Here is a 72,089-nt window from a genome sequence, read left to right on the forward strand (position 1 = left end):
GAGGTGCTGTGTTGTGTGTGTTGTGTGTGTGTGTGTAGCAGCAGTTTGTGTGTGTGTATATCTGCTGTGTTGTGTGTTGAGCTGCTGTGTTGTATGTGTGTGTGTGTGTGTCAGTGTCAGCAGTAGCATCAGCAGCAGTGTTTGAGTGTAGCAGCAGCTGTGTGTGCTGTGCTGTTGTGTTGTATTTGTGTGTAGCAGCAGTTTGTGTGTAGAGGTTCTGTGTTGTGTGTAGAGGATCTGTGTTGTGTGTAGAGGTGTTGTGTTGTGTTGTGTGTAGAGGTGCTGTGTTGTGTGTGTGTGTTGTGTGTAGCAGCAGTTTGTGTGTGTGTAGATCTGCTGTGTGGTGTGTGTGTGTGTGTGTGTGTGTGTCAGTGTCAGCAGCAGCATCAGCAGCAGTGTTTATGAGTGTAGCAGCAGCTGTGTGTGTGCTGTGCTGTTGTGTTGTATTTGTGTGTAGCAGCAATTTGTGTGTGTAGCAGCAGTTTGTGTGTGTAGCAGCAGTTTGTGTGTGTAGAGGTTCTGTGTTGTGTGTAGAGGTGTTGCATGTAGAGGATCTGTGTTGTGTGTAGAGGTGCTGTGTTGTGTTGTGTGTAGAGGTGCTGTGTGTGTGTGTGTGTGTGTGTGTGTAGCAGCAGTTTGTGTGTGTAGATCAATAGAAAAAATGTGTGATGCTCCAAAGACAAATCTGTAGTATGTAACAATGAGCAATTGATAGGAAAACAACCTGTAAATATACAAATGACCTGTTGGATCAGGTAATGAGCTATCCCACAATGCGCTGAGGTAAGGATAGTTACCAATTGTTGATCCCTGGAATATGATTGAGGCAAAGCTGCAACGGACTCACTTGGGAAAGCAGATTCCACGATGAGCAGTAAGTCCCTTTGGATGATCCAGCACCTCCAGGTTGAATGTGCATCCGTTTTCAGAATCTTCACAGAGAGGGGAGAGGGAAAGGAACGAAGCACTATGTCCAGTGCTGTAAAAAACAGCCAATGAAACCACAGGGTGTACGTTCCCAATAATAAAGCTATTTAATGGATCAAAAATCGATTACAAAACACACCAACGCGTTTCGGACGTAGACAGTCCTTTATCAAGGTGATAACTTGATAAAGGACTGTCTAAGTCCGAAACGCGTTGGTGTGTTTTGGAATCGATTTTTGATCCATTAAATAGCTTTATTATTGGGAACGTACACCCTGTGGTTTCATTGGCTGTTTTTTACAGCACTGGACATAGTGCTTCGTTCCTTTCCCTCTCCCCTCTCTGTGTGTGTAGATCTGCTGTGTTGTGTGTTGAGCTGCTGTAGTGTGTGTGTGTGTGTGTGTGTGTATGTGTGTGTGTGTGTACACGGGGTGGCAGTGTGTGGATATAGATATCTGCAGTGTAAAAGTATATAGAGGTGGATTCATGTATTTACCATTTTATTTTAATAAAAAAATCTATATAACTTTACAAAAGTGTCTATTATTTCTGAAAAAAGTCTACATTTAGCCTATAATAGTAATAATCCCCTCAGAACAGGGCATTACTGGCCAATAATGCCCTGGCTGGGTAAAAGTCCCTCGGCTTCGCCTCGGGCCTTCAACTCTTCCAGCCAGGGCATTATTGGCCAGTAATGCCCTGCTCTTCGGGGATTATTACTTAAGTATACAGTATATAAAAAAGTATTGTATACTGTACGGCTGGAAAACATCAGCATACTGTTTCAGGTACAGTATTCTATCCTAATCAATAACAACGGCAGCTAAACTGTAGACTCCGGTACGTGGCTTTTTAAATCCGATTCAGCAATGTGCAGGCATTGTTACACAAAGCGATATTATCCATCAAAATCCCCCCATTAGCCGTTTTCTTTTCTGAGGAAAAACAAAAAGAAAAGTTTTACCTTAATGGTCAGCCCCCTAAAGAAGTTCCCAGCCAGTCCCACCAATAATTTTCTCGGGGGGCGTCTCCTGTTCACATGCGCATGCGCCAACCGTCGATGTAATGACACGCATATGCGTTTCAAGAAGGTTCCAATGCGCATGAGCCTAGCGTTCCACCAATAGTTCAGTATCTGCAGTACAGTACTGTAGAAGCTGCTCAGCCAATGATATTGCTTACAGGAGAATCGCTTGACTTTTGAATCACACCGATATTGATACTGTATTGTCAAAATAAAAAAAACACAGAAAATAATACGGCAACAATACTCACCATAGAATTTCCCATTCAGCCGGTGCCGGTCCACTGCCAGTCGAGTGTTCTTGATCATCCACGTCGATAGTTTGCAGTGGGACTAGTACACCTGTAGTCAGCTGATGAGGCTGGAAATTGCTTAGGTACATGCAAGCTTCATCGAAACTGCACGCGAAATCCGACCAAGGCTCAGGATTGTCACTGACGGTGGGACCGTTATCGGAAGCCGGTGCCGGTGCATTGCTTGGCAGCGACTGTCATTTCTTAGTTGGTTTTAACACGACCCTTCGCCTTTTGCCGTCTGCATGATCATAGATACAGGAAAAATCCGGTGATACACACCAATACCCTCCAACAAATTGTGGCTCAATACGATAAAAACAGGGATCGCTACATAACCTTTTCCTTATTGCACGCTTCCACGTATGAGGAGCTGGCGAAAATTTGTAAAAGTCATAGTTTTCGATAAAATACTGATAAATTTGAACAACTGTTGCCATTTTATCCTCTGTTGCATTAATCGCGGCCCATATCAAATACGTGTAACTTCTCTCGGGGTTTTGGAAAGCGGGCTGCACTTGAACACTCATGGCGGGCGACGGGTCTCTGGAGAATACTGTAACCGAAACTGGTCTTTGTCTTTCTTTAATATTAAAAGCCTAAATTGATACATTTTTGCAACCTCTTCCTTCAGTCTCAAGGCCAAGTTGCAATAAGCACACTGTGGTATCTTTTTTAAACGAAACACCTGCAAGTCGACACATTACTGAAGCGCATGAATATCTGCCATCTGGCAGACACGCGAAGAATTGCAGCCTATTAAATCCAAACCATTCTCAATAAACGCGTCAACCGCGCGTCAACCGCGCATGACCCATGGCTGAGAACGCAAAATGAATGCGGCATGCGCCAGGTGAAGTGCGTCGCATTCCAGGAAAAAGCCAGGGAAAATGCAGCGATGTGTTAGACTCAGATGATCCGCAGCAGTAATTGTATGTATATCTTTATTTATATAGCGCCATTAATGTACATAGCGCTTCTCAGCAATAACACACGTGACACAATAATCTTACACATAATGGGAATGTGTTTCAGACATAAAAGTAACATTTATGTGTAGCGGTGTTTCCCCCACCCTATGGGAGATTCTGCTATTACAGCGGGTGTGGTTCATGCTACCTGTCGGTAAGCAGGAGGCTTGTGTCATCCGCCGATGTTTGTGGGGACACGGGACAGGTTTCTGTGGTACATACCCCCCATGGTTCTCTAGTGGTACAGCCCTCCATCTGTCGCAGGCGCCACATGAATACAGGCGATCTCCAACGGTATAAATAAGTGCCTCTCCTCCCAAGTAAGATCACAAAACAGGTAATTGTGTTACCTCAGTCAGTGGATGATATGACACTCTTTTTTTTTTGTTTGCCTTCCTCTGGATCAATAAGTAAGTATAGATATAGGATAAAGTATCTGTTGTCTGGGGCTTACTGCCAGGGAGGGCAGACTGGTAGCCAAGAACCAGTCCTAGCTACATACGAAAAGGATTCCCTGACCCGAAGAGCTTACAATCTAAGTGGTGCGTAGGAAGAACTTACAGATACAGTAGGAAGGTGTTCTTGTAAGTGTGTCTGCAAGGGTCAAAGATCAATGTATGAGGTGTACAGTATGCACCACAGAGCTACTCATATGTTTTAAGGTAGGTCTTTAAGGTGGATAGAGAGGGTGCTTGTCGGATATTGAGGGGAAGGAATTTCCAGATGTGTGGGGCAGTCAGTGAGAAATGTTTAAGGTGGGAGAGGGATTTAGGTACAAAAGGGGAAGAGTGAAAACATCCTTGAGCAGAACGCAAGAGACGGGATGGTCCATAGTGAGAAATTAGGGCTGAGATGTAAGGAGGGGCAGAAGAGGGTAAAGCATTACAAGTGAGGAGGAGAATTGTGTGTGATACGGGATTTAATAGGAATCCAGGAGAGGAAACAGTGCTCATAATGATCAGATACATGATTTCCCACTCAAAGGAATAAAGAGGACCTGTGATACATACTATATGCATTCCTCACAATCCCCCGAATGCAAGGATGTGGGGGCATTAATCTGATTATCATGGGGGAGAGTTATGGAGTATTTAATATTCTCTGTTTAAATGATAAATTCAATTATTCCAAAGCACCCGGGATACTCTCTTGTCATCTGGTCCTAAAAGCGTCTCTAAGGGGAGAGGGGTACACATGGTTAATAGGCTGTACCCGCCCAGGCTTGACAGGTATCTGTACAGTCCAGTGTTGAAATGGTGCTCAGTCAGTCCCCGTACTGCCTCTATGGAATTTTCCAATATTCATTCAATAATGTCCATTAATGCCTATAGTGATCCACATAAACAGGCCAGGTATATATGTTTGGAGAAGTCATGCCTATTGGTGCCTACCACAATATATGGCGCAGTCTATGACTCTCACCTCTGCAAATATATATGAGGGGGGTAACTATTGTAAGGCTGCTGAAGTTATATTCCACAGACCCCAGTTCTTAAATTCGTCCTAGTGGTGGGAGTATAATTGGGGTATAGTGTGCCCGTTTTGTGGGTGGAAAGGGGCTCATTTATAGTGCCCTAGTGAGTATGCAACTTAGTGGTCAGTTGTTGTTAACCTCTTACACACACACACACACACACACAAACAACTGATTTAACCAATTAGTCACATACGCACTACCCATTTTTTCAAGTGTGTGTGATGTATTCAATAAACGCCATGTGTAGTCAGGTCCGAGTACTTTTGCTGCTGTGATTGTGCAGTATTAAAACGCTTAGCTCCTTCTCTGCTTTGGAGACTGAAATTGAGACAAGAAGCCAGGATCCCCCCAGAAATGGGTGAGTAAATGCCTGTATATTACTATTGTCAGGGGCTTTGGCTTTGCCAGGTGCTCTATATAGTTATTATAATAACAGCGTCTCCTCATATCACCCGATCCTGCCGGGAGTATTAATGTCATCTATCACATTTGAATCTTTCCAAATGAAATGTTCTCTTCATCAAAGTTATTTGGAAATGCAAATGAAAGTCACAGAGCTGCCACCTCCGGGTAACATTATACTGGTGCTGGCTGAGGCCTTCAACTGGGTTTGGAAATGGATAAAACTGGGTTTGGAAATAGATAAAACTGGGTTTGGAAATAGATAAAACTGGGTTTGGAAATGGATTAAACTGGGTTTGGAAATGGATTAAGGAAAATTCCATAAAAGAAGAATTAAAAAATACTGAGAATCTTTATATTTTTGGAAATCCTCCTTGAAACCATATTATACACAATTAATCAAGAAACAACAAAACAGTGTTTCCTTTGAGGACAACGGCGCCCAGCATTGTGTACGCTCCCACATTTAACATTTACAGGAAGATAGCTCGGGAACGCACACACCCAGAAAGGGAGAAATCTCTGCAGAGAACATAAAGTCTCCGGCTGTTTGGCTTCTCACTGTGCTAAATAATTACCCCCATATTATACTGCAGGTCCCTGTATCTCATGTCTGTTCATGTTGGGCGCAGCAGTCCAAGACATAGCCATATACATTTAGAATATACGCTGCCCCTCCCTTAGCCCTGTATATAACCTTTAGGTAACACTTACTGTAGGTGTCCATATTGGGAATGTGACCAATAAATTAACTGTTTTAATCTCTTTTGTTAGACAATTAGCGGGAATCGTGAATGTGGAGAATATTCACATGAGTAAAACATTGCTGTAAATAAAATAACTAATGTATGCTATTTATCGCTTGAGATCCTTGAATTTTGCTCCAAAAATTACAAGTTCATTAAACTCTCTGACGTCACTTTTCTCTGAAGCCGGAAGCGCATTTTAATTCTAAGTTCAGTAGAATGACGGATACAGCCCAAATAAAGGTTCGGTGCCAGAGATGTGCCCGGAGAGCTCTCATATACAGGATCGGGAACACAGACAGAAGACTCCAGGAAATTTGCATGTGCTTTGCACACACGTTTATTTTATCCCGGCTCTGCCCCATGTGCCAGTCAGATACCGAGGCATCAGGTGTAACACCCATACATCAGAAAGGAAGAGCAGTAACACATGCAGAAGAGCAATATGCTGACTTGGGCTCGTATATTGTTATTAACCATCAGTATAATTCAATGCATTGCAGGTTACATCTTCAGCTTGTGTATTATGGCTGTGAGCTACAGAAACTTGAGAAAAGATACCAGCCTGAATCTATTTGATCTAATCCTACTTAGTATGGGACTGTCTAATGTAGCCCTGCTTTGTGTACTGAATACAGAGTCGTTGCTGCCTATGGTCCGGTCTCACATCCGGTTCTACAGTGAGATCTACTCAGCTGTGATTTTTCTTGAGATGTTCCTAATTTACTTAAACTACTGGCTCACTGCCTGGCTCTGTGTCTACTACTGCATCAAAATTGCCAACTTCATGCATCGTCTCTTCCTCCGAGTGAAGCTATGGGTTTCTTCTGTGTTGCAGAAGCTGCTGCTGATGTCAGCCGTGGGATCCTTTATTATAAGTGTCCCATCGCTGTGGACTTGCCATAAAATAGATCCTCAGGAAAACAGCACTTACAGTCTCACAGCCAACTGCAGTGAAACATATGCTTTACATATATCTAACTACATTGTGACCGTGCTAGGATGCTGTTTGCCCTTCCTGCTGTCCTTCATTGCTATTGGGCTCACACTGACTTCTCTCTGGGGACACGTCTGGAGGATGAAGCAGAAGACATCAGACTTCAGCATTCCCCGGTTACAGGTTCATTCCAGAGCAGCCAGGAACATGATACTGCTTGTTGTCCTCTCCATGGCTGTCTGCATGACACAGCTATACCTCCTCTTCTTTCCTGATGATCCGAATAACATTTTGATAACAATTTGTTGGTACTTTAGCCTGTGGTACCCCGCAGCACAAGCCTTCCTCCTAATCCAGGGGAACACCAAGTTAAGGAGAGTGTGTCAGGGGATCCTACACGGCATTAACCCTTTGAGAGCCTCATGACACTGACCATGGACTTTTTAGCTCATGTTCTAGAGGAGATTGGGTTCCGTGCTCATGTGGAGAGCAGCGCATGATCTTTCGGTAAAGAAGTGTATCCCGTTTATTGCGACAAACGTATTTTGGGACTGAACACATTTTATGAAGCTGCTTTTGCGAGTCCTCTGGAAGTGGGATCCAGTCTCTGACTCCACGGTTCTGGCTGGATTTATTACTGTATTTTAGTTAATACTTTGTGTAGCTGTCACATCCACATTAGTTTTTTCATCATGTAATGGGCCACTTACACTGTGGGTGTCTGTAACACAATAAATATACAATTATTCTTAATAAATGTGCTCCCTTGTTTGTGTTTATAGACAGGTAATTGTACAGAGGGAAGGTACCGATGTAACAGCAGAACCAGAGCAGGAGCTAATGTCTCTCACTCGCCCAGGACTGGGAATGTATATAATATATCTAATTCTATACTGACAGGAAGGTGCTGTCTGTCACATACATCTCAACACAGGAAGTCTCAGGAACACAAACACGGCACCAAAAATATAATGCAACGTGAATCTCAGTTTAGATATTTTTAACCTTCTTAAACAATTGTCCAACTTTGTTAAATCAAACCCATGAAGTGTCAATACAATGATTTACCCAGCGCCTCCTTATACTCACTGAGAGAGCCAGGAAAGCATTGACATTATTAGACCACGGGAGGAGAGACGCGCTATGGAGGAGGAGATCTTGGGACCTCTGTTCTAAGATCATGTATTAATTATTTTAGTGCATCAAGTTTTAGTGCAGAAATATAGTTCAAACTTGTGAGTCTATGCGTATGTATGACAGTCACTGTCACTATAAGGTCAGGCAATAGTTAAACCTCATGTGCAGTACGGCAACCAAGAGGTTAACCTGTTTTCTGACCGGCCTTTTTGGTCAGTCTTTGTTTCCTCGCAATACAGACGTGTGACACAAACCTTAACGTGTTCCTGGATTGAGGGATAGAAAACTAAGCACATGGATTCTGTTTGTTAGGAAAGATGAGGGAAAGGGGGGGGAGGATTGGGCGCGTCTTGGGCAAATGTGAATAACAATAAGTGACAAAGTGTTATAAATATAACAACAGTGCAGAAACTAAAAATGTGAATAATATGATAAACATTTACCAACCCTTGGTGAAATAAGGTAATAAAAAATACAACATGAAGTGTAGCAGCTCAACACCCTCAAAAAGGGACTGGTCTGTGTCCTAATGGCTGGCAATTTATTTTCTTCTGTGTAAGGAGGAGCGCTGGTGAAATCCAGTGATATATGAAATATAAAATAACAATAATAGTGCAGATGGTAATAATCGGTGATTAATCAGTCTGTAAGCTCTGATAAGGTTGCACTCACAAGAATCCTAATGTATGAGACTTGTCAGAGACTCTTCTCTCTCTGACTGGAGCCCTTGGGGGATCGATGTCCCAGGAAATCCCTCAGTAGATGGGAATGGTGTGGATCGTAGAATCAAGAGAAAAAAGCCACAATAGTGTGTATTATACGACCAAATATATTCTAACAAGATGTATAAGAGTAATCTCACTCACATTTCAAAGGAACAAACATGTGTGGGAGAGAACCGCCGACAGGGTGGGAGACTCTGTCTTCTTAGGCATCCACTCGGCTCAATCGTGTCCCGGGGCCAGGGGATATCAGGGGGGGACCAAGGGAGTGCCAAAGGGCCAGGTAAAAACAGGTAAAAACAGGGGAGACAAGGGGAGACCAGGAGAGGCCAGAGGGGTGGGTGGGGGAGAACAGGGGGGACCAGGGGCGAGCCAGGGTGTTCAGGGGAGCCCAGAAGGGTCAAGGGGAGGGCCAAGGGGGGTTGTGGGGGGGGAGCAGGGGAGCCCACGGGAGGCCAGAGTATTCCAAGGGGAGGCCATGGGGAGGCCAGGGGCGGGCATGGCAGACCAGGAGGGGTCCAGGGGAGACCATAGGAGGACCATGGGAAATCAGGGGAGGTCCAGGGGAAACCAGGGGGGCTAGGGGAGGCCAGGTAGGGGGCGGAGGGGTGGCTAGTGGAGACCAGGGAGGGGTGGGAGGGGTGACAAGGGGGGCGCGGAGGGTTGTCAAGGGAAGGCATGGGACATTTCTTACCCGCTCTTTGCAGGATTGATAAGAAAGGAAGGGCTTCACGGCTCAAAATCTGGCTGCGAGCCAAAAATAATAGTCCTGGCAGCGCGCCAGACCAATCAGGTAGGGGGATTTTTTTTTAACGGCAGAGCAGGGGAATTCCCTGCTTGGGCAGCCATGACGGATGGCCACCTGGCAATATCCTGTCGCCCGTGGTGACCAGATTTGTCGTGCACTATATATATATATATATAATCAAAAAATAAATAGATGATACCGTTCTGTGGCTAACGAAATGCTTTTATTTGTGCGAGCTTTCGAGATACACTAATCTCTTCTTCCGGCGATGTTACAATGAATGAAGCATGGATTACTTAAAAACAGTGTCTCTTGGAATGTTATCTGTGCTGTTCCTTCCCCCGTGTGGATGTGTTTTATGGCTAGAGGTGTCAAAGGGTAACTGAAGGCAAGTGAAGAAAGAGTGTGTATGTGTATCAGTGTGAATAAAAATGAATGGAGAGCCCACAGTATATACAGTGCTTTACACAAGGTGTGTGTGTAGTGGGAGTGGATATAAATGGTGTGGGTGGGTGTGGAAATGTGAGAGTTTGTAGCACAACTAAAAGTGTGTGTGGATAATTAGTGGTCCCTATTGGTGTATAGGGATGGAAAAATAAGGAGTATTAGTATGTGTGAGAGACAGCTGTGTGTGCATACATATAGCACAGTATGTACAGACATGGCCTTTAGCGCTAATGGGAAGAGAGTTCGCTAGTGTCAGTAATGACTCATAAAATTTCGATCTCTGTTTAGGCCACTGCTAAGTGTCCCGAACAGTTGCATAAATTTGTATTCATGCAACCGTCTCTCTTTCGGGGTTTTAAGATTACCTTTGAGTATGGCAACCCTCAGATCGTTCATCTTATGGCCAGAGTCAGAGAAATGTTCGCCAACAGGACTGTCTTTTGTTCCGCGTGTGATGCTGTGGCGATGCAGGTTCATTCTCTTGTTTAGCCCCTGTCCTGTCTCACCTATGTAGTAGCAGCCCCCTGGGCATTTCATGCACATGATGAGGTACACGACATTGCTGGAGGAACAGGTGAACCCTCCTCTGATTTTGTATTCCCGATTCTTGTGTGGTATTTGTATTGTGTCCGCTGTGTAGAGCATTGCGCAGGTTTTGCATCTTGGGTCCTGGCATGGTTTTGTCCCGCATTCAGTTGTACTGCTGAATACTTTACTCCTCACCATAATATTCTTGAGATTATGGGGCTGTCTGTATGATAATAAGGGTGCTTCAGGGAAGACCTGTTGCAGTCTTGTATCTTCCTGGAGGATGGGTTGTAGTTTCCTGGCGATCTTGCGTAGGGCTCCTAGGTGTGGGTTATATGTGACCACCAAAGGTACCCTGTTGCTTGTCTCCTTCTGTTTGTATTCAAGGAGATCACTTCTTGGTATTCTGGTGGCTTTGTGAATTTGCTGGTCTACAATTCTGTGGTTATATCCACGGTTTATAAAGTCTGATCTCAAGGCTTTAATCCGCTGGTCTCTGTCTGCTGTGTCGGAGCATATCCAGTTGTATCGTATGGCTTGACTGTAGATGGTTGCATGTTTGGTGTGTGTCGGGTGGAAGCTGTTGTCCCTCAAATAGCTGGCTCTGTCTGTAGGTTTGCGGTATACAGAAGTCTGTAGTTGGTTGTTCTTTATAGTAATGGTGGTGTCTAGAAAATGTACTTCATCCGGGGAATGGGTGAGTTTGAGGTTGATGGTCGGGTGCAAAGTATTGAAGTTGTCATAGAACTGTAGGAGGTCCTGTTCGCCAGAGGTCCAAATCAGGAGGATGTCATCGATGTAGCGAAGGTATGTAAGGGGTTTCAAGTGACAGGTGGACAGAAAATCACTTTCCAGTTTTGCGCAGAACAGATTGGCATACTGTGGCGCCATCCGAGTACCAACGGTATCATCTATTTATTTTTTGATTATTGAAGCTCGGCTAACACGGTACTGATACCTCTACATATATATATATATATATATATATATATATATATATATATATATATATATATATATATATATATATATATATATATATATATACTGTATATATATATATATATATATATATATATATATATATATATATATATGTATATATATATATCTTATTATATATTTGTGAAAGCACTGTATGCCTGTCTGCATCTTCCTGTGTCCCTAGGGGAAATCTCATTGGTCCCTTGGCCCGCCCACCCCCGCACCTCTGATTGGCCTGAGGCGGAGTGACGACACACACACACACACACACACACACACACACACACACACACACACACACACACACACACACACACACACACACACACACACACACACACACACACACACACACACACACACACACACACCTCTCTCTCTCTCTCTCTCTCTCTCTCTGTCCTCTCCCACCCCCATCACACTCACCTCTCCCCCTCAGCTCCCCCCCCCCGGTGCTCCGCTCAGCTCCCCGCTCAGCTCCCCCCCGGTGCTCTGCTCAGCTCCCCGCTCAGCTCCCCCCAGGTGCTCCGCTCAGCTCCCCCCCGGTGCTCCGCTCAGATCCCCCCCGGTGCTCCGCTCACCTCCCCCCCGGTGCTCCGCTCAGCTCCCCGCTCAGCTCCCCCCCGGTGCTCCGCTCAGCTCCCCGCTCAGCTCCCCGCTCAGCTCCCCCCCGGTGCTCCACTCACCTCCCCCCCAGTGCTCCGCTCAGCTCCCCACTCAGCTCCCCCCCCGGTGCTCCGCTCACCTCCCCCCCGGTGCTCCGACAGGCTGTGGGCAGGCAGCCTGCAGATGCAACGCGGGGCGCCTAAGATGGCGGCGCCTGGAAGGACCCCCTTCCTCCATCGCGGGGGAGTGCTCCGCTCTGCTCCCCCCCCGGTACTCCGCTCTGCTCCCCCCCGGTACTCCGCTCAGCTCCCCTCCAGTGCTCCGCTCAGCTCCCCGCTCAGCTCCCCCCCGGTGCTCCGCTCACCTTTCCCCCGGTGCTCCACTAACCTCCTCCTCGGTGCTTCCGACAGACAGTGGGCAGGCAGCCTGCAGATGCCACGCGAGGCGCCTAAGATGGCGGCGCCCGGAAGGACCCCCTTCCTCCCTCGAGGTGACGTGTGTGCTGTGTCTCACTGTGTGTCACTATGTGTGTGTGTGTGTGTGTGTGTGACAATGTGTGTGTGTGTGCGTGTGTGGCGTGTGTTACACTGTGTGTGTGTGTATGTGTTACACTGTGTGTGTGTTACAGTGTGTGTGTGTTACACTGTGTGGGTGACACTGTGTGTGTCTCGTGTGTGTGTGTGTGTGTGTGTGTGTGTGTGTGTGTGTGTGTGTGTGTGTGTGTGTGTGTGTGTGTGTGTGTGTGTGTGTGTGTGTGTGTGTGTGTGTGTGTGTGTGTGACAATGTGTGTGTTACACTGTGTGTGTGTGACACTGTGTGTGAGTGTGTGTGTGAGTCACTGTGTGTGTGTCAGACACTCCGGAGCTATGCATTGGGGGGTCCCGTCCACTGTCCCCCTTCCATCCACTGCCCCCCCCTCCTGTCCACTGTCCCCCCCTCCCGTCCACTGTCCCCCCCCTCCCGTCCACTGTCCCCTCCCCCCTCCCGTCCACTGTCCCTCACCCCCTCCCCTCCTCCTGTCCACTGTCCCTCCCCCTCCCCTCCTCCTGTCCACTGTCCCTCCCCCCTCCCCTCCTCCTGTCCACTGTCCCTCCCCCCCTCCTGTCCACTGTCCCTCCCCCCCTCCTGTCCACGTTCCCTCCCCCCTCCCCTCCTCTTGTCCACTGTCCCACCCCCCACCCTCCTCCTGTCCACTGTCCCTCCCCCCTCCCCTCCTCCTGTCCACTGTCCCCCCCCCTTTTCCCCCCTCCCCCTTTTCCCCCCCTCCCCCCCCTTTTACCCCCCTCTCCCCCCCTTTTCCTAGCGGGAAATTTAACTCACGGGCAACGCCGGGTCTCTCAGCTAGTATATATATATATCATATATCTATATATATATATATATATATATATATATATATATTATAATATATATATATATATATAGTATATATATATATATATCACTTTTTTTACTCACCATAACTTAACTCAGTATTATGGTTTAGCCTAGCCCATAGCCTCTCTTGCATTCCCAGTAAAATCAACCCCACACTGATGAGACCCATCAGGTCGAAACGGCTGTCTGTGGGTGGTTTTCTGGGTATGCACCTTAACCCTGGCTGTGCTCAAAGCTGTGACCATGCAGCAAGCTTAAGCCTATAGGGAACCATGTTAAAAATGGTTATTGAGGCAAAAAGTGACACTGTGTGCTCATTTGCATGTCATTTCCCAGAATCCCTTGCTGCAGTGGAAGTGCTGTATGCTGGGTGATAATGGGGAAAGGCGGGGTTGCAGACCTGCCTAAGACATGCAGATGAGCATATAGTTATATTTGCATATATATATATATATATATATAAACACATAATACAACTGTATTATGGACAGGAAGGGGTAATGGCAGGCTTGACCGTTATTAACAGCAGCCATATTTACCCCTACCAGCACAATAACAAACGAAGTAGTATGTAAATATCAATGATATATTCTCTTTGAGGCTACCCAAAGGGTCTTACCACTATTAAATACTGTATATCCTTTAAGTGGAGACTCCTATACATATGTTACCAGTGCACACTTGATGAGGCCTATTCACAAAGATGTGACTCGTGGTTTAAAGGGTGATAAATGCCTTTATAGCACGATACTGCCTACTCTGCTATTCACAAAGCAGTGATAACAGAGCAGTATCGCGCTATAATGGCTTTTTATCACCCATAAACAATCAGAAAAAAAAGAACTTGTACAATAAGCCAAAAAATAGCAAACCCGCTGTTTTTTGCCAGTAATAGCTATTCAACAAGCAGTGATAACTTGATCGTACTATAAAAGCTCGCCATCTTTTTTCACCAGCTAAAAGCTGGCGCAAAAGAGATTGAGACATGCATAAAAGCATTAATAAAAATCTGCACAGTAATGATACCAGAGGCCGGCGGGGGCTTCCGGGTGTTTCCTGTGGGTGTCGGGGGGCCCCACGGATGTCTGGGGGTCCTCCGGTGGTCTCAGCGGGTTTCTGGGGCCTCCATGTGGACCCCATGGGTGTCAGAGAGCCCAACGGGGGTCCTCGGGTGGTCTCCGCGGGTGTCTGGGGGTCCTCACTGGCCTGCAGTACCAATCATGTGCCGACAAAATTAAATGTGCAATACACTGCTATAAAGACCCCTCCCCCCAACACATACAGTACAGTAATGGGCAAAATTACTATTATCCAGATATGGATAATGCATTTGCCCATTTAAAATAGACCTCCAACCACCAGCATAAAGTAAATAAAGTAATTAAGGGATTAACACATCCTCCCCCGCTAAAAGGACACCGCATGCACCCTCCACCCCTGCTACCCATTGATTGGCACAGTGTTAAAGCATGCCCATATGGGCATGGTTTAACACCATTGATCTCAATGGTCAACCTAAAAAAAGAAATAAAACACAAATAATATCAAATTCAATCAAAACAATCAACAAATAAACAACAATAAACAAGTAAACACAACAAAATTACCATCAATCAAGCAAATACCAAATAAACACCATTATTAAAAATCAAAAGACCAAAAAGAAACCACAATTAAAAAGCAAACACCAAGAAAACCCAGAAATAAACAATTGAAAACACAACAAAATATACCATAATTTAAAATCAAAACACTAAATAAATATCATAAATATTTAAAAGCAAACAACCAAAACACATTTAAAAAGAAATAAAAGCAACATTTGCCAAAAAATGTATTGCTTTTCACAGTATGTATGTATGCATGTATGTATGTATGTATGTATGTATGTATGTATGTATGTATGTATGTATGTATGTATGTATGTATGCATGTATGCATGTATGTATGTATGTATGCATGTATGCATGTATGTATCTATGTATGTATGTGTATGTATGTATGTATGCATGTATGTATGTATGTATGTATGTATGTATGCATGTATGCATGTATGTATCTATATATGTATGCATGTATGTATGTATGTATGTATGTATGTATGTATGTATGTATGTATGTATGTATCTATGTATGTATGTACGTATGTATGTATGTATAGCCCTAAAGGGGCATACATAAATACATTGGCAATCAATGGGCAATGAAAAAATAAAAAACAATTACAAAAACCTGCAAAAAATATATTACATACATTCAATGTTTTTTCTTACCTTTAGATGTCTTCACCCTCAGATTCCGGGGGGCACAGGAAGCTCTTGAACAAATCCAGTATCCACAACAGCCACGGCCCTCAGGTAAAGTCCAAAGACCTTTTGTTCTTTATTTTCTTCTTTCTTTATCTTCATCTATTCATTGTAATCAAATTGGGGGTCTTCTTTCTGCCTCATGCCAGGCCCTCTGACTTCAGCACACGACGGTCCTGTCTGACGTTGGTGTGCCACAAGTAAGCTTGGCCCAGCTTCTCGCATGCGGCACCATGAGAGGGAGGCCCAACGTGCGCTGAAGTCAGTGGGACCGGCGTGGGACAGAGAGAGGGGAAGAGGCATGCAGGTGGGGAGAGCCAAGAACCAGTGTTTACTGTTCTGTCTGGCCACCGGGCCCCACCCATCAGTCACAGCCCACCCCCTCATCCCCCCGGCAGTCACCGTCCCCCCCATCGGTAGTCACTGCCCCTCCCACCCTGGCAGCCACCGGTCCCATCCCCACAGCAGCCACCGCCCCCCCCATGTAAGTCACTTGTCCCCCATCCCCACAGCGGTCACGGTCCACCCCTCGTCAGTCATGGCGGTGAGGGGGTAACCAGGCTCAAAATAAAGTTTGAGCCTGTTTGGTTAGCTCTGGTCCATGTATTGGGGTTCGGGGGTGTTAGCTCTTGAGCCCAGTGATTGTACATGCTTGTTGTAAAATTATGTGACAATAAAGAATTGTTGTGCTTTTACCTTTCCAGGAGTGCCAATGTCTGCTTGCTGGAGGGGAGGTGCCAGCAAGCAGAGATTGCTGGGGGGGAGGGGTGCCAGCGAGCAGATATTGCTGGGGGGGGGGGGGTGCCAGTGAGCAGATATTGCTGGGGGGGGTGCCAGAAAGCAGAGATTGCTGGGGGGGGGTGCCAATGTCTGCTTGCTGGGGGGGGGTGCCAGCAAGCAGAGACTGCTGGGGGGGTGTGTGCCAGCGAGCAGATATTGCTGTGGGGGGGTGCCAGCAAGCAGAGATTGCTGGGGGGGAGGTGCCAGCAAGCAGATATTGCTGGGGGGGGGGGGGTGCCAGAAAGCAGAGATTGCTGGGGGGGTGCCAATGTCTGCTTGCTGGGGGGGGGGGGGGTGCCAGCAAGCAGAGATTGCTGGGGAGGGGGGGGTGCCAGCAAGCAGAGATTGCTAGGGGGGGGTGCCAGCGAGCAGACATTGCTGGGGGGGGGGGGGGGGGTGCCAGCAAGCAGAGATTGCTGGGGGGGGGGGTGCCAGCAAGCAGAGAATGCTGGGGGGGGTGCCAGCAAGCAGATATTGCTGGGGGGGGGAGCCAGCAAGCAGAGATTGCTGGGGGGGAGGTGCCAGCAAGCAGATATTGCTGGGGGGGGGGTGCCAGAAAGCAGAGATTGCTGGGGGGGTGCCAATGTCTGCTTGCTGGGGGGGGGGGTGCCAGCAAGCAGAGATTGCTGGGGAGGGGGGGGGGGGGGGTGCCAGCAAGCAGAGATTGCTAGGGGGGGTGTGCCAGCGTGCAGATATTGCTGGGGGAGAGGGGGTGCCAGCAAGCAGATATTGCTGGGGGGGGGGGGGAGCCAGCAAGCAGAGATTGCTGGGGGGGGGGTGTCAGAAAGAAGAGATTGCTGGGGGGGGGGGGTGCCAGCAAGCAGAGAATGCTGGGGGGGGGGGTGCCAGCAAGCAGATATTGCTGGGGGGGGGGGGAGCCAGCAAGCAGATATTGCTGGGGGGGGGTGCCAGCAAGCAGATATTGCTGGGGGGGGGGTGCCAGCAAGCAGAGATTGCTGGGGGGAGGTGCCAGCAAGCAGATATTGCTGGGGGGGGGTGCCAGAAAGCAGAGATTGCTGGGGGGGGTGCCAATGTCTGCTTGCTGGGGGGGGGTGCCAGCAAGCAGAGATTGCTGGGGAGGGGGGGGGGTGCCAGCAAGCAGAGATTGCTGGGAGGGGGGGGGGGGGTGCCAACGAGCAGACATTGCTGGGGGGGGGGGGGGGGGCCAGCAAGCAGAGATTGCTGGGGGGGGGGGGTGCCAGCAAGCAGAGAATGCGGGGGGGGGGTGCCAGCAAGCAGATATTGCTGGGGGGGGGGGGAGCCAGCAAGCAGAGATTGCTGGGGGGAGGTGCCAGCAAGCAGAGATTGCTGGGGGGGTGCCAATGTCTGCTTGCTGGGGGGGGGGGGGTGCCAGCAAGCAGAGATTGCTGGGGAGGGTGGGGTGCCAGCAAGCAGAGATTGCTAGGGGGGGTGTGCCAGCGTGCAGAGATTGCTGGGGGAGAGGGGGTGCCAGCAAGCAGAGATTGCTGAGGGGGGGTCAGGGGGTGCCAGCAAGCAGAGATTTCTTGGGGGGAGGTGCCAGCAAGCAGATATTGCTGGGGGGGGGGGTGCCAGAAAGCAGAGATTGCTGGGGGGGGTGCCAATGTCTGCTTGCTGGGGGGGGGGGGTGCCAGCAAGCAGAGATTGCTGGGGGGGGGGGGGTGCCAACAAGCAGAGATTGCTAGGGGGGTGTGCCAGCGTGCAGAGATTGCTGGGGGAGAGGGGGTGCCAGCAAGCAGAGATTGCTGAGGGGGGGTCAGGGGGTGCCAGCAAGCAGAGATTTCTGGGGGGGGGTGCCAGCAAGCAGAGATTGCTGAGGGGGGGGGGAGAGAGAGAGCCAGCGAGCAGAGATTGCTGGGTGGGGGGGGAGAGACAGCCAGCGAGCAGAGATTGCTGGGGGGGGGGGGGTGAGAGAGAGCTAGCGAGCAGAGATTGCTGGGGGGGGGAGAGAGAGCCAGCGAGCAGAGATTGCTGGGGGGGGGGGGGGAGAGAGAGCCAGTGAGCAGAGAATGCTGGGGGGGAGAGAGAGCCAGCGAGCAGAGATTACTCTGGGGGGGGGGGGGGTGAGAGAGAGCCAGCGAGCAGAGATTGCTGGGTGGGGGGGGGGAGAGACAGCCAGCGAGCAGAGATTGCTGGGGGGGGGTGAGAGAGAGCTAGCGAGCAGTGATTGCTGGGGGGGGGGGGGAAGAGCCAGCGAGCAGAGATTGCTGGGCTGTGAGTTTCAAAGGGGGTTTACGGCGAAAGTCTTGTTAGAATGTGCCTAGCTAGTCGGGTTCCAGTGTTGCTGGATACCCCAAAAATGTACACTGCAATCAGGTTGGATTCCCAGATACATATAGGCACATTGCTCCGGTCAAAATCCCTCCTTAAAAACGCTTGCGCAACTCACTACTAGGATTCCCTGCTTCAGCACAAACCAGAAACGTAAATGGGGCATAAGAATGTGAGGTATCCCTGAACTTGTCAAGCAGTCACCAGGTTAAGGGGTATACCTAGGTAATGCCTAGATCACTCAGAACCTGTATAGAGGTTCTGGGGTACTCCCACCATACATAAGGTTGTGGGGGATTTTATAAGTCCAAGTCTATGTTATAGTGTGTGGGGAATATGGCTAGTAAGAAATAAAGTGCAGCTTTTTATTCTATTCCCCATAACCAGCAAACGTAGAATAGTTTAAAGTGTATATTTTTATTAAACAGTGTGTTTTAAAACATAAATGCTTGTGCACGGTATTATGAGCTGGGACTTTCAGATCCAATGTTCTGATGGACCACGGGGCTACCTAACTTTGTGCCAGTGATTCTACTCAGACATCAGACTTGAAAGCCACAGAGGATGCCAGAGGTGTGAAGAACATTTGGGCAGAGGATCTAGGCTCAGACACCAATGTCCTGTGATGAATAGAAGTCCCCGGGACTACCATCTGCCCCAGCAGACATTGAGGAGCCTGGCCCAGCAGGTGGCTTCGGAATACCAAGTGGCCGAGGTGGCAATCCATTGCATGCCTTTGACTGATTCCAAAGATTCGCGGCCAAGTTCTCAAAAACGAACGTAGCAATGGCGGCTGGGATTCCAAGACAAATTAAGTTCCCGGGCGTTTGGAGCTGACTCCCGGTGAAGAGATTTCAAGTCCTCCGGAGGAAAGACAGCGGTGGCGTCTTGAACTTCATGCCGGAACTTCACCGGCCCTCCTGAAGCCACCGGGCCCGACCTGTCCACCCCCAAGGTAAGTCTATTCTTTATATGCATTTGGGTGGGAGTAATTGTATATATATTGGGTGGGGGGGTTAATATGTATTGTTTTTTTTTTATATGTATTGTTTTTGTTTATATGCATTGGGGTCTTTTTAGATGTATTGGGCGGGTTTTATATGTATTGTTTTTTTATATAGGTATTGTTTTTTTTTCATGTATTGTTTTTTTTTAGATGTATTGGGGGTCTTTTTAAGATGCATTGGGTTCTTTTGTTAGACGTATTGGGCGGGTTTTATATGTATTGGGATTTTTTTTTAGATGTACTGTTTTTTTTATACAGTATGCATTGGGGTCTCTTAATATATATTGGGGTCTTTTTTATTTGCATTGGGTGGGTTTTATATGTATTGTTTTTTTTATATGTATTTTGAGGTTATATGTATTGGGGGTTTTATATGTATTGGGGAGCTGGGGGTTGTATGTATTTGGGAGGTTTGAATATATTTAGGGGGGTGGGGTAGGTTGTATATATTTGGGGGGGCTGAGGATTTTTTTATATGTATTTGGGGTGGGAAGTTTTTTGCATTGTGTGTTTTTTTGTGATATATATTGTGGGGGGGGGGGAATGTGTAAGAGTGGGTGAGGGGAGAGGGTGTGATTGAGATGAGAGAGGGGGTGAGTGAGATGAGAGAGGGGGTGAGTGAGGAAAAGAAGGAGTAAGAGAGAGATGGCAGGGAGAGAAAAACATGTGAAGTGGGAGGGGGGCCGGGATTGAGTGAGAGTGGGGTAATTGATGGAGGGGGAGAGTGAGAGAGGAGACAGAGGGGAGAGAAATACATGGGAAGAGGGAGGGAAATAAAGGGGGCCCGCGAGGTGTGAAAGGGGGGGGTTCACAAGGTGTGAAATGGGGCTCACAACACTGCGGCCCGGGGAGGGGGGCTGGGCCCCAGGAAATCTGTCTGCGGCACCGGCTGTTTAGCTTCTGACTATGTTAAATAATACCCCCATATTATTCTGTAGTTCCCTGTCACAGTCAGGGTCTTTGGATTTGCCAGGTGCTCTATAAAGTTATTATAATAACAGTCTCCTCATATCACCCGATACTGCCGGGAGTATTAATGTCATCTATCACATTTGAATCTTTCCAAATGAAATGTTCTCATCGTCAAAGTTATTTGGAAATGCAAATGAAAGTCACAGAGCTGCCACCTCCGGGTAACATTATACTGGTGCTGGCTGAGGCCTTCAACTGGGCTTGGAAATGGATAAAACTGGGTTTGGAAATGGATTAAACTGGGTTTGGAAATGGATAAAACTGGGTTTGGAAATAGATAAGGGAAAATTCTCCAAAGCAAGCGTTATAAGTATTTTTTATGTATTTATTATTGTGAAATCCTACTTAGAAACCATATTATACACAATTAACCAAGAAATAACCAAAACAGTGCTCTCATATACAGGATCGGGAACTCAGAAAGAAGACACGAGGACATTTGCATGTGCTTTGCACACACGTTTATTTTATCCCGGCTCTGCCCCATGTGCCAGTCAGATACCGAGGCATCAGGTGTAACGCTCATACATCAGAGAGCAGGAGCAGTAACCCACGCAGAAGAGCAATATGCTGAATTGGTTTGATATATTGTGGTTAACCAGCAGCATAATTGCAACCATAGCAGGCACCATCTTCAACTCGTGTATCATGGCTGTGAGCTACAGAAACTGGATAAAAGATACCAGCCTGAATCTATGTGATCTCATCCTACTTAGTATGGGACTGTCTCATTTAGCCATGCAGTGTATAATGAACACACAATTATTCCTGTACATGGTCCGGTCTCACATCTGGTTCTACAGTGAGGTCCGCTCATCTCTGATTTTTCTTGAGATTTTCATAATATTCTTAAGCTTCTGGCTCACTGCCTGGCTTTGTGTCTACTACTGCATCAAAATTACCAACTTTATGCATCGTCTCTTCTTCCGAGTGAAGCTATGGATTTCTTCTGTGTTGCAGAAGCTGCTGCTGATGTCAGCCGTGGGATCCTTTATTATAAGTGTCCCATCACTGTGGACTTGTCGGCAAATAGATCCCCAGGAAAACAGCACTTACAGTCTCACAGCCAACTGCAGTGCGGTCAGTGAAACATCTGCTTTATATATCTCTAACATAGTTATCGCGGCCGTGCTAGGATGCTGTTTGCCCTTCCTGCTGTCCCTCATTTCTATTGGGCTCACACTGACTTCTCTCTGGGGACACGTCTGGAGGATGAAGCAGAAGACATCAGACTTCAGCATTCCCCAGTTACAGGTTCATTCGAGAGCAGCCAGGAACATGATACTGCTTGTTATTAACTCAATGTCTGTCTGCCTAGCAAAGCTCTATCTCCTCTTCTTTCCCAATGATCCAGAAAACATTTTCGCATATATCTGTTGGTATGTTCTCATGTCCTACCCCACAGCACAAACCTTCCTTCTTATTCTGGGGAACACCAAAATAAGGAGAGTGTGTCAGGGGCTCCTACACTGCAATAACCCTTTGAGAGATGCATGACATACTGTACTGTCTATGTGATAGATTTTTTTTGCTCATGTTCTAGAGTAGATTGGGTTCTGAGGTCATGTGGAGAGCAACACATGATCTTTCGGTAAAGAAGTGTATCCCATTTATTGTGACGCAGACTTATTTTGGGACTGAATACATTTTATGTAGCTGCTTTTGCGAGTCCTCTGGAAGTGGGATCCAGTCTCTGACCCCACGGTTCTGGCTGGATTTATTACTGTACTTTAGTTAATACTTTGTGTAGCTGTCACATCCACATTAGTTTCTTCATCATGTAATGAGCCACTTACACTGCGGGTGTCTGTAACACAATAAATATACAACTGCTAGTAATAAATGTGCTCCCTTGTTTGTGTTTATAGACAGGTAATTGTACAGAGGGAAGTTACCGATGTAACAGCAGAACCAGAGCAGGAGCTTATGTCTCTCATTCATGGAAATTATTTGTTTGTATGCATATCTTGTGACAAATGACCTTTATGTAGCGCTGCCACTTGCCCAGGCTCTTCCTGACACAGTCTTCTAGGGTTTAATTTGTAGAAAAGGGGGAAAAATAATTGTATACACACAAGGGGCACTCAGCCCTCAACCTTCAGTGGTTTATGTCTTCATTTGTGACACTAAACATTTTTACACTGTCACTTTAAGAACAAAAGAAATCATAAAAGTAAACATCTACTCCTGTCAGGAGTCTAACACATGCATATCCCTATCTGCAATATTGGCTGGCTAAGCCAGTTACCAACTTAAAATAACACATAGAGATAACATTGAGTCCTTAACTGTCAGATGGGAACAGCGTTCCGATAGATCCTCAGGTGCTGCAACATATGGGTGGGGGGGGGGATATCTACCCTAAACTGGAACATGGGGAGCAGCATCCTGGGGAGCAGCATCCTCCCAGCCTCCAGGCTCTAAGAGAGTGATTGAAGCAGCCAAACTAACTGCAATATATTCCTGTTCCTCAATTAGGAGAGCAAGTGAGGGAAACATGAGCCATTGTAAAGTCTATGTATTGATTTCCTATTCACCAGCCTTAGTAACAGTGAATCTGTAGGGCGGATCACATCCACACTATGTCTGCACTTTCTCCTATAAATCAGACAGAAAACTGTCCACTATCCTTGGACTGTCACAATATATATATATATATATACAGTATATATATATATATATATACACAGTGTTCGACAAACCTATACATTTGCTCGCCCCGGGCGAGTGGATTTAACCCCCGGGCGAGTAAATATTGGCCCAAGCAGCACACATTTGGTACTAGGTGGCGAGTAAATTTTTTTGTGTGGCGAGTAGATTTTTTGGTGATTTGTCAACCACTGTACAGTATATATATATATGCAAATATAGCTGTATGCTCATCTGCATGTCTTAGGCAGGTCTGCAACCCCACCTTTCCCCATTATCACCCAGCATACAGCACTATATATATATATAGTCGCAAATTCAGTTCTCTTCTGGTATCCTTCAATTCCTTTAGGGTTTCTTCCTTACTGTTATAACTATGTCACAATATATATATATTGTGACATAGTTATAACAGTAAGGAAGAAACCCTAAAGGAATTGAAGGATACCAGAAGAGAACTGAATTTGCGCCTGGCCTCCCAGGCTGAAAATTCTTTGAGTTGGTCAAAGAGAAAGTGTTTTGAAAAAGCAAACAAGCCAGATACCTTACTAGCAAATACATTTAGGAATAGGCAAACGCATTTTAACATACACTATTAGACTAAAAGCGGGAAATGTGACTTCCAATCCTAAACTAATAGAAGAGGAATTAAAAAAATATTATGAAAATGTATATAATAGAGAAAAGGTCACACATAATAGGAACACGAGACAGGCATTAAAACATTTCCTAGCGGACTCAAACCTGCCTGGGTTTAGCAGGGGGAGAGTGAGGACTTAAGACAGGAATTTACACTAGAGAAGCTACTACAAGTGATTAAATAGCTAAAGCCATCTAAGGCACCCGGTCAGGATGGGTCTTCTAATTTGTACTACAAATAATTGGCAAATATGTTATCCCCACATCTTCTCCGTATGTTTAATTCAATAATGGCGGGTGCTTCATTCCCAGAACATATGCTGCAAGCGTCCATTTCTTAAATCTACAAACAAGGTAACGATCCGACCAATTGTAAAAGTTATTGACCAATCTCCTTAATAAATACAGACATCAAAATGTATTTGAAAATGCTAGCTAACAGAATAAGTCAGTGTGACGGTAGGGGTAGCCGGCCTTCATCATAAAGGTGAAGCCTGGCTGGCTGCCCCTAAATATGTGTGTAATGGGCTGTGTCAGCTCTTGGGGTCAGTAAAGTGTATTAATGTATCCCCTGTAACCAGGTTCCCTAAAACTGTCCCCTGTGAGTTTATAAGCTGGGGCTGTCCTGTGTATTTAGGATCCTTCATAGGAAATAACTGCAGGACCGGGACTTTGAGAACAGGGGTTTAAGGGGAAAACTGTATAAAGGGGGCAGGGATGTGGTAACTGTACACATGTATAACAACACTTTATTCCCATTAAAGTAAAGTGTATTCACCGTGTTGGGAGGTAGCCTGTTCCCCATACGGCTTAGAAAAAGCAGTCAGCATGACCAAGCGATGTGTAAGGATTTTCTTGCAGGCAGACACAGTAATTAAATGACCTGTGCTGTTTGCAAGGAAATGCCGGTTTAGGTCAAAAGGCTGGGGACTGAGAACAAATGGAGGGCAGGAAAGTGTTGGCTATCCGGTCCGGGGAAGGGCTCTGAGCGGGGAGACCCTTTGTTCCCCGCAGACCTGAAGGTGCCTTCCCAGCAGTTGATTTGGGGCTGGCTGAACGGAGCCGTTGCTGGCTCTGAGTCCTGCATGCAGCACAATCCCCACAGGCAGCTTTCTAATCTGCAGCTTCCTCGCCCCTCCATCATCCAAGGGCGGTCCTGAGTGCTCCAGGCAGTTCTCCCCCCCCTCCCAATGGTGCAGCAGGGCGAGGATAAAGTATCTGTCCTCTAAGGTTAGCATTGGTTGAACTCAATGGCTGTATGTCTTTTTCCAACCTCATCTACTGTGTAACTATGTAACCATGTAACTAATTAACACATACCCTCTCCCCCTCAAATACACATAAAAAAACTCTCAAACACATAACCCGCCGAAACACAAAAAAATTCCCCAAATACATATATAAAGCCTCCCCACCCCCAAAATATATACAGCTCAACCCCGTTATAGCGCTATCCGCTAGAACGCAAATCCATTATAACGCGGTGTGAGCATGGCTCCCGATTTTATTATTAATTAATTATTACTTATTATGAATTGATTATTTATTAATACTTATTAATTTATAATCAGAAAAGGTGAAGGGAAACACAAAATGGATGTGCCCCCTAAAAGAATTCACTTAAATGCACACCAAAACAGTGTAAAATTTAACTTTTAATAAATTTACTTAAAACATATATTACCAAAGTAATGTGTAATGTGAATTAAAAATATATTAAATCAACATTATCAGGCAACCGTGTAGTTAATTATTTATTCTTCATTTATAGTGAGTGTGCCTGCTTTCCTTGCACAGCACTGCTGTTTCTGGCAGGTCTATGCTGCAGTGTATCACATTTATCACTGCACTTGCCAGCTTTATCACTCCAGCACTCTTACTTTAACACACTAAAGTCTCTATTATAGTGCGCAGTGCTGGTTGTTCTAGCAAGGTAGCTGGACATTTAACACACTGGCCACTCACTTGTGTACATTTATATATCTTTATTTTTGGGTCTCATCGTTGCTCCAGAGGGGTTAACACCCTGACTTCTAGCAACCTGTGTCCTCTTATCCCACCATTATCAAGTGGTTCAATGGGATAGTATATACTTAAAATAGACGACACGGTTGCCTGATAATGTTGATTTAATATATTTTTAATTCACATTACACATTACTTTGGTAATATATGTTTTAAGTAAATTTATTAAAAGTTACATTTTACACTGTTTTGGTGTGCATTTAAGTGAATTCTTTTAGGGGGCACATCCATTTTGTGTTTCCCTTCACATTTTCTGATTCACTTTTCAGTTCACAGTTTGCACCCATTATTTGATTACCACATTGATATATTTGACCACTTTATTCAATTAGTATGGTTCTGTGATCACTCCCTATCCCTTTGTTGTTTCTTATTAATTTATAATAATTATTACTAGTTTTTAAGTAATAATTAATAACAAGTATTAAGTATTAATAATTAGTTAATTAGTAAATTAGTCATTATTAATAAATATTTAATATAAATTAATAAATAATATTTAAAAAGGGGGGAGGGGGGAGGGGGGGGGAGGGGGGAGGAGATGCCAAAAAATATCAGTGCAAAAACACACTATCTAAAAATAGAAATAAAAAGTGTAGAACAACTTAATACACCCCCCTATACATATACAGGCAGTCCTCGTTTATATAATACACCCCCCCCTATACATATACAGGCAGTCCTCGGTTATATAATACACCCCCCCTATACATATACAGGCAGTCCTCGGTTATATAATACACCCCCCCTATACATATACAGGCAGTCCTCGGTTATATAATACACCCCCCCTATACATATACAGGCAGTCCTCGTTTATATAATACACCCCCCCTATACATATACAGGCAGTCCTCGGTTATATAATACACCCCCCCTATACATATACAGGCAGTCCTCGGTTATATAATACACCCCCCCTATACATATACAGGCAGTCCTCGGTTATATAATACACCCCCCCTATACATATACAGGCAGTCCTCGGTTATATAATACACCCCCCCTATACATATACAGGCAGTCCTCGGTTATATAATACACCCCCCCTATACATATACAGGCAGTCCTCGTTTATATAATACACCCCCCCTATACATATACAGGCAGTCCTCGTTTATATAATACACCCCCCCTATACATATACAGGCAGTCCTCGGTTATATAATACACCCCCCCTATACATATACAGGCAGTCCTCGTTTGACAACGCTTCGCTTTACAACGAATGGCTTATCCAACGCTATGCAATGCATACCTATATTCATTTTTACAACGCCAAAATGGTTTATCCAACGCTCTTACGACGCTTTGCAACGTGGTGTATGTGTGTATATATATACACATTCACATAAACAACGTTGCAGAGCGTATATATATATAATATTATACTATATAATATATTCTTTATTATGTTATATTATATATAATACAGTACTGTATATACACTATATAATTTATGTGTGTGCTGCATATCTTATTGCCTGCAAAAAATATTTGGTGTGTTTTAGTGTTAAAAATGCCTTCAGGAACGGAACCTTTCATTTAAACAGTGTTCCTATGGGAAAACGTGTTTCGCTTTACAACGTTTCGCTTTACAACGCCATTTTGAGCAACGCATTGTGTCGGATAACCGAGGACTGCTTGTATGTGTGTATGTGTCATGTGCAGTCAAGTTCGAGTACTTTTGCTGCTTGGATTGTGCAGTATTAATACTCCTATCACCTTCTCTGCTTTGGAGACTGACATCGAGATAAGAAAGCCCTGGTCCCAACAGAAGTGGGTGAGTAAATGCCTGTATATTATTATGGCCAAGGTCTTTGGATATGCCAGGTGCTCTATAAAGTTATTATAATAACAGCATCTCCTCATATCACCCGATCCTGATGGGAGTATTAATGTCATCTATCACATTTGAATCTTTCCAAATGAAATGTTCTCTTCATCAAAGTTATTTTGAAATGCAAATGAAAGTCACAGAGCTGCCAAATCCGGGTAACGTTATACTGGTGCTGGCTGAGGCCTTCAACTGCGCTTGAAAATGGGTAAAATCTGGGTGTGGAAGGGGCTAAGGGAAAATTGTCCAATGTAAGCTTTTCAGGGTACAGATCAACGCCAGCAACTTCCCATGGAAGAAAGGGAGATCTCTACCACAAACTATAACACCAAACGGCTCAGGCAGCGCTGCATGCTGGGGGATTAACCCTTTCTGTCACCGTCAGGTTCTTTGGCTTTGCCAGGTGCTCTATAAAGTTATTATAATAACAGCATCTCCTCATATCACCCGATCCTGCTGGGAGTATTAATGTCATCTATCACATTTGAATCTTTCCAAATGAAATGTTCTCATCATCAAAGTTATTTGGAAATGCAAATGAAAGCCACAGAGCTGCCACCTCCGGGTAACGTTATACTGGTGCTGGCTGAGGCCTTCAACTGGGCTTGGAAATGGGTAAAACTGGGTTTGGAAATGGATTAAACTGGGATTGGAAATCAGAAAATTCCCAAAACAAGCACTTTAACAACTATCCATTTAATATTATTGGAAATATTCCTTAAAAACAATATGATAAACAATAAACTAATAAGCAAACAAACAGTATTTCCTATGAGGAAAATGGCGGCCAGCATTGTGTACGCTCCCACATATAACATTTACAGGAAGATAGCTCGGGAACGCACACACCCAGAAAGGGAGAAATCTCTGCACAGAACATAAAGTCTCCAGCTGTTTGGCTTCTCACTGTGTTAAATAATTACCCCCATATTGTACTGCAGGTCCCTGTATCTCATGTCTGTTCATGTTGGGCGCATCAGTCTCAGAGAGAGCTATATACATTTAGAATATATTCACTGCCCCTTCCTTAACCCTGTATATAACCTTTAGGTAACACTGGACGCGCTTATAGTGCAGGTGACTAAAAACAATGCATTGCCGCCGCCGCCGCTTATAGTAAGCGCGACGGTGACAATGCGACAGAGCAAACATATTTTGGGACTGAACACATTTTATGTAGCTGCTTTTGCGAGTCCTCTGGAAGTGGGATCCAGTCTCTGACCCCACGGTTCTGGCTGGATTTATTACTGTACTTTAGTTAATACTTTGTGTAGCTGTCACATCCACATTAGTTTCTTCATCATGTAATGAGCCACTTACACTGCGGGTGTCTGTAACACAATAAATATACAACTGCTAGTAATAAATGTGCTCCCTTGTTTGTGTTTATAGACAGGTAATTGTACAGAGGGAAGGTACCGATGTAACAGCAGAACCAGAGCGGGAGCTAATGTCTCTCACTCGCCCAGTAGAAAAAACTAGGGTATGACCCCCAAATATCGAGGCCACTAACCAGGCACTATGGAGTGCGTTTAAAGACAGAAGGTTGGACGCCCATTATTTAGTAATATAGGTATAAATATGAATGTGGGGTACCTCCGATACTAACATGGGGAGGGGGTATTGGAACACCGGTAGAGGTACACGGGGACACCTCCCGGGGGGCGCCCCCTAGTAAATCACAGCCCGGCTACCATAAACCTCACCTGTCTCCCCTGTGTACCGCGTGGAGGTCCCTAGGAAAAGCCGTCCCTGTTTGCAGCTCACAGCTTGATCCGGAGACTCTGCAATGGAGGGATCCCGCTGTGGATGGCGTCTGCGTGCTCCAACCGGATGTGACGTCACAAGTAGAAGAGAAAGAATGCTCCCGAGGTTCACAGCACCTTCACTCAGCCAACGTATGGTGTAAAAAACTTTATTAGTAACCAGCACAGTACAGCATGAACACTTTGACGCGTTTCGTCCTATCCCAGACTTTTTCTCACTCGCCCAGGACTGGGAATGTATATAATATATCTAATTCCATACTGACAGGAAGGTGCTGTCTGTCACATACATCTCGTCACAGAAAGTCTAAGGAACACACACACGGCACCAGAAATATGATGATATGAGGATCAATTTAGATTTTTGGAAGTGAAACTTCTTTGCTGGCACCTACAGTTTTAATCGGGAAAATGTCATTGGTGTTAACGAAAACGTATCACGGAAGTGACGTAACAACATTGGGACTTAACTCTACGCGTGTGCACCGTGGGCCTCAGCTCATGCGCAACACACAAAAGAGAGCTGGACGGAGGGTGGAGAGAGGGGCCGGGGAACACCGAGTACCGCGCATCTTAGCTCATACGCACCACAGGCCACGGGATCTGCACATGCGCACAACGGCCCGCAGGTCTCTGTGCATGCGCACAACGGCCCGCAGGCCTCTGCGCATGCACATTACGGGCCTCAACACATGCGCCCGACGGCTTGTGGGTCTCTGCGCATGCACAACACACATAAAAGAAGCTGACGGAGGGTGGAAAGAGGAGAAGTGGGAACGCCGGGCACCGCGCACCTCTGCCCATGCACACCACCGGCTACGTGCCTTTGCGCAAGCGCATCTCGGGCCTCTATGCATGCGCACAACGGCCTGCGGGTCTCTGCGCATGCGCAACACACATAAGAGAAGCTGGAAAGAGGGTGAGGAGAGGACCCGGGGAGATAAAGAAAACCCTGCAACAAGGCTGGAGTAGGAAGATGAAGAAGGAAGGGACCGAGCCCCGGGGTTGTGAGGGAGACGCGTCTCCCGAGATCCCGGTGATGAAACAGACACACACAGAGGCACACACACACAGTCACACGCACAAACACACACACAGTCACACATACAAATACACACACAAACACACACACACACAGTCACACATACACACACGCACAAACACACACAGTCACACACAAACACAGATTCTCATATATACACACATGCACACACAACGTCACACACATACGCACATACAAAGTCACAGATACACACATTCACAGTCACACACACAGTAACACACACACACAGCCACACACATTCACAGTCACACACATTCACAAACACACACACATGCACAGTCACACACCCCACTGTCACACACACAAACACACAGAGCCACACACACACACAAAGTCTCACACACAAAAACACAGAGACACACACACACACACACAAACACAGTCTCTCATAAACACACACACACAAACACACTCACACACACCGAGTCTCACACACACACACAGTCTCACACATAAACACATACGCACGCACAGTCTCTCTCACACACACACAACACACGCACACACACACACTCACACACACACACACACACAGTCTCCTACATACACACACATATATACAAACACAGACCCTCACACACCCAGTCCCCATCCTCACACACACACACACACACACACACAAGGAATTCACAGTTAGTATAAATATAGAAGTACAAATAGCTAAAACAGGGGTGTGTGCCAGGCACGTGCATTCTAAGTCAAATGTATCTGTGTTTTTGTCACTGAAATCGTGTTTTTGATAATAAATGAAAAACATCACCATCACAAATACAATTGCTGTGACAAAAGACAAAGAAGTTTCTCTTGAAATGCAATTTTTTTATCTCCTTACACAATCGTCAAACTTTCTGAAATAAAACCCATGAAGTGTCAATGCAATGATGTACCCAGCGCCTCCTTATTCTCACTGAGAGAGCCAGGAAAGCATTGACATTATTAGAACAGGAGAGACGCGCTATGGAGGGGACATTATTTGTCCCCGGTTCTATGATCCGCAGGGCAGCATAGCATCTTATGAGTGTGCATGTTAAAGTTGGAAACTTTACGTGAATATGTAGTTAGACAATAGTTGGACTAGAGGTGGACTGGAGACTGAATGCTTCTGTAACTTCATCTACACAAGAACATCGCTAGGTAGCAAACGGTGAGCTAATTTCTCCACACTATTATCCCACGCGTGTTATCCTGCACACCCAATCACCCCTGACCCTCCCAATACTTGTCTGCATACAACTTCCCCTCCCATCCCCCAAATCCTCTTGCAATCCCTGAACAGACCCCAGCATTGCAAACACAGCACGCTTTCAGTAGCAAGTAACAGGCCCACATCTGCTGTCGCACACGTGACGACGTGCACCGCTCCCCAGCTGCGGGGCAAATATTCATTAGCCCACTTGTCTCCTGCAGCCAATCCTTGCCTCCGCAGATGCCGCGCCTCCACTCCGCCTCCCTTGCTTCTGGTTGCTGTTTCCCATAAGTACTCTGCTCTCACTCCCAGTCATTGCTGAGCATAACCTCTTGTAGCCTTGAGCTCCTACTTCCGTTGTGTCTTGCTCTTTGTCCTGCGTCTTCTTGCAGTTAACCCTTCGTCTACCGACCCGTCTAATCCTTGGAATCTCTCTGGCTATTGACCCCCGCTTACACTCAACTCTGCGGATCTCTCCAACCCAGACCACGGCTATATGGACATCTACTATTCTGACCTCTCCAACCCCTGACAACGGCTATACCGACATCTACTATTTTGACCTCTCCAACCCCAGACCACGGCTATACGGACTTCCACGATTCTAACCTCTCCAACCCCAGACCACGTCTATACGGACATCTACTATTTTGACCTCTCCAACCCCAGACCACGGCTATACGGACATTTACTATTCTGACCTCTCCAACCCCAGACCACGGCTATAAGGACATCTACTATTCTGACCTCTCCAACCCCAGACCACGGCTATACGGACATATACTATTCTGACCTCTCCAACCCCAGACCACGGCTATACGGACTTCCACGATTCTAACCTCTCCAACCCCAGATCACAGCTATACGGACTTCCATGATTCTGATCTCTCCAACCCCAGACCACGGCTATACGGACTTCCACAAATCTGATCCCTCCAACCCCAGAACACAGCTTTACGGACTTCCACGATTCTGATCTCTCCAACCCCAGACAACGGCTATACGGACTTCCATGATTCTGATCTCTCCAACCCCAGACCACGGCTATACGGACTTCCACGATTCTGATCTCTCCAACCCCAGACAACGGCTATACGGACTTCCATGATTCTGATCTCTCCAACCCCAGACCACGGCTATACGGGCCTCCATGATTCTAACCTCTCTAACCCCAGGCCACGGCTATTCGGACTTCCATGATTCTGATCTCTCCAACCCCAGACCACGGCTATACGGACTTCCATTATTCTGATCTCTCCAACCCCAGACCACGGCTATACGGACTTCCACGATTCTGATCTCTCCAACCCCAGACCACAGCTATACGGACATCCACGATTCTGATCTCTCCAACCCCAGACCACAGCTATATGGACTTCCACGATTCTAACCTCTCTAACCCCAGGCCACGGCTATACGGACTTCCACGATTCTGATCTCTCCAACCCCAGACCACAGCTATACGGACATCCATGATTCTGACCTCTCCAAACCAAGACCAGGGCTATACAGACTTCCACGATTTTATCCTCTCCAACCCCTGAACACGGCTATACAGACTTCCACGTTTCTATCCTCTCCAACCCCTGACCACGGCTATATGGACTTCCACGATTCTATCCTCTCCAACCCCTGACCACGGCTTTACAGACTTCCATGATTCTATCCTCTCCAACCCCTGACCACGGCTATACAGACTTCCATGATTCTGACCTCTCCAACCCCCGACCATGGCTATACGGACTTCCACGATTCTGACCTCTCCAACCCCAGATCACAGCTATACGGACATCCACGATTCTATCCTCTCCAACCCCTGACCACGGCTATATGGACTTCCACGATTCTGACCTCTCCAACCCCAGACCACGGATATACGGACTTCCATGATTCTGATCTCTCCAACCCCAGACCATGGCTAACAGACTTTGACTATTCTGAACTCTATACTCCAAGTTTTCATCTGAGAATGTATTTCTACTTCACGGATGGATCATGTGCTGTGCTCCTTTGCCTTACCATTTCTGCATGCTGCTCGCTGGGTAGAATTAACGTACTACCGGTAGCTCCAGTCTCCGAACTTCTTGAAATAAAATAATTGCAATCTTACCAAAATATCTCACCTAAAATTGACACCAAGAAATCTCACAGTTCTAGGGCTAAAAGAACATGAAAACAGAAAAAAGCAGGAGTCCCTTTATTTTCCACCTGTATTATCCCTGGTCCCTGGCTTATGGAGCTACCAGGGACCGCACGGTTCCAGGGCTAACCAGAGGACTTAACCTTTATTGTATAGCCTGGTTACCCCCTCTATCACAGGAACATTACAAATGGCAGGAGGGCGGCGGTTACATAGTACACAGGGAACACAGAATACAGCGAGCACATCCCCAGGGCCACACACTTCCCATGGAAGAAAGGGAGATTTCTACCACAAACTATAACACTAAACGGCTCAGGCAGCGCAGCATGCTGGGGGATTAACCCTTTCCTGTCACAGTCAGGTTCTTTGGATTTGCCAGGTGCTCTATAAAGTTATTATAATAACAGCGTCTCCTCATATCACCCGATCCTGCTGGGAGTATTAATGTCATCTATCACATTTGAATATTTCCAAATGAAATGTTCTCATCATCAAAGTTATTTGGAAATGCAAATGAAAGTCACAGAGCTGCCACCTACGGGTAACGTTATACAGGTGCTGGCTGAGGCCTTTAACTGGGCTTTGAAATGGGTAAAACTGGGTCTGGAAATGGATAAAACTGGGATTGGAAATGGGTAAGGGAAAATTCTCCAAAGCAAGCATTAAAATATACTTAGAATGTATATATGATTGGAAAATCCTCCTTAGAAACCAAATAATATGTAATTAATCAAGAAACAACAAAACAGTATTTCCTATGAGGACAGTGGCGCCCAGCATTGTGTACGCTCCCACATATAACATTTACAGGAAGATAGCTCTTGAACGCACACACCCAGAAAGGGAGAATTCTCTGCACAGAACATAAAGTCTCCGGCTGTTTGGCTTCTCATTACGTTAAATAATTACCCCCATATTATACTGCAGGTCTCTGTATCTCATGTCTGTTCATGTTGGGTAAAGCAGTCTAGGTGAGAGCCATATAGATTTAGAAAGTACTCTACACCTCCCTTTGCCCTGTATATAACCTTTTGGTAACATTTACTGTAGGTGTCCAGATTGGGAATATGACCCACAATTAAACTGTTTGAATCTCCTTCGTTAGACTATTAGCAGGACTCGTGAATGTAGATAATATCTATATGAGTAAACCATTGCTGTAAATAAAATAATTCATTAATGCTATTTATTTCTTGGGTTCCTCCAAATGTTGCTCCCAAACTTAAAAAAAAAAGTTAAACTTTCTGACGTCACTTTTCTCTAAAGCCGGAAGCGCACTTAAAGTCTAAATTCAGTAGAATGACTGATACGGAGAGATCTCATATACAGGATCGGGAACACAGAAAGGAGACACCAGGACATTTGCATGTGCTTTGCACACACGTTTATTTTATCCCGGCTCTGCCCCATGTGCCAGTCAGATACCGAGGCACCAGGTGTAACGCTCATACATCAGAGAGGAAGAGCAGTAACACACGCAGAAGAGCAATATGCTGACTTGGGTTCGTATATTGGTGGTAACCATCAATACAATTCCCTGCATAGCAGGCACCATCTTCAACTCGTGTATCATGGCTGTGAGCTACAGAAACTGGTGAAAAGATACCAGCCACAATCAGTGCGATCTCATCCTACTTAGTATGGGTCTGAATAATTTAGCCCTACAGTGTATAATGAGCACACAATCGTTCCTGCTCCTGGTCCGGTCTCACATCTGGTTCTACAGAGAGATCGGCTCATCTCTGATTTTTCTTCAGATTTCCCTAATATTCTTAAACTTCTGGCTCACTGCCTGGCTCTGTGTCTACTACTGCATCAAAATTGCCAACTTCATGCATCGTCTCTTCTTCCGAGTGAAGCTATGGGTTTCTTCTGTGTTGCAGAAGCTGCTGCTGATGTCAGCCGTGGGATCCTTTATTATAAGTGTCCCATTGCTGTGGACTTGTCGGCAAATAGATCCCCAGGAAAACAGCACTTACAGTCTCATAGCCAACTGCAGTGCAGTCAGTGAAACATCTGCTTTATATATCTCTATCATAGTCATTGCGGCCGTGCTAGGAAGCTGTTTGCCCTTCCTGCTATCATTCATTGCTATTGGGCTCACACTGACTTCTCTCTGGGGACACGTCTGGAGGATGAAGCAGAAGACATCAGACTTCAGCATTCCCCGGTTAGAGGTAAAGCTGGAAACACGTTTTATTCTTACTGTAAATTCAGGAAAATAACTGATACGGCCCAAATAAAGGTTCGGTGCCAGAGATGTGATCTGAGAGATCCCAACCACAACATCTAGAAGAAACCCAGAAAGGAGACACCAGGACATTTGCATGTGCTTTGCACACACGTTTATTTTATCCCGGCTCTGCCCCATGTGCCAGTCAGATACCGAGGCACCAGGTGTAACGCTCATACATCAGAGAGGAAGAGCAGTAACACACGCAGAAGAGCAATATGCTGACTTGGGATAATATATTGATGGTTACCATCAGTACAATTGGAACCATAGAAGGCACCATCTTCAACTCGTGTATCATGGCTGTGAGCTACAGAAACTGGAGAAAAGATACCAGCCTGAATCAGTGTGATCTCATCCTACTTAGTATGGGACTGTCTAATTTAATGTTGCAGTATACTATAAATACACAATTGTTCCTGTACCTGGTCCCGACTCACATCCGGTTCTACAGAGAGATCTTCATAGCTGTGACTTCTCTTGCGATGTTCCAACTTTATTTAAACATCTGGCTCACTGCCTGGCTCTGTGTCTACTACTGCATCAAAATTGCCAACTTCATGCATCGTCTCTTCCTCCGAGTGAAGCTATGGGTTTCTTCTGTGTTGCAGAAGCTGCTGCTGATGTCAGTCGTGGGATCCTTTATTATAAGTGTCCCAACGCTGTGGCTTTGTCAGCAAATAGATCACCAGGAAAACAGCACTTACAGTCTCACAGCCAACTGCAGCGTGATCAGTGAAACACCGGCTTTTTATATCTCTAAAATAGTCATTGCGGCCGTGCTAGGATGCTGTTTGCCCTTCCTGCTATCCCTCATTTCTATTGGGCTCACACTGACTTCTCTCTGGGGACACGTCTGGAGGATGAAGCAGAAGACATCAGACTTCAGCATTCCCCGGTTACAGGTTCATTCCAGAGCAGCCAGGACCATGATACTACTTGTTGTCCTCTCCATGTCTCTCAGCATAACAAATCTCTACCTCCTCACCATTCCCCATTATATGGAAAACATTTCGACAAAAATCTGTGGGTTCTTTATCCTGTGCTACCCCACAGCACAAACCTTCCTTCTAATCCAGGGCAACACCAAGTTAAGGAGAGTGTGTCAGGGGCTCCTACACTGCATTAACCCTTTGAGAGCCTCATGACATCGTGTCTATATCATGGACTTTTTGCTCGTTTTAAGGCTCCGCGCTCATGGCTAGAGCAAAGCGCGATCTTTTGGTAAAGAAGTGTATCCCTTTTATTGCGACCCAAACGTATTTTGGGAATTAACACATTTTATTTAACTTGTATCATACAAGGCAAAAGGCACCACACAGGTTAAGAATCAGTTTCAATCTATCTAATATGAGGAAGGTGCTGGGTGACATGGAGTCCCAACAAACTCCCAGGTAAATATACAGTATATCCAAAAATGGTCTCCCCGCACTCGGAGAACACCATTCCAGAATTGGATAAAAGTAATATTTTTACTGGTATCTAAAAATAATACAATAACCATATGAAAAGATATAATGCAGAACACAGAAATCAGATAACAATGCAAAAAAACGGGAAAGGGAAGACAAACATACATATAAGGGAAATAAAAACACACACACAGGAAAATATAAAAGTGAAAAAAGCACTATATCCGCCCAAAAGGATCAGGGGACCCTTTCCCTTTGATATTTTCCTGTGTGCGCGTTTTTATTTCCCTTATATGTATGTTTGTCTTCCCTTTCCCGTTTTTTGCACTGTGCATTGTTAGCGGATTTCTGTGTGTCGCATTATATATCTTTTCATATGGTTACTGTACAATTTTTGGATACTATTAAAAATATTACTTTGGATCAATTCTGAACTTCTCTGAGTGCGGGTTAGACCATTTTTTGATATACTATATATTTTATGTACAGTAACTGCTTTTGCGAGTCCCCTGGAAGTGGGATCCAGTCTCTGACTCCACATTTCTGTCCGGATTTATTACAGTACTTTAGTACTTTTTTCCACGCGCCGCCCCACCCCCCTCCCGGGCGTGCATGCTGCGGTGCAGACGGGGACTGCAGCTTTAGGAACACAAGCACAGCACCAAAATATATAATGCAACGTGAGGCTGATCAGATTTTTTTTACCTTCTTACACAATCGTCCAACTTTGTGAAATAAAACCCATGAAGTGTCAATGTAATGATTTACCCAGCGCCTCCTTATACTCACTGAGAGAGCCAGGAAAGCGCTGAGATTATTAGACCACAGGAGGAGAGACGCGCTATGGGGGAGGAGAGACGCGCTGTGGTGGAGGAGAGACGCGCTATGGAGGAGGAGGAGAGCTTGGGACCTCTGTTCTAAGATCAGATTTGAATTTGTTTTGTGCCTCAAATTTTAGCGCAAAAATATAGGTCAAACCTTCATAAAATGTGCGTATGTATTAGTCATTGTCACAATAAGGCCAGGTAATACTTGGTACTAGTGTTTTCTTACCGGCCTTTTTAGTCTCCGTTTCCTCACAATGCAGATGTGTGACACAAAACGTCACGTGTTCCTGGGTTGAGGGGAAATCTGATAATTATGAGAATGTATTCTGCCTGTTCAGAAAGTAACTACATAATCACTATTCATATTAAGATGGCTTTGGGGGGTGGGAAGTTGTTGAGTTACAGGGAGGAGGGGCAGATGATGAGTTACAGAGGGGAGGAAAGGGGGCAGTTGATGAGTTACAAGGACCCAGAGGTGTCACAGAGGAAGATATTTATCTGGAGGGAAGAGCTTCAGAAAAGGATTGTCACAGGAGACCAGTACTTTTACACCGAAACCACCGTGATCGCTAGCACCAGAAACGACAAAGTTGTTGAATAAAATTAGGTTTATTCTGGTGCCCCAGCAGACAAAACAAAGATGCACAAAACAAGATACAATACCAACTGGGGGACTGGGGAGTAGACTCTATTCTTTCTAGATGCAGGTGCCTGCTTCAAGAAGGCTTGCCCTGTCGGCATCACGTCCAGAATATCAGAGTGCTGATCACACAGCAGCCCTTCTGACATTTTTTTCCAGCTGGTCATAGTCAAGATCCAAACTCCTTCACAAAGTGTCTCTCAGATGGTCCTCTGATGGATTCTCTGATCAGCAGCACCCCTTATACAGCCCTCTGTGGGTATCCTTTACTAGGGATGGGGGCTGCTTGCCAATCAGAGCATTAGTTAGGTTCATGCCACAAACGCCAGAGCAGGGGCGTGCTGAGGCACTCAAGACCTCCCACTGTGTAGGAGCCTGAGAGTCTGAAAAGAACAGAGTGCCCACCCCCAGACCTGATTGTCCACTCTTTCACACTCACCAAATGTCTGTAACACCTTCACGCTCCCAACCTTTGTCCCAATCTACATTACTGTGCAGGAACCTCGGCTGATTAAATCACAGAGTCCCCTCCATAGAAATGTACACATGCAAATCCCATTACAATTCTGCTATCTCAGCAATGAGCACATAAAGTCACATAATCCAATCTACACGTTACAGGGCTGACTCCCACATCACATCACAGAGCAATGCTGATTCACTGAACTAGGGGATTGCATTTACAGGGAATAAAGTATACAGGCTGTGAAATACAGTCTTACAGACATGGCTTACATTTACGCATTCCCTGTTCTCCCCAGATATTAAATTACATTTGGCTGAAATAAGCCTTACATAGATCGCCAGGTTACATGGATTTAGGGATAGCTAGCTAGGCTTCTTCCTACTTTTTTGATGCCAGCTACCACTACAGTACAAAGGATCATTTACATTCCTAATCACAGTTGATAAAAAGATCTCTATCCATATCACAACAGAGTGGTTTTCTATAAGATAATTCATGGTCACTACCAGCCTTAGTTATGTTGTGTGAGGATATGGTGTTTATAAGTATCAGATATATGATGTCCCGCTCAATGGTATAATGAGGATCTGTGATACGAACATATTCATCACAGTCCCCCGAATGCAAGGATGTGGGGGCATTAATCTGGTGATTACAGGGGGAGAGTTATGGAGTATCTTATACTTGCTGCCTAATTGATAAACTAACTGATTCTGCGGCACCTGGGATACTTTGTCAGCTGGTTCTAAAGGCGTCTCTCAAGGAAGAGGGGAACACATGGTTAATAGGCGGCCCCCACCCAAGCATTTCAGGCATCTGGTAATAAAGGCGTCTCTCAGGGGAGAGGGGAGCACATGGTTAATAGGCGGCCCCCACCCAGGCATGTCAGGCATCTGGTAATAAAGGCGTCTCTCAGGGGAGAGGGGAACACATGGTTAATAGGCGGCCCCCACCCAGCCATGTCAGGCATCTGGTAATAAAGGCGTCTCTCAGGGGAGAGGGGAACACATGGTTAATAGGCGGCCCCCACCCAGGCATGTCAGGCATCTGGTAATAAAGGCGTCTCTCAGGGGAGAGGGGAACACATGGTTAATAGGCGGCCCCCACCCAGGCATGTCAGGCATCTGGTAATAAAGGCGTCTCTCAGGGGAGAGGGGAACACATGGTTAATAGGCGGCCCCCACCCAGGCATGTCAGGCATCTGGTAATAAAGGCGTCTCTCAGGGGAGAGGGGAACACATGGTTAATAGGCGGCCCCCACCCAGGCATGTCAGGCATCTGGTAATAAAGGCGTCTCTCAGGGGAGAGGGGAACACATGGTTAATAGGCGGCCCCCACCCAGCCATGTCAGGCACCTGGTAATAAAGGCGTCTCTCAGGGGAGAGGGGAGCACATGGTTAATAGGCAGCCCCCACCCAGGCATGTCAGGCATCTGGTAATAAAGCCGTCTCTCAGGGGAGAGGGGAACACATGGTTAATAGGCAGCCCCCACCCAGGCATGTCAGGTATCTGGTAATAAAGGCGTCTCTCGGGGAGAGGGGAACACATGGTTAATAGGCAGCCCCCACCCAGGCATGTCAGGTATCTGGTAATAAAGGCGTCTCTCGGGGAGAGGGGAACACATGGTTAATAGGCGGCCCCCACCCAGCCATGTCAGGCATCTGGTAATAAAGGCGTCTCTCAGGGGAGAGGGGAACACATGGTTAAAAGGCGGCCCCCACCCAGGCATGTCAGGCATCTGGTAATAAAGGCGTCTCTCAGGGGAGAGGGGAGCACATGGTTAATAGGCGGCCCCCACCCAGGCATGTCAGGCATCTGGTATACCCCACAGGTGGAAGAGATTTGGTACTATAAGAGTTTGTATCTGAAACGCAGAACTCATACCTGCTCAGAGATGCACCGTCTGTGCGTGGATCTCTTCTCTTCCTGACCCCATGAAGTTCCTATTACACGACTCCTACCTGTAATGTACACTACCGACACACTTTATTGATGTGTGGTCGGTACCGCAAGCCGGGAAATCTCCCGGCTTGCTAGTGGCCGCCCCTCGGCGTGCCGCGCGTCATAGACGCGCGGTCACGCGTCATCGGGAGCGTGCGCCCGCTGCACGCGTGTCCAGGGGCTCCCCGAGGGAGCCCTGGTGTCCCGCGATTGCGGGACAGCGGCAGGGGGTTCCGGGGGACCCGGCGGACCCGGCAGCGGTAGGGAGAGCGCCCCGATCGGAGGGCGCTCTTCCGCTGCTTCGGCGTGCGCCCGTCACACTCGGGCGCGCGCCAGGCTACTGCTGCGGCACAGAACGGGCAAATGCTCGAATAAACTGTGCCGCAGCAGTATAGGGTTTCTGTTTTACTCCTTCATATTATATAAATCTGATCCTTTACTGTGTGTTATTATGTCATCTCTATCTGTAACAAGCACTGTATGCCTTATGTAACATTAAATCTAAAATGTAATAAGTATTGTCTTTGGGAAATAATTGAACCTTCTACCTTTTGGGGGAGTGCAGTGACTAGCCTTGAACAGTACAAGCAAGTACTGCACCTTTTTAAGGCCGTGCCTATAGTGCCGTCGATGGCGACGGTGACACGACGTGTGATGTCATCCGCCGCCGTCGCCACCGGCTAAAATTATATTTTGGCGTCGCGTGTTTCCGGCAATTTGATTGGTTCAAGGGCCGTCACGTGACGCGACAGCCCTTGAAAAATCAAATTTTGCCGTCTACCAGTTTTCGCTCCGTCGCTTTGTCGCCGTCGCGCGCACTATAAGTGCACACGGCGGCGGCAATGCATTTGTTTTTGGCCGACATCGCCATCGCCAGCACTATAAGCATGGCCTAAGAGAAAGGACTGAGAGAGACAAGATGGGACATGGCAGGAGGGTATCTAACCTGCGGCTGTTACAGGCAGACACAGCTCTATGCAGCTCCGGAGGCCAAGCACTAACTAGTTGCTCATTTAGCAGGTAAGTATTGCACGTACATCAAAGAAATAAATATTAGGCATGACATGTTATGGACATGTTACCACAACAGCTAGCAGCATGGGTTAACTTCAGACACGTTGAGCTGGAAGATGAATAGACTCCTGTCTCTCCCTGGATACTCCTGGGTCTCTCTCCTCCCAGCTAGTAATCACCACGCCGAACAGGTAAACGCAATGCTGTCAGCACGTGACGGAGACTGTTCTACGGTGGTAATGAGTGTCTCACCCTCCGGTATGCAGTAGTAACATCACTCGGGGTATCCCGTCTCAGATAGGGGGGCCGTAGTGGAGTGAATGCGTGGTGTAGCTTCCTCCACGCCAATACTCTGTGTCTCGCTTCCCTGATACGCGCCAATGACGTCACTCAAGGCGTCCCGTCTCTGTGGTATTGAGTCTCTGAATGCCCATAGACTGCCACAGAGACGGGATACCTTGAGTAAATGCATCGTTTTTTATGCTGTATTATTGCCCCTTTATGTTATGTATATCTATCTATATGGATTGAAATACAGGGATAATAATTGATTGTTTTGCTAATGTTTATGTTCTTTTCATGTATGTCTAATGTATTTAGCAGCTTTATTTATACATTGGTGTGAATAATGTAATTTGTATTTAGTTACAGGTTATTTTTAATGGCTTATTTCTGGTAGTTAGATTAGAATGATGGTGGTTACTTTCAATTAGAATTCTTTTGGCAATGGTTTGGCTTTAGGAATTGAATAAGGAATTGTATAATTGATTTGTATTGTATTGTAATTGGTTTAGGAAATTGATTAATTGATTGATGGTAAATGTATTTATGTTGCTTAGTTTCTATTTAATTTTTATGATGGCATTGGTGGTTAGTGGACATTGTTCATAGTGTATTTTATTGTTACATATATTTTGCATAGTGTTACATGATGCACAGATTAATTGCATCATGTAAACACTCAATGCAATTGTGTGACATTTCATATACATTTGTGTAGCTGTTGGTTTGTTGGTTTATTTTTACAAGTGATGCTGGATTAATTGTAACATGCAATGTGTGATTTTAAGATTAAGAATTCATGTTTTGATTTATGCATGTTTTATGTGAATCATAATGGGCAAATAATCTATTATCCATATCTGGATAATAGTTATTTTGCACATTATTATACTGTATGTGTTGGGGGAGGGGGGGAGGGATTGATGTATTTAATGTATAGGTCAGGTTTATTTTTTTTTACATACTGGGTTGGTTCCTTTTGGTCTTCGGGAGACCTCTGGAGACCACCTGAGGTCTCCTCGGGCTTCACACGGGTAACAGGCTGCCGGGTCCACGGGGGAAACCTGTGGGGAAGAATCGGTGGCCCACATCTGTGGGGGCTCTGCGGACCCGTAGGGACCACCCGTGGGTCCCCAGACCCCCGTGGGAACCACCCGAGGCCCCTCAGACACCTTTGGGTCTGACCCAGGGCCCCCAGACATCCGCGGGCCTACCGTGGGGACCCAATTGTGGCCCACGGTGACCCGCGGAGACCACCTGGTGGGCCATGGCGCCTGGTGGGGACCACCAGCAGGCCTCCAGACCCTGTTTGAAACATTGAGCATGCAAAAATGTAAAGCAAGAAATTTTTCTAAGTCCAGTTTTTTTTGCAGCTACTTTGAGTTGACGTGTTCTGTTGAACGCAACTTTCGCAAAAGCTAAGGTTGCGTTGCTCAGTGCATCCCGCTTAAGGGCAGAATTTAACGCAAACTGGGTAACGAACAAGCAAAGTTGGACTTAGAAAAATTTCCTGAAAAAAGTCAGTTTTAGAGCGCGAAGTGCCTGTTTTCTTGGCTTAGTGCATCGTGTTCAGCGCAACATCACGTTCTAAGAGCACTTTGTGCTCTAAAAGTGACTACAACGGAGCTTAGCACATTACCCCCACAGGGCTTTAAACCACTTATCACTGTTTAGTGCATAAGCCCATAAACTTTCCCTGGAACTTAGATTGGGTTTTCCCTGATACAATGCAGCAGATTGTTGGCCGGTCACAGAACTGGTGAGAAAGAAATTAGGTAGTATAGGATATTCAGCGCTCGTGCTGCAGATGTTTGTTAAAGGAAATCCCCTTGCTGCAAGTGTGTGAATCGTCTCCCTGAACAGCTCCCAGATCAAGGTGATCCCCCCTGAAAAGGGGGGGGGGCACCCTGAAAAACAAGAAGAAAAAGTGCACACAATGCGCACCAGGGATTATAAAAGTGTCATTTATTAATAAAAATATTACTGAGGGGATCCAACCCCACCTCAGTTAAAATGGTTATACAACTAGGTACAGTTTCAATAAACATGAACCTTAGGATACATATATTTAATCTAAATCCATGAATGGCATAACACACAATGAAAAACAATAAAAATTAGACAGAAATAAACGAATAAAAACAGAACAGTTGTCCTGAATAGTGTATGGTAAAACACCTATGGAAGACAGTATAGAGCTGGCAGGGTTGGACAGAAACTCACACTGAAGCCAAATGCGGGTCCACGGTAACCGTATGAAGATCCGGATCACCGCAGAGATGGAGTCACCGCATGGGCTTCTTACAGGCGCCGTCTCAGCCCGTCAGCAAACACGCGCAGGATGACCTGTCGTGACCTCTACACGTTTCGCACTACGTGCTTCGTCAAGAGGTCACGTGCAGCGTCATCCGCGCGTATTAATGTAAGCAGCAGCCAATCAAATGGCCTAGCCCAGAGCAAACACCCCATGCGTGCCATGCACTTACGGAGTGTAAATCAAAGTTATACGAGCAACAATCAATGCAAATATATGCCATAACATTACAAAGGGCATAAATACTCATAAACTTCAATAGACATACACAACATCAGTAAATAAATAAATAAATTAATTAATTAATTAATTGACTCCTTCCATACTGAAGTGCGAAATGTGAAACCTGTTACAGATCTAGCAAAACAATGAATCTACTGTTTCTGAAACTAATTTACACCAGTGATCGAATACATATCTGAAATAAAGATGTAAAAAAATGTAAATACAAAAAAGAAGAAAAGACACAAAAAGGACTTAAAAGTCATACAATAAACATGAATGTTATCACCTTAAAAAGGGAGTTAATTCAATGAGGTCATTAAAACCAGTGGGATATCTAGTTTGGAATTCATAAATCCAATATTGTTCCCGTTTTAATAATTGGTTATCCCTATTACCCTGTCTAGTATTCAGTGGTACACTTTCTAGTCCTTTAAGTCTAATACAGCTAGGATCGTTATTGTGAATTTCTTTGAAGTGTTTTAATAACGGAGTTAGTGGCATACCTTTAGCTAGTATTTTGGGTATATTCTTCACATTTCTCAAGTGTTCTAACATACGCATCTTAAATGGTCTTTTAGTCTTACCAATGTACTGTAAATTACAGCTACACTGTAGGACATAGACCACGTGCGTTGTCAGACAATTTATAAAGTTTTTTATGTTATAAACAGATTTAGTAGCACAAGCCATGACAGTTTTATCCTTACTGACGTGATTGCATGCCTTGCACTTGCCACATTTAAATGTACCTTTAATGTACCTTTAATTCCCAAACGTGTCCTGATATCACCAGATATTGTGGTGTTTTTAGTCACTTGACTCGGGGCTAGCAAGTCTTTCAAGTTAGGGGCACGTTTAAAGACTATACCCGGCTGAGATTTTAAATGGGGACCTAGTATAGGGTCCATTTTAAGTATTATATGGTTACCGTGGACCCGCATTTGGCTTCAGTGTGAGTTTCTGTCCCCCCCTGCCAGCTCTAGACAGTCTTCCATAGGTGTTTTACCATACACTATTCAGGACAACTGTTCTGTTTTTATTCGTTTATGTCTGTCTAATTTTTATTGTTTTTCATTGTGTGTTATGCCATTCATGGATTTAGATTAAATATATGTATCCTAAGGTTCATGTTTATTGAAACTGTACCTAGTTGTATAACCATTGTAACTGAGGTGGGGTTGGATCCCCTCAGTAATATTTTTATTAATAAATGACACTTTTATACTGTAATCCCTGGTGCGCATTGTGTGCACTTTTTCTTCTTGTTTTTCAGAGAAAGAAATTACATTGAATAAAGTAGAGGGATTCCAGGCCTGCAGGGGTTAATGTTTCCCCACCCAGTAGTGCTAGTGTCACGGTAGACCAGTACTTATCAACAATTTTATATTTTTGGGATTCTCGATTGAGCATAACAAAGCGGGCAAAATAAATTGTCATTCATTTCCTTTATAGACAAACACACGACAACCTCAGAATACACTTAATAATCACTTACTGGGATGGGGAAACAAAATAAATTGTCCATTGAACGAAAGATGAAGAAACAAAGTCTCTGGGTTACAATCCTTTTGGCCAAGGCGCAACTTTCCTGCCTGATATTTCTGCCAAATGTATAAAGTTTGTTCTGGTTCATTGGGGTTCGTTCCAAGATCCCCAGCGCTAACGAATTCCTGAATTAGGGGTAAATCCTCGGTTACGGTGTTTTAACCCCTTGCGTTCTGGAACCTCTGCCGCTGTACTTGTACGGGATCTTGAACGACGCTTGAAGAAATCACAAATCACACAGGGGATTGCTCGGCAGGCAGATTTATAGGGTTGACAGTCCTATTCCTAACATGCGTGCCCAATCTCCTCCGTGGGAACATTTAACCCACCAATCCCGGATTTGCCCGGAGTTTGCAGAACGGGAAAAATGGGCTTTCCGGTTTGCAAAGCGCATGTGTCAGCCTGACACCTAGGTGGTTTACCATACCGGGGTCCACCCCTTACCTGGCAACTCTCTGTCTGGGGTTTGGTCACAAAGTGTGAATGGCTCATGCTTAGTACCGATATCTGGCACTCAGCAACATCCCGGCCACTTTCACACTTTGGATCTCTGAGACTTTTCAACTCCGGACTTCACTAGACTCAGAGTCTCCCACTTAGCAGGGGCTCTATGAAGTACAGAGAGGAAAATACCCTCAGCTCATTCACCCTTAGCATATTTGCATGCTAAATAATTTTTCCCGGGCTTGCAGAAAAAACCTTTCCTGCCTGTCCATTTAAAACCAACAGTAAAATACATTTTATTAATGAAGTATCTTCTGCTTGTGTCACTGGAATAAACGTTATATGTGGGTGCATGGTTTCTTTATTCTGAGCTGCAATCCAAACATTAGAGTGCTAGCCCACTCCGTTCGCAAGTTAGCTTACTTAATTGAAAGGGCTATGATGTGTGGTTTGTGGTTAACCTCACGTCAATATACTTTCTCCCTTTCATGTTAAGACACTAACAAGGCAAGGGATACATTTTGACAGGATCCACTTCATATAAAACAGCAAGCGACTTATTCTCTTAACCTTGTGGTTGCGAGGTCAAGAGGTCAGAAATGGATATCCATACTTTTAACAGGGCCACACGTACATAGCCACACGTCTTCAATCAGCGCTTGGTTCAGCGCTCACAACTCCATCTGTGTCTGAAAATCTAATGGCACAGTTTGTATTCATTCTTATTACCACAGTCAGGGAATAGACTGCAAAATGGGGACAAGAAAGGGGTTGTAGGGGAAAACACACCAGTGTAATGCACATACATTTAACCCCTTCACTCCCAATGTGATTTAGGGTTAATCAGCCAGGTATAATGCCTTTATTAATGGCCTGATTAACCCTTTCATCGCCACAGCCAGTGTGTCTGAGATGCAGGTAATGTGGTGGTACTGAAGGATGAAGAGCCTGCAGCAGCAGCAGCAGAAGTGGTGGTGAAAATTACAAATGGCAGGAGGGAGGCAGAATACAGTGTGCACATCCCCAGCGCCATACACTTCCCATGTTAGAAAGGGAGATTTTTACCACAAACTATAACACAAAATGGCTCAGGCCGGGCAGCATGCTGGGGGATTAACCCTTTCCTGTCACAGTCAGGTTCTTTGGCTTTGCCAGGTGCTCTATAAAGTTACTATAATAACAGCATCTCCTCATATCACCCGATCCTGCTGGAAGTATTAATGTCATCTATCACATTTGAATCTTTCCAAATGAAATGTTCTCATAATCAAAGTTATTTGGAAATGCAAATGAAAGTCACAGAGCTGCCACCTCCGGGTAACGTTATACTGGTGCTGGCTGAGGCCTTCAACTGGGCTCGGAAATGGGTAAAACTGGGTTTGGAAATGGATAAAGGAAAATTCTCCAAAGCAACCATTAATATATACTTATAATGTATTTATTATTGGGAAATCCTCCTTAGAAACCATATGATACACAATTAACCAAGATGTAACCAAAACAGTATTTCCTATGAAGAAAATGGCGGCCAGCATTGTGTATTCTCTCCAACCCCAGACCACGGCTATACGGACTTCCACGACTCTATCCTCTCCAACCCCTGACCACGGCTATACGGACTTCCACGATTCAATCCTCTCTAACCCCTGACCACGGCTATACGAACTTCTACGATTCTATCCTGTGCTGTGCTCCTTTGCCTTACCATTTCTGCATGCTGCTCGCTGGGTAGAATTAACGTACTACCGGTAGCTCCGGTCTCCGAACTTCTTGAAATAAAATAATTGCAATCTTACCAAAATATCTCACCTAAAATTGACACCAAGAAATCTCACAGTTCTAGGGCTAAGAGAACGTGAAAACAGAAAAAAGCAGGAGTCCCTTTATTTTCCACCTGTATTATCTCTGGTCCCTGGCTTATGGAGCTACCAGGTACAGCACGGTTCCAGGGCTAACCAGAGGACTTAACCTTTATTGTATAGCCTGGTTACCCCCTCTATCACAGGAACATTACAAATGGCAGGAGGGCGGCAGTTACATAGTACACAGGGCACACAGAATATAGCGAGCACATCCCCAGGGCCACACACTTCCCGTGGAAGAAAGGGAGATTTCTACCGCAAACTATAACAACAAATGGCTCAGGCCAGGCAGCATGCTGGGGGATTAACCCTTTCCTTTCACAGTCAGGGTCTTTGGCTTTGCCAGGTGCTCTATAAAGTTGTTATAATAACAGCATCTCCTCATATCACCCGATCCTGCTGGGAGTATTAATGTCATCTATCAAATTTGAATCTTTCCAAATGAAATGTTCTTATAATCAAAGTTATTTGGAAATGCAAATGTAAGTCACAGAGCTGCCACCTCTGGGTAACTTTATACTGGTGCTGGCTGAAACATTCAACTGGGCTTGGAAATGGGTAAAACTGGGTTTAGAAATGGGTAAAACTGGGTTTGGAAATGGATAAAACTGGGTTTGGAAATGGATAAAACTGGGATTGAAAATGGATAAAACTTGGATTGAAAATGGATAAAACTGGGCTTGGAAATGGAAAAAACTGGGTTTGGAAATGGATAAGGGAAAATTCTCCAAAGCAAGCATTAAAATATACTTATGTAGCCCTGCTTCCTATAGAACGCAGGCCACTACCATATGCTGTATCACCTGTAGGCTCGCAGGGCCTAAGTCTCTGCCATGGAGAGCCTGGGGTACTCGCACAATAACTATAGAATGGGTGCAGCGCCTCCACCTGCGACAGCTCCCGCCAGAGGGGAAGTGGATTTTCGCAGGACATATATACAGTAAATACAACCACACAGCAGGATACCTTAACCAAACGACTTTACTTGCATGCATTACCTTACACATATACAGATATCAGCGGCCCTCCCTCGAGGAGACACTCTAATCAGCGTCACGGAGAACGCAACCCTACCATGTCCCTCCACCGGGTGATCCCACCCCGTGTCCAATCCCCATGGGATAAGTCCTCCCACCCTCAAGTGAGTCAGATGTGTATAAGTGTGAGTGTGACTGCGCAGCCACTGTGTCCCGAATGAAATTATGGTACCGTTGGTGCACTTGTAGAAATAGCTGCAGGGTACTCCGGTACCCGGGACTGCTACAATCTTCACAAAGGATCTGCGAGATGTAGAAGTCGTCCTGTCACCCACGTGGGAGGTCCGGGGCGATCCCACCCAGACACACGGCGGCTTGCTAGCGGGGTCTGAGCCCAGACCTCCCGCCAATAAGAACAGTCCTGCTATCAATCGTGTGGCACTAACGGGAATCAGGAACCTCTCTATGGCAATCCCTAGCTCCGCTTGTCTCTACGGGGACTCAGGGCCTAACTGGGCCTGGGGCATGCGGCCTAGGCAGGGGCGATTGGCCTCCCCTACACTGAAGCTCCGCCTCCTCTCCTCTCCAGCCAGCTCTGACCCAACGTGAGCGCCACCCCCCTCCTTTTCCTTCCCCACTCCCAGCCCATTGGCTCAGCTCTATCACGGGAACCCGCGGGGGCTGCTGGGACCGGTCTCTCGCTACCTCCCTCCAATTAGCACTCTGATCCTTCGCGGGCTTTGTACACGCACGCCTGCACATGCGCAACCTCTCCCACAACAAGAGCGAAATGGGGATCCCTGCTACACTTCTAATGTATTTATTATTGGGAAATCCTCCATAGAAACCATATTATACACAATTAACCAAGAAATAACCAAAACAATATTTCCTATAAGGACAATGGCGGCCAGCATTGTGTACGCTCCCACAAATAACATTTACAGGACGATAGCTCGGGAACGCACACACCCAGAAAGGGAGAAATCTCTGCACAGAACATAAATTCTCCAGCTGTTTGGCTTCTCAATGTGTTAAATAATTACCCCCATATTGTACTGCAGGTTCCTGTATCTCATGTCTGTTCATGTTGGGTGCAGCAGTCCAAGACAATCCATATACATTTGGACTATATCTGCTCCTCCCTTAGCCCTGTATATAACCTTTAGGTAACACTTAGGTGTCCAGTTCTGGAATGTGGCCAAGAAATACACCGTTCTAATCTCTTTTGCTAGATTATTCACGGGACTCGTTAATGTGGAGAATATTCATATGAACAAAACTTTTCTGGAAATGTAAGTTATTTTTTGCTTGGGAAGTTTACCATGTTGGTGACAAACATTTTTTATGTTCTCTGAACTCTCTGCCGTCACTTGGGCTGCTGTGATGGTGCAGTGTTAATACTCCTAGCTCCTTCTCTGCTTTGGAGACTGAAATCGAGACAAGAAAGCCCGGATCCCCCCAGAAGTGGCTGAGTAACTGCCTGTATACTACTATGGTCAGGGAGTTTGGCTTTGCCAGGTGCTCTATATAGTTATTATAATAACAGCGTCTCCTCATATCACCCGATCCTGCTGGGAGTATTAATGTCATCTATCACATTTGAATCTTTCCAAATGAAATGTTCTCTTCATCAAAGTTATTTGGAAATGCAAATGAAAGTCACAGAGCTGCCACCTCCGGGTAACGTTATACTGGTGCTGGCTGAGGCCTTCAACTGGGCTTGGAAATGGATGAAACTGGGTGTGGAAATGGATAAAACTGGGTGTGGAAGGGGCTAAGGGAAAATTCACCAATGTAAGCTTTACAAAATACTTATAATGTATTTATTATTGGGAAATACTCCTTAGAAACCAGTTTATACACAATTAACCAGGAAGTAACCAAAACAGTATTTCCTATGAGGAAAATGGCAGCCAGCATTGTGTATATTCATATGAGAAAAAGATTTTTGTTAATAAAATTATTCATTTATGCTATTTATGACTTGGGATCCTAAACATGTTTCTCCCAAACCGAAAAAAATTGAAAGTTTATTGAATTCTCTTCTGTCATTTTTCTGTGAAGCTGGAAGAAAATTTAAGAATTTAAGTTCAGGAGAATGATGGATACAGCCCAAATAAAGGTCAGCGCCAGAGATGTGACCGGAGAGATCTCATATACAGGATCGGGAACACAGAAAGGAGACACCAGGACATTTGCATGTGCTTTGCACACACGTTTATTTTGTCCCGGCTTTGCCCCATGTGCCAGTCAGATACCGAGGCATCAGGTGTAACGCTCATACATCAGAAAGGAAGAGCAGTAACACACGCAGAAGAGCAATATGCTGACTTGGGTTCATATATTGGTGTTAACCATCAGTACAATTACCTGCATAGCAGGCACCATCTTCAACTCGTGTATCATGGCTGTGAGCTACAGAAACTGGAGAAAAGATACCAGCCACAATCTATGTGATCTAATCCTACTTAGTATTGGTCTGTCTAATGTAGTCCTGCAGTGTATAATTAGTACACAATCGTTCCTGCTCCGGATCCCGTCTCACATCCGGTTTTACAGAGATATCCTTTTAGCTCTGACTTTTCTTGATGTGTTCCTAGTTTTTTTAAGCTTCTGGCTCACTGCCTGGCTCTGTGTCTACTACTGCATCAAAATTTCCAACTTCATGCATCGTCTCTTCTTCCGAGTGAAGCTATGGGTTTCTTCTGTGTTGCAGAAGCTGCTGCTGATGTCAGCCGTGGGATCCTTTATTATAAGTGTCCCATCGCTGTGGCTTTGCCGTCAATTAGATCCTCAGGAAAACAGCACTTACAGTCTCACAGCCAACTGCAGTGCGGTCAGTGAAACAACTAATTATTATATCTCTAACATAACCATTGTACCCACGCTAGTAACTGCAGCCGTGCTAGGATGCTGTTTGCCCTTCCTGCTGTCCCTCACTTCTATTGGGCTCACATTGACTTCTCTCTGGGGACACGTCTGGAGGATGAAGCAGAAGACATCAGACGTCAGCATTCCCCGGTTACAGGTTCATTCCAGAGCCGCCAGGAACATGATACTGCTTGTTGTCCTCTCCATGTCTATGTTTTTATCACAGATCTACCCTCTCTTCTTTAACAATGATCCGAAAGAGATTTTGTCATATATTTGTTTGTACACTCTCATGTGCTACCCCACAGCACAAGCCTTCCTCCTAATCCTGGGGAATACCAAGTTAAGGAGAGTGTGCCAGGGGCTCCTGCACTGCATTAACCCTGTGAGAGCCCCATGATAATGTCTGTCATCGAATGTTTTAACTCATGTTCAGAGGAGATCGGATTCAGTGCTCATGTGCAGAGCAAAGCGCAATCTTTCGGTAAAGAAGTGTATCCAATTTATTGCGACACAAATGTATTTTGGGAATGAACCCATTTTACTGTATGTAACTGCTTTTGCGATCCCTCTGGAAGTGGGATCCAGTCTCTGACTCCATGGTTCTGTCTGAATTTATTACTGTACTTTAGTTACATTAGTTTCTTCATCATGTAATGAGACACTTACACTGCCGGTGTCTGTAACACAATAAATATACAACTGCTAATAATACATGTGCTCCCTTGTTTGTGTTTATAGACAGGTAATTGTACATAGTGAAGTTACCGATGTAACTGCAGAACCAGAGCAGGAGCTAATGTCTCACGCTCGCCCAGGACTGGGAAGGTATGTTATATATTGTCATGGGAGATCAGGTTTATTAACACCTTTTTATACCGGGATCATTGATTGAGCAAAGCCAGGTGGTAAAATAAATTGTCATTTATTTCAGGAAAAGACATATACAAAATGTACAGGGTTAACACACTTACTGGGAACTGGGCTAACAAATAAACTTGTCCTTTAAATGAAATTCACAAAAATGACCTCTGTAGGAGCCCTTTCCAATGACCGGTAGGTACTCATGAAAGTCCTGGAACTGATTTCGGCGCAATGCCAGAACGCGACGGCTACGTTCTTCCGAAGTGGGACTTAGGAGAATTCTTGAGTCAAAATCTTTAAAGCCGGCTCGCGTCTATTCAGCACAGAGCATCTTTGAATTTGCCACTGATGGTTTGGCGCTTGGAATCTGCGCTTCCCATTGGCTGCAAGGTTTCATATAGGTTTCAGTTTCCCATTCACAAACCTCTGCAGCCTATCAGAGCATGGGAATTTCCCTGCCAGCCAATCACCAAGTTCCGGTATTGTAAAACTGTGTGGGTACCTTTTCTCATTCTGCAAAGGGGCATGCGCCAACCTGGCCCCTCTGCCTCTTTGCATGCTGAGCCCACCCGCTGTCCAGGTTCCACAGAGTCTGGGATCTGGCAAATGGTGGCCGGATAGCCCTGTGTTAGCCCAGGATGCGGGTACTCAAGTAGAACTGCAGTACACCTCCTGTCTAACTCCTTGGCATCCCTGAGGCTTTCAAGTCAGGACTCCGCACAGACACAGAGGCACCAAGCTTGGAAGCCATCTGGTCTATTGGAATCCATGACTTGGAAATCCCACAGTTCATTTACAGGTTATCAGTACATATACCTGTAGCCAGGTCCCCTGTCGGTGCGGGGGCGTGCGTGAGCACAGCGCGCCTCTCTCTTCAATGCGGCCGGTTGCTGGGGATGCGCGCGGCCCGTTGCTAGGGCCGCTGTCGCGTTGCTGCGGTCCTGGCGGCTCGGGGAGCAGGGCGCCGCCATTGCTAGTGGTGTTGTGCATGCGCAGGAGCCAGAAGCGCGGGAGGCCAACAGACAGCTCGCGCATGCGCGTTGATAGCGTGAACGGCCTGGCCAATAGAAAGAGGGCTCTTGAAAGGGACTACATATCCCATGAGCCTAGGAGCTCCCCACGTGACCCCAGGGAGCCAATAGGGCTGCAGCATCTCCCTGCAGAGAGATTGATACATTTCACGGGCTTGCAGCATGTTTGGCAGTTGGTGACCGGAGCAGCTAGGGGAAGGAGCAAGGGTGCAGGAGTCAGTGACTCTCTGCACTAGGCCAGCAGCCCCCTAGGCCCCAGATAGCCCTGAGTCACAGTAGCTGAGTGTTGTAGGGACAGGCCCCAGATTAGGGACCCTGCCCCTTATCAGCATCCAGAGAAAGTTAGGGACAAAGCGGACGCTGCGTTTCCAACTTGAGTTTTGGGCTCAGACCTCCGCTGCGGCTGCAGCAGTCATCCAGGTGGGATCGCCCTGGATGGTGGTTCCGGTGTCTTCACTCATCGGATCCTTTGTGAAGCCAGTTGCAGGCCCGGGCACTGGAGTGCTCGGCAGGTAATCCGTAAAACAACAAGTGCACCAACAAATCTTATTATCAGACATAGTGGCTGCGCAGTCACACACATTTATCTCACTTGAGGGTGGAGGACAATTGTGTGGGTTACTGGACACGGGGTGGGATCACCCGGTGAAGGGGGGGATTGCGTCCTGCGAGACGCAGTAGTTAGTGTCTCCTCTAGGGAGTGACATCGGTTGATATTATATGCAAGTACGTTTCTATGCTCGCAAGTAAAATCATTGGTTGTATTACATGCTGTTGTGTGATCTATATATATATTGTCCTGCGAGGATCACTAACCCTCGGGTGGGAGCCATCGCAGGTGGAGGCGCTGTACCGAGTACGAGGTTACTCCTATTATTATTATTCATGCCCCAGGCTCCCCGTGGCGGAGGCTTAGGCCCCCTGTGAGCCTAACAGGTAAAGCACCACACCTTGTGACACTAAGTTCCCCGCACACACACATTATATGCGATTGTATGGGGGAATACCCGTTACATTTGTAGGCGCTGCTGAGATTCTGCCTGGGGTGCCCTATACCATATCACATTGTCCGATTTAAAGCACCATCATGTCCGTGCCATCAAAGCAAGACGTCCATGACTGGGCCTTAGCGCAACAAGTTTCCCCAAGACGCGAGGTTGCAGTGGCGGGAGTAGCAACTGACACGGATTTATCCACAGTGCGCGCACAAGTAAGAAATTGCCCAGGATTGACCACCGCCCGTGTGATAGACTATAAACTGGATACTGACGGCCAGGGGGTTACCTATCTCCTGGTCACCATGCGTGACATATGCTTAGAGACTGTTCCCCATGTATTAAACCTACCCGAGCCCTCCGCCGAGGACTGTCTCATGATCTATCCTGACACCCAGGCTCCTAAAGAAGCGTCCACCAGTACTCCTCACAGGGTAGACCCCCCTAAGGTCTCTTTCACCCCGAGCAGATTAGGAGGTGTTGCCAGCTGGGAGAAGAGCCCGCCCACCTCGCCTACTCCTGATAGATGGCCAGGCGGCCCCCCAACCATGCCTAGCGTAGGAGCTGGAACCAGTAGTCAGCCCCGTAGTAGCGATCTTTCCTTGAATATGATAGCCTCCCAAATAGTAGAAGCCGTCACCATCTCGACCCAAGCCCAGAGCTATCGGAAACTAAAGGCCTTTTCTGGGATTCTGCCGATGCCTGCGGGAGAAGAAGGGATCAATGCATGGAGGGACCATACGCTCCAAGCAATAGCGGAGTGGTCGTGCTCCGGAGCCAGCAAAAGACAGAGGCTGGTTGAGTGCCTCCGAGGCCCAGCCGCCCGGCTGGTATGGACACACCGTGACGTGGAAGGAGAAGTTACGGCACAAGAACTAGTGGAAATGCTCACTCAGTCCTATACCCGAGAAGACGACGAGGATGAGCTAATGGCCCATTTCAAAGCTCTTCGCCAAAAAGAAGGTGAGAATTTATCTGCCTTAGTTCGCGAACTACAACTGTAACTGGGGCCCCTCCTGACCAAAAATATCATTTCCGCCGCCGAAGCGGACCGATTCCGACTCAAACAGCTACTCAAGGGGTCGTTGCCTGATCACAACATAGCTATAATGATGCGGGCCGCACCAATCGCTGTAGTACCACCCAGCTATGTGGAATTAATGGGTTACATCAGAGGACATGAGGTGCAGCGACATTTCCATGAATAAAAAAAAAACAAAGCTACAATCAAGGGTGACACCGCTGTTCCCTCTGCCCCAAAGGGTAAGAAATCGTCCACCCCGGAGGAGGAAGTGACTCACAAGTCGCCTGCCAGGGAAGGTCGTGCTCCCAAGACGTCATCTTCCACGTACAATGCTCGTCCTGAACGCCGCAACGTAGTTTGCTTTAACTGTGGGAAGAAGGGCCACTTCTCCAACGATTGTCCAGAGAGGGAGGACCCTCCGGAGGAAAAACCTCCCGATAGAAGAAACCCAGCCCGGTCAATGGTATGCCGAGTACAAACTGCCGAGTCTGACTCAGAACCCCCTCCTGGAACCACAGATGTCCCTGCTGACGCCGGCCCTGGTGATGACGCCTCCCCCATGGAAGCTTACAGTCAAGTAGGCCCCGCGGCCATCGTGCCTGTTGTACTGGAAGGGATCTATGCATCGGCACTACTGGACACGGGATCACAAGTGACCATTATATACCGCAAGTTCTATGACCAGCACCTCAGACTCTGCCCCCTGAGGGCGGCCGATCATATGAAAGTAAGGGGGTTAAGTAATGAAGACTACCCCATCAATGGGATTGTAAGGGTTCAACTGGAAATACTCCAACTGAACACCGGCAAGAGACACCCCATGCATGTAGCGGCAATGGTATGCCCAGAGCCCCAAGACCAGTGCAAGTATCCGATCATCTTGGGAACCAACACTGATATAGTGCAAGCTGTAATCCGAGCGTACCTTAAAGAAACTAACGAGTTGCCACTAGCCAATTCTCTCCTAGATCCCGTCCTACGAGAGGAGTGCAACCGGGTATATGCCCTGGAGCGTCACAGGGATCTCTACAATCATCAACGCGAACTGACGACCATATTACCAGGGGGAGTGCAACGGATGGCCGTCTGGTGCTGTTATCCCGAACGAGATGAGAGCGATCAGCTTTTCTCTCTGGAAAGTACCCATGAGGAAGAAGTTCAGAGAGGGTATAGGGTACTACCCGAGGTGAGGGAGTGGACGACTAAAATCCCTCTACGAACCCACATGTATGTGCAGAACCTCTCCCCCTTCCCGATGGAATTTGATGCCGACCAGAGTTTGGGTTGCATATATCCGGTCAGCCCTGTGGAAACAATGCCCCAGGTGAATGCGGCGGCAGTGAATGAGCGGTTAGTCGATCTGGACTCCAACTTCGGCGAGTCGACGTTGCCCACCGAGTGGAAAGAACGGCTGACAACCCAGTTGAATAAACGACGGACTGTGTCCTCCACGAGTGAGATGGATGTGGGGTGCAGTCGCAGCGCCCAACATGCCATTCGACTGAGGGATACCACCCCATTCCGGGAATGCTCTCGTCGCATCGCCCCACGGGATGTGGACGATGTGAGGAACATCATACAGGAAATGGAAACCGCTGGGATTTTGACGGAGTCTCGGGGCCCCTACGCATCACCCATAGTGGTGGTGCTGAAAAAGAACGGCTCTGTACGACTGTGTGTCGACTATCGAACTCTGAACAATCATACGATACCGGATCAGTACAACCTTCCACGCATTGAAGAGATCCTGAATGCTCTGAATGGAAGCCAATGGTTCAGTGTGCTCGATCTACGATCTGGGTACTATCAGGTACATATGAATGCAGAGGATCAGGAGAAAACAGCCTTCGTCTGCCCCCTTGGATTCTACCAATTTACACGTATGCCCCAAGGTATATGTGGGGCCCCTGCTATCTTCCAACGACTGATGGAGAAGACTATCAGGGACATGAGCCCTCGGGAGTGTCTTGTATACCTGGACGACATCATTGTCTTCAGAAGAACTCTGGAGGAGCATGAAGAAAGGCTCCTTAAAGTAATAGACCGTCTTGGGAAGGAAGGGCTGTAATTGTACCTAGACAAGTGCCGGTTTTGTCACACCTCGGTGACCTACGTGGGGCACATCCTGTTGGCTCAAAGGATCGCCACCGACCCAGCCAAAGTAGAAGCGGTCGTGAACTGGCCGCGTCCCGAGAATGTCACAGAACTACGATCCTTCCTGGAGTTCGGTGGGTATTATCGTCGCTTCGTGGAAGGGTACTCTAGTAGAGCAAAACCCCTGAACAATCTGTTGAAGATATACCCCGAAGAGACCGGAAGGAAGGCCGTATCGGCTCGCAAACCGTTTGGTGATAAATGGACGTCTGAGTGTGAACAGGCCTTCCTGAAATTGAAGAAATGTCTGACCGAAGCGCCGGTGCTTGCGTATGCTGATCCCGAACAACCATATGTTCTGTATGTGGATGCCAGTCTCAATGGACTGGGTGCCGTCCTGCACCAGAAGCACCCCGAGGGCCTTCGGCCTGTCGCCTACATCAGTCGCAGTCTGATACCCAGTGAACAGAGATACCCCGTCCACAAGTTGGAGTTCCTGGCTCTCAAGTGGGCGATCACCGAGAAGCTCGACGATTACCTTTACGGGGTGACGTTTGAGGTAAGGACGGATAACAATCCCCTCACGTACATCAATACCTCGGCCAAATTAGATGCAGCAGGACACCGATGGCTGGCCGCTCTGAACAATTACCGCTTCTCCCTGAAGTATAAGCCGGGACCCTTGAATGTCGGGGCTGACGCCCTCTCCCGACGGCCAGGGCTAATTGCTACTCAAGATGATGAGGAGTGCGAGCTATGTGTAGCACTGCCGCCATCGTCAACGACCAAGTGGCCTTCTGAGAATTAAGGGTGGCAGATTCATTGGGATGCCAGCCGCAGGCTGTCCCCGCCGCCTACTGCGATCCAAAAGGGATGAACATAACGCATGACAAGGTGCTACGGTGGAAAGATCTGGTAGACTACCAAATACGAGATCCTGTCATTAGTATCATTAGGCAAGCCGTTGAAAAGAAGAACCCAGCCCTTCTGAAGCGTGCTCCCAATGACTTGGTGGCCTTGCTCATGCGGGAAGTGGACAAATTCCCACTGGAGTGTTCCAGTTTGCGAGACACGGCCTGGCATCCTTGATGATGGTCGATAACTGTGTATAAGGATATTATCCTCATTGAGGATGAGTTCAAGTTTTTGTCTGTTCAGTTTCCACGTACACCGTTATTTTACTTTATACCTAAGATTCACAAAAATTTAACTGCACCTCCGGGGAGACCTATTATTTCTGGTATCTCTTCCCTCACTTCAAATCTTTCACAATTTATAGATCACCATCTTCAACATTTAGTCACTGGTGGTAGATCCTATTTGCGAGACACGACACATACGCTACAAATTTTAAAAGATCTAAAATGGCAGCACGGTTACATTCTTGCCACAGCTGATGTAACATCCTTATACACAGTTATCGACCATCATCAAGGATGCCAGGCCGTGTCTCGCAAACTGGAACACTCCAGTGGCCATTCATGCACTAAGAGGGATTTTTTGATGGAGAGTATTTGGTTTATTTTGACACATAATTATTTCACTTTTAATTCCCACTATTACATTCAGAAATGTGGTACCGCTATGGGCACGAGGTTTGCTCCTAGTTACGCCAACTTATTTATGGACAGTTGGGAGGAGGAGTTCATCTGGAACAACTGTCCTCTAGGAGCAAACCTGGTGCTCTGGCGGCGCTACATTGATGATGTGATCTTTATTTGGTCAGGCACTCAGGATTCCTTAAATGATTTTTGCACATATTTAAATCAGAATCACCTTAATCTTAAGTTCACTTGTAGTTTTAGTACTGAACACATTGATTTTTTGGACCTTCACATATATGTCAAAGATGATATATTGCACACTAAGACCTTCTTTAAGCCTGTGCAGGCAAATAACTATGTGCGCGCGGATAGTCATCATAATCCGCAGTGGCTGCGAAATATCCCAAAGGGACAACTGGTACGTCTTAAACGTAACTGTTCCGAAGATGAGATTTTTAAGAAACAAGCAGAAGATTTAAAACAAAAATTCATTAATAGAAAATATCAAGAGTTTGAATTAAATGAGGCTTTTAATCAGGTTAATGAGATCAATAGGGACACTTTACTTCAGTACGATGCTAAAAAGAAGGAAACATTAAATAGATGTCACAATCAGGTAGCGTTCATCACTCAATACAATGAGATGGCGCCAAAAATGTTCCTGGGTGGAAATCAGAATTAAGGGAACGCATTCAGTTTGTTAGGAAAGTAACTAGATTATCACAGTTCATATTAATCTGACTTTGGGGGAGGGGGCAGTTGATGAGTTACCAGGGGAGTGGGGCAGTTGATACATTATGGGAGCAGGGGGGCAGTTGATGAGTTACAGGGGGAGTGGGGCAGTTGATACATTATGGGAGCAGGGGGGCAGTTGATGAGTTACAGGGGGAGGGGGGCAGTTGATACATTATGGGAGCAGTGGGGGTGGGGGGGGGGGCAGTTCATGAGTTACAGGGATCCAGAGGTGTCCCAGAGGAAGATGTTTATCTGGGTTTGAAAAAAAGGATAATCTACATTCCTAATCACAGTTGATAGAAAGATTATATCCATATCATAACCAAGTGATTTTCTATAAAATAACTCATGCGCATTTCCAGCATCAGTTATACAGATTTAAATATATAAACTGCAAAAATACACGGCTGTGGAAAGTATAAAGTGTTCTGGACCCAAAGGGATATACGCTGGGTAACGTATGGTCAGACAGCTTAACTAGTTTCCTTTTACAAGCAGCACAAGTTCTTTATATTTTCTTCACTTTATTAAAAAGCAGCAGATAACAAAGTTACTTGTAGATGGTGTAGTGAGAGAGCGTTTCTGCAGTAATAGTGCTCGATAGTAGGGACAAAAAGTAAAAACAATGCTTCTTACCGAGAGCTGGGAGGCAGAGGTAGTGCTTGCTAGCCTGCTGAGGTGAAAAGAAAGCAAAATGGAGGCTCCTCACAGGAACCGCGCCTGGGCTAAGGAAACTGTGAGCACAGGCAGGGGGTAATGGGACAGTCCACTATGCCAGGGGAATAACAGGGGTAGTCATAGCAACCACTACCAGGGCTAGGAGATAGAGAAAGAAACTAATGTATCCTTTCCTCCTGCACTGGGAATAATAACTCAGGGAAAGTGCTGCTGCATAAGGGGCCAGGAGGGAAAGCTGCAAAAAGGGGGAAAAAGGAACAGAACTATGATTCTTGTTCCATGACATAAAGAGTACATAGTGTCTATAATTATCAGATACATGATTTCCCGCTCAGGGATATAAAAAGGACCTGTGATACGTACTTATTCCTCACAATCCCCCGAATGCAAGGATGTGGGGCCATTAATCTGGTGATTACAGGGGGAGAGTTATGGAGTATTTTATACTCGCCGCTTAAATGATACATTTACTGATTCTAAAGCACCTGGGAAACTTTCTCGTCAGCTGATCCTAAAGGTGTCTCTCAGGGGAGAGGGGAACACATGGTTAATAGGCTGCACCCACCAAAGCATTTCAGGCATCTGGTGTGGCAATGTAGACAGCAGCACACAGGGGTGCAGATGGACGCCCACCACAGCTAACCCGGGAGAGACCCCCTAACCTCTCTGATAACACCCAAGAGCGTAGCGTGCTGTACCCAGGGGCCACAATGGAAATGTGCAGAGAGAACTTTACCAGGAAAATTGGATCCAGGAGCGAGGAGGGTTCTAGGAGTGAAAAGAGGTCCAGGAGTGAAGAGGCAGCGAGGCAGGCACAGTTCTAGGCTGGCAGCAGACAAACAGAAGTTCAGACAGGCATGGGTCAATAACAGGAAATCCAGCACAGAGAGCAATGGCATAATAGAAGTGGGCAAGTCCAGCAGAGAACTAGAGAGTCTGGCAGGAGGTAACCTATTAGAAAATTTGTTTTGAGCGCGCTGTCTCTCCAAACGACCCCCCTCTCATGGCTACCCGGTGTCACCCCGCAGCTCCCAATCTCCCGTGATCAGCGGGGCATAATCAGCAATTAAAAAAACAAAAATAGGAGCGGGTGATGAAGTGTCATGTGACACGGAACATGTTGGTGATGTCATAACGCAGCGATGCACGTCCGTGACGACGGTCAGTTTGTGTAGCTGGTGTAGCCCTACCTGCCACGAGGAGCACAAAGGGGAATTCTAGTGCCTAAGGTCTGTTTGTTCTATAACATCTTGCATTCCTAGCACCTCTCCTTCCCTGTCACCATCTAGGGTTGTGCATTTGAGTGTTTACATCCATTATTCCTGTGTGGCTAGGGCTCGTGCAAAGTTTATTAGTGTCAATTTAGACAAGGCTATTATTATATTATTATATTATGTGTATTTTTTGTATGATGAATGATTTTTCATGATAAAAATATATGTATTAATTCTGGTTTCTTCTGGTTTCATTTTCATGCGCGCCTATTTTTGTTTTTTGTATAGGAGGTAACCTATTGCAGCAGCAAGGGGGGAGTGCGACACTTTCTGGTTTATATAGTACTGAAAACAAGGAAGTGACTGAGCGGAACCGTCAATGCTAAAACCTGGGGAACTGGAGCTGGTATGTTAATGCAGGGGTGCGCAAAATGGGGGGGGGTGAAAGATTGTCTGTCTGCAGGGGTGTGTGGGGTTTACAGGGGCCCCGCGCCCTTCCCGAAAGCACATAAACTAAATCCCGGGAAGCGGTGAAGTCCTCTGTAAACTGCACTTTACCTTGGCTTAGACGGATTCTGGAGACGTGTTGCCATGGCAATGTGGCATCATGACGCCCATAACACCGGAGCCATGGTAAGGCGGGGGTGGGCGTGCATGGAGAGGGGGACAGCCGGCAGGGGGACGCAGGAGTAAAAGATTGTGCTCCCCTGTGCTATGGGGTATAGAATATTTTCCTCATTGCATTGCGATAAAATTACCCATAGAGCATTGCTGCAGGCATCGGTTTCAAGAATAAAAGTTTTTCAGGTGTCTGCTTGTGCCAATATAGGAGATTCACAAAACATCACCTTTAGATGTTTAAACATGGATTCAATATCCTAGGTCCATTTAAAGGGAGCTCCTTAGAAGTGAGGTTAGCTATAGGTGTTACTAGTTGATAGTATTCCGGTATTATCGGTTTACCGCCGATAGAAATTTGAAAAGCCGAGAAATTGTTGTTCCTCAGTAACGTTGAGTGGCGTAGTCTTGAATGGTGGGAATTTTATGTTAGTCCATGGACACGCCTTTAGAAGTACAGACATATCCAAGGACCTACACCTCTGTAATGTGAAAAAAAAACATTTGTCCAGTCTGGCATACAGTCTGTGTACACGTAACCGGCTCAATACTAACGTGTTCCGTTTTCCGAAGCGAATAAATTAAAATGTCATCCAGGTTGTACAGTATACTGCAAGGAAACCTGCAAGTAGAAACCTAAAAATGTAATTCACCAAAACTGAAAGGCCACAGAGGCATTGCAAAGTAAAAAAGGCATTTATGTAATATTCAGTGTCCATACTTAGGGACATATGCCCCTTGTCTTAGTCGTCATATCCCACTTATCGAGGCTTTTTAGCTGTTATCAGCCAAAAATGCCTGCAGCGATATAGAAAGCCTTTATAAGTGGGCTGAATCTCCATTTTTTGCAGCTGTCAAAAACACATGGCCAAGTGATCAGCGATAAGCCCCTTATCGGCAGGTTCTGAAACTCGTGCGAATCTAGTAGCCTTGATTAGGTTATCGAGGCCTATCGCGGCTCTAGAATGGCGGGTTTCTCCCCAAATCCTCACCCCAGGAAAGTTGGCGTGAAACTGCCAAGAAGTTTCTTAGGTGGCGGCGAGAGGGACTTTAGTAAAAAAAATGCATTTTTCCTGCATTGGATTGATGCCGGGGGTCTCCGGAGCTGAAACACATTAATATTAGCACTGGAGGCCCCCAGCTTGAATCCCATGCAATAAAAATACATTTACAGGCAACTTCATTACCTTAGCGGCTAACCGCTAAGGCAATGAAGGGGTTAACAACTAGTGCCCGGTTTATTGTGGGTAGCGGGGGTGGGTGAAGGTGGTATTTGACACTTGGTGGGTGTTTAGGCCTTGCGAGGGGGGGGGGGGTGGGTTGCGGGTTGAGTTAGCCAACCAGCATAAATAAAGTAAATAAAACTATCTACTTACCTCTGCTATCATGAAGGGCGTCCTCGTCAGCATACTCCAGGTCCATGTCCTCCGTTGGCAGCAAGAGTACAAGAAAAAATACAATCTAAAGGCCCCTAGTCCCTTAATCACCTTAGCGATTAATAACCGCTATAGTAATTAAGGGGTTAACCCCCATCCCCCGCTACCCACCCGGGAGGCCTAACCTCCCAGTCCAGCCCCACTATACCCACCCTCTACCCATTGATTGGTACATTAGTACATCATGCCCATATAATATAGGCATGATAAGCCATTATAGCATCAATGGTCAGCCTAATAAAATCATTAAAGTAAAAAATACACAATAATGAAAGAAATACAAAAGCACCTTAACACCCCAACAATAAAAGAACTAAAAAGCCGAAAGTACACATCAAAAAAATTAATCTATTACCAAAACAGCAAAAGAATTAAAATTATGTTATTCCAAAACATAAGAATACAAATAAATAAACACCTATCCAACAAATCAATTAAAGAAATAAAACCACTAGCCATCAAATCAATTAAAGAAATTACACATGTAGCACTGGCCGCAGGTGTCTGGCAGCTGTGTTCTTCATCGGAAGAGGAGGGCAAGGACACCTCCTCTGGGCCGTGATGTTGGGGCGCCTCACACCCTCCGGTAACAATTGGCACAGACCAGGCCTGCTCTGGGTCGACCATAGGAGACGCACCCAACACCCCCGGGGCAGTCGACTCACCCTCCAGACAAGCCAATCTATTGTCTGATCTATTCGGTTCTTGAACCATTGAGACTTGGACCACGGGAGTCATCTCAACCACCGGAATGTTGGGGTTTGGTGAAACAGGTATCCAGGCACATGGGCTAACAGGTGGCCCTGAGAGGTAGAGATTTGCACCGGCCGCATTCCCTGACCGTAAGGCCTTGTTGTAGGCCGACAGGGGCACTGGCGTAGGACAGTCCACAGGGGCTGCATCGGCTGGTGTGGAAGCCCAGTCTATTGGCCGAAAGACAGCTAATAGTGGTACAGGGCTGGCAGGCCTCATGTAGAGAGCTCCGCTGTGTGGGCACCGCGTGGTAGGGCTGGCATCGCCCCCAGGAAGCCGGCAGTCAGGGAACGCACACCGCAAGTGGTGTCGCCCATAGATGGTGATGACCAAATAGCCTCCTGGCAGAGAATATTTGGTCAGTTCTAGCTCCGCAATGGTTCTGAAATGAGGTAAATGAGGTAGAATGGAATCTAGATAAGGCAGCTCTTCTCCCTTCCACAGCACCGCAGAACTAAAGTCCAGCAGGATGTGGCAAACTCCTCCCATAGTCGAGACAAAGTCCTGGATTGGTTTAGGGTTGTTGATCCTCCCCTAAGTGGAACACAGAGCAGGGGAGGGCAGACCAAGTAATGACCAGGCTCCGGCTGAGCCAGTCACAATGATGGGCGGTGTCAGTTGTGACGGTAGGGGTTGCTGGGAGACCTAATAAAGATAAATCCAAGCTATTTACCCCTAAATCCATGTAACTTGGCCAGCTATGTAAGGCTTATTTCAGCCAATTGTAATTTAATATCTGGGGGAGAACAGGAAATGTATTTCAAAGCCTGTATTCTTAATTCCCTGTAAATGCAATCCCCCAGTGAATCAACATTGTTCTGTGATGTGATTTGGGCTAGCTGTAATTCTAAGTCCTGTCTTTTATATAATTACCTTATGTCTGTATTTATGCCTGTGTTAGAAATTCCTCCCAGATAAGATACCTGGTATTGTGTGGTGATGGAATTAACATGCAAGAAAGTAAATGGGATATTCCACTGTTATTGTCATTTCTATGGAGAAAGACTAAGTAATTCACTCAGTTGAAGCTGTCCATAGAAATAGATCAGAACAAAGGTAGGGGATTAGTTAAATGAATCACTTATCAGGTCTGAACCCCAGGCACTGTTTCTCTTGGCTGGCTGCCTTGCTCAATGTTAAAGGATAGCCACCACGGGGTATATAAGGAACAGTCCATCAGACGTACATCTCTGGGAAGGAGTGTGGAGACCATCTGATAGACACTCTAGGAAAGAGTGTGGAGTTTGAGTCTGACCAGCTGCAGGTTAATGTCAGTGTGGCTGCTCTGTGCAGCACTCTTATATCCTGAAGCAGACGAGTGGATAGCGTAAACCCATTTGAAGTGGGTCCCTGCACCTAGGAAAGGGTAATCTTATTCCCCAGACCCCATAAGTTTGTATATTTTTGTATTTTGTATTCTTGTGTGTTTTATGAGGTCTATTCAAAATAAACCTCATTTTATTGCACTGCCTTGTTTTGCCCTGTGATTGATCCCTTAAATATAATGGTGTTAAAAGACCTGGTCTCCCGTGACATCAGTGTTTTGCCGCCGAACTGGATGCAACTGTTTTTGAAAAACTTGCAGCTGGCATTTGCAAAACCTATGCAGTCTTGTAGATTTCGGTGTGAATGCTATCTTGTTTGCGCAATACATGCTATGCACTCCATTTTAAAGTACACAGCAAAGTCCATTACAATAGAGGTACACGCCTGGTGACGCCTCAGGGGCCCATTCCTCAAACGTTACATGGTAAAACAGCACAGTCCATATCCATTAAGGTGCACAGGGTCCCCCATCCTACAACTGAAAGTGCTCTGACTCTTTATGACATGAGATGAGGGGTTCACACTCCCTGGATGCTTTCCCACAGGGTGCGCCCCCATTAGCACACTCCCATGTACCCAGTGTCCCCAGCAACAACTGAAAGGATTCATGGCCCTAGTAATTTCTTTTGTTAGCAGCTTGAAGGGTATATGCTCCCCGGATTTTCCTTTGGTGGGCGCCCCAACCACTGGTCTTTATTTGAATGAAGGGTACACGCTCCCTGCTATCATACTCTCAGGGTATGCCCCAACTAGCACAGAGTATCATGCATAGGTGCACAGGGTCCCCAACCTGCAACTGAATCCCTGTTTTTAACATAATGTAGGGTCTTCACATTCCCTGGTAACATTCCATCAGGGAACGTCCCAACACAGTCTGTCCTTGGTAAGGGTCTTGGCAACCCCCTTCCTGGATTTCCCGTCAGAGAGTGGTCCTCCCTTCCTTAACACGGATGGGTGCCCAGGGTCTCAGGTGGAGAATCAGGGCCCCAGACCCTTTTACTGCTTCCTGCTGCCAATGTCTCTAAAAGCCTGTCCTGTTGCTGCATCTCAGCAGCGCCTCCAATTGTAGCACTGTCCCCTCCCCCCCCAACTCTGGGAGATCTTGCATAGCTACAGGCCTGTGTGGTGCTGGTTACCTGTGAGGGTTCAGGAGAGCAGAGCTTCTGTGATATTGTGGGGAACAGGACAGGCTTTAGGTGATCCTCAGATTCTTTTCATTTGGTGACAGTGCCTCCAATAACAGCAGGCTACAGCAGAGCTGCAGGCTGTCCCTAACATGACATTACTTTTCTCTTATACTTCTGTCCAATAGACTGTGACTTACCAGAAGTATATAAAAGGGGTCTTTATTTGTAGCAGCCACTGCAGATGGTATCACAGCGTTGCATATAGTGGAGAATGGGTTTCAGGCCCTTGGATGGTACTGGCCAGCAGTTAATGTTCAGGCCATGTGCTCTGCACAGATCTTGGTCTCTCAGCCCCGGGATGGGCTTGAGCTCCTCTCTCTTCCCCGGCTGGGAAGGAACAACTGACTCTATAATTTGGAAGGCATCCTCCCTAGTGAAAAAGGGGAGGGTACAGGGTCTGCACCATGATTGGCTGCAACACAGACCCAGTGTCACCTCCTCTCCTTCCAATCAAGGAGGCTGCATGAGGGGGGTAAGCCCCACAGGATAGCCTGTCACGGTCTGTATCTATGAGAATGTATGTGACAGGAAGGCATAAAGATAGTCTGGACCAGCCATGGCTCTATACAGCTAACCAACAAAAAATTAATAAAACATACAGAACCCCTATAAGCTCATATTGAACCCCCAAAATAACCACAATATATATATGCGTATAGGTGTCAAAGAGGAGTGCTACTGAGCATGGCAATATATATTTAAAACCAGAGACAGAACATGAAACACAGACACAGCTCAGTGCTGCATTCATTAACACAGATACACGATACAGTGCCTATATATATATATATATATATATATATATATATATATATATATATATATATATAAAAAGATATCTTTTAAATAAAAGAGTCTTTTAGTTTAACTCTTTGGTCAAAGTGTCGTAAGCCCTTGAGCCCCTCCAAGGCAGACCACGTCTCAAGGGTCCTAACACTATTATAAATTCTTAATAACCTGTGCATTACCAGGAAGAATGATTTATAATAAATCTGTCAAAATTAGTTGCATAGTTCTAAGTCTGATTGAAGCTCTTATTAACCTGTAAAATACCAGGAAAAGCAAAGTAAATAATTTTTTTTTATAAACTACATTTTATTCCACTACCTTGTTTTGCCTATTGAATGGTCCCAGAAAGGTATAAAGGTGTTAAAAGTGCTGCTCTCCCGTGACAATGATGTATTCCTACACCTCTACTCTCCTTCTGTCACTCCGCCCTCTTCTTGCTGCAGTTCCTGTCGAACCCTCTCTTCATTACGTCCTTCAATCCCTTGGTATTTAAAATAAATAAAAGACAGTGTTTGCCGTGGTGGGCAAACATACAAAAAACAAACTTACTCCCATCCCTTCCTAACTCACTCACCCTCCTGCTCACCCACACTGCCAGAGAGGAGACAGGTCCAAGTGGTGTCCAACACACACTGCCAGGGAGGAGACAGGTCCAAGTGGTGACCAACACACACAGTAGTCTAGGGTACAGAGCAATGCCAGCAACTTCCCATGGAAGAAAGGGAGATTTCTACCTCAAACTATAACACCAAACGGCTCAGGCAGCGCAGCATGCTGGGGGATTAACCCTTTCCTGTCACAGTCAGGTTCTTTGGCTTTGCCAGGTGCTCTATAAAGTTATTATAATAACAGCATCTCCTCATATCACCCGATCCTGCTGGGAGTATTAATGTCATCTATCACATTTGAATCTTTCCAAATGAAATGTTCTCATAATCAAAGTTATTTGGAAATGCAAATGAAAGTCACAGAGCTGCCACCTCCGGGTAACGTTATACTGGTGCTGGCTGAGGCCTTCACCTGGGCTTAGAAATGGATAAAACTGGGTTTGGAAATGGGTAAAACTGGGCTTGGAAATGGGTAAAACTGGGTCTGGAAATGGATAAAACTGGGTTTGAAGTGAGAAAATTCCCAAAATAAGCACTTAAAAAAATATCCAGTTTCCATTGCTGAAAAATCCACCTTAGAAACCATATTATAAACAATTAACCAATAAATAACAAAAACAGTGTTTCCTATGAGGACAGTGGCGGCCAGCATTGTGTACGCTCCCACATATAACATTTACAGGAAGATAGCTCGGGAACGCACACACCCAGAAAGGGAGAAATCTCTGCAGAGAACACAAAGTATCCGGCTGTTTGGCTTCTCACTGTGTTAAATAATTACCCCCATGTTATACTGCAGGTCCCTTATTCTCATGTCTGTTCATGTTGGGTGCAGCCGTTTAAGAGAGAGCTATATACATTTAGAATGTACGCTGCCCCTCCCTTAGCCCTGTATATAACATTTAGGTAACACTTTGGTGTCTAGATTGGGAAAGAGTTAGATTCTTAGCGGGACTCATTAATGTGGAGAATATTAATCTGAGCAAAACCTTTCTGAAATGTAAATTAATTCTTGCTATTTTTTGCTTGGGAACTTTACCATGTTACTGACAAACCCTTTTTATGTTCTCTGAACCCTCCCGTCACTTTTCTGTGAAGCTGAAAAAACGTTTTATTCCTTCTGTAAATTCAGGAAAATAACTGATACAGCCAAAATAAATACTGTAAATAAGGCAATGCATTTTTTATTTTTTTTATTTTATGTTAATTTTTATCTTTGTGACTTTCACACTTTTGCTGCCGAATTTTTTTTTTAAGTTCTCTGAACTCTGCTGTGATTGGAAGAAACCCAGAAATGAGACACCAGGACATTTGCATGTGCTTTGCACACACGTTTATTTTATCCCGGCTCTGCCCCATGTGCCAGTCAGATACTGAGGCATCAGTTGTAACGCTCATACATCAGAGAGGAAGAGCAGTAACACATGCAGAAGAGCAATATGCTGACATGGGTTCGTATATTGCTCATAACCATCAGTATAATTCCATGCATAGCAGGCACCATCTTCAACTCGTGTATCATGGCTGTGAGCTACAGAGACTGGAGAAAAGATATCAGCCTGAATCAGTGTGATCTAATCCTACTTAGTATTGGTCTGTCTAATTTAGCCCTGCTGTGTACATTGAATACACAATTGTGGCTTCCTATGCTCCAGTCTCACATCTGGTTCTACAGAGATCTCACATTAGCTCTGCTTGTTCTTCAAATCTTCATAATTTGCTTAAATATCTGGCTCACTGGCTGGCTTTGTGTCTACTACTGCATCAAAATTGCCAACTTCATGCATCGTCTCTTCTTCCGAGTGAAGCTATGGATTTCCTCTGTGTTGCAAAAACTGCTGCTGATGTCAGCCGTGGGATCCTTTATTATAAGTGTCCCATCGATGTGGACTTGTGGGCAAATAGATGCTCAGGAAAACAGCAATTACAGTCTCACAGCCAACTACAGTGCGGTCAGTGAAACATCTGCTTTATGTATCTCTAATATAGTCATCATGGCCGTGCTAGGATGCTGTTTGCCCATTCTGCTATCCCTCATTTCTATTGGGCTCACACTGACGTCTCTTTTGGGACACGTCTGGAGGATGAAGCAGAAGACATCAGACTTCAGCATTCCCCGGTTACAGGTTCATTCCAGAGCAGCCAGGACCATGATACTGCTTGTTGTCCTCTCCATGTCTCTCTGCATT

General features: G+C 46.0%; 4 protein-coding genes across 4 annotated transcripts in view; all 4 read left to right on the plus strand.

Annotated features, from left to right (window-relative positions):
* Positions 1-5,926, plus strand: part of LOC142462913 (taste receptor type 2 member 9-like) — an 8,400-nt gene extending 2,474 nt beyond the window's left edge. Inside the window, exons 3-4 of the mRNA XM_075565129.1 lie at positions 5,219-5,344; positions 5,869-5,926. Coding sequence (XP_075421244.1) covers positions 5,219-5,344; positions 5,869-5,926 — 184 coding nt within the window. The remainder of the gene's footprint in view (positions 1-5,218; positions 5,345-5,868) is intronic.
* A 30,473-nt stretch (positions 5,927-36,399) lies between these two features.
* Positions 36,400-37,329, plus strand: LOC142462914 (taste receptor type 2 member 40-like). The gene has a single exon (XM_075565130.1). It carries the CDS (start codon positions 36,400-36,402, stop codon positions 37,327-37,329), a length of 930 nt encoding a protein of 309 aa, XP_075421245.1.
* A 14,450-nt stretch (positions 37,330-51,779) lies between these two features.
* LOC142462915 (taste receptor type 2 member 7-like) lies at positions 51,780-56,368 on the plus strand. Its single transcript, XM_075565131.1, has 3 exons — positions 51,780-51,895; positions 52,495-53,356; positions 56,333-56,368. Exons 1-3 carry the CDS (start codon positions 51,780-51,782, stop codon positions 56,366-56,368), a joined length of 1,014 nt encoding a protein of 337 aa, XP_075421246.1.
* A 14,956-nt stretch (positions 56,369-71,324) lies between these two features.
* Positions 71,325-72,089, plus strand: part of LOC142462916 (taste receptor type 2 member 40-like) — a 960-nt gene continuing 195 nt past the window's right edge. Inside the window, exon 1 of the mRNA XM_075565132.1 lies at positions 71,325-72,089. This exon is cut by the window's right edge and continues 195 nt beyond it. Within this exon, the coding sequence (XP_075421247.1) occupies positions 71,325-72,089 (765 nt within the window).

This window comes from Ascaphus truei, chromosome 11, assembly GCF_040206685.1.
Source record: "Ascaphus truei isolate aAscTru1 chromosome 11, aAscTru1.hap1, whole genome shotgun sequence".
Lineage (NCBI taxonomy): Eukaryota > Metazoa > Chordata > Amphibia > Anura > Ascaphidae > Ascaphus > Ascaphus truei.

What these genes read in the sequence shown, in the direction of transcription:
- LOC142462914 (XM_075565130.1), top strand. Translation starts at nt 36,400, where the DNA reads ATGCTGACTTGGGATAATATATTGATGGTTACCATCAGTACAATTGGA.
- LOC142462915 (XM_075565131.1), top strand. Translation starts at nt 51,780, where the DNA reads ATGCAAATGAAAGTCACAGAGCTGCCACCTCCGGGTAACGTTATACTG. An exon ending in GTGGAAATGGATAAAACTGG is followed by an intron (nt 51,896 to 52,494) that starts GTGTGGAAGGGG and finishes GTTAACCATCAG; the next exon opens with TACAATTACCTGCATAGCAG. An exon ending in GGAATACCAAGTTAAGGAGA is followed by an intron (nt 53,357 to 56,332) that starts GTGTGCCAGGGG and finishes CTCACAGGGTAG; the next exon opens with ACCCCCCTAAGGTCTCTTTC.